Below are 72,089 nucleotides of genomic sequence, written 5' to 3' on the forward strand. Positions count from 1 at the left end.
TCGACAAGTGTAGCAGCAAATAATGTTGCTACGATAAGCCGCCAAATATTGTGCCCTCAATGGCACCAGCGGAGAAACCCAAAAAGTTTTTTAGGTGTAGACTTCAAACGCTGGCAGTAGAAAATATTTTTCTATTTGACAACATTAAGTCTTCAGAGGTTCGGTTCTGAAAGTGCTCCAGAATTGTCTAAAGATACACCAGACAAGGAGCGTTTGTTGTTATGGAGGCATGGAAACACTCGAATTTCTTATGAAAGAATTATATCCTAAGTGGCCTCCAAGATTATCTATACAATGTATACAGCGGAATGAAAACCTCGAAAGAGCTGTGGAATGCTCTAGAACGAAAGAATAAAATTGAGGATGCAGGAACTAAAAACTTCTTTATTGCAAGATTCCTTAACTAGAAGATGATTGACAGTATGACTATCATATCTCAAGTACAGGAATTGTAAGTAATCATCCATAATATCCTTGCTAAAGGTATGTATATAGTAAATACCTTATTTGAACATGTTAAGTATGTTCTCAATACTCACATGAATTTTGATTTATATTTGATTGTGAATGAGGCCTTTCAAGTAGCAGCCATAATAAAGAAGTTGCCACCTTTGTGGAAGGACTTCAAAAATTACTTAAAACACAAAAGGAAGGAGATGTAAGTCGAAGACCTCATTATGAGGTTGCGCATTGAGGAAGATTACAAAGCAGCCGAGAAGAAGTTGAAAGGAAATTTCACAATTAGTGGAGCTAACATTGTGGAAGATGACCCTAACAACTCAAAGAAACGGAAGAAAGTTGAAGAACAAAGAAATCCTCCAAAGAAGAAATTTAAGAAAAAGTGCTTTAATTATGGCAAGGCTAGCCACAAATCCATAGATTGTCAGGCCCCTGAGAAAAGCAAGAATGAGGATCAAGCCAACATGGCTGAATCCAAAAATGAAATGAATGGTCTATGTGTCATGCTTTCAGAATGCAACTTGGTGGTAAATCCTAGAGATTGATGGATAGATTCCGGTGCCACCCACCATGTCTATGCCAATAAAGAGTTGTTTGCTTCATACACTTCGACTTAAGATAAGGAGAAGATCTATATGGAAAAATCCACAACAGCAAAGGTTGAAGGGACAGGAAAATTTGTATGAAAATGATGTCAGGCAAAATGTTGACTCTCAATGACGTCCTTTATATATCGAAGTTGAGAAAGAACTTAATTTCATACCACTTCTAACCAAAAATGGATTGAAATATGAATTTATTTCAAATAAGGTTGTAATTAGCGGAGGGAAGTATAGGAAAAGGCTACCTATCAGAGGGATTGTTTAAGATGAATATAATGACTATTAAAATCAATAAAAGCTCTATTTCTTCTTACTTGCTTAAGTCTAATGAATTGTGGCATGAACGATTAGGACATGTCAATAACAAAACTTTGTAAAAACTGGTTAACTTAAAATTTTTGCGTTGTGCCCAAGCGTACACGCAAGTGTACGTGACCTCACAAGTAGTAAAGTGGCCCTTTCACAAGCCAAGTATCGATCCCACAGGGACTTTTTTTAACAACTATCTAATTTTAGTTCAACTATTAAGATTAACTAGGTACGAGAGTAACCAAAGGAGATTGAGGTTTGTAATTAAAAGTAAAGTAAACAATGAGAAAAATAAAAACTTTGGACAATCAATAGATTAAAGCCTGGGGTTAAAAAACTATGAACAATCCTATGATTCAATTGAACTCTAATGGTTAGGTTACTTATCTTGGTTATTGGCTCACAGGGTTGATTTTATGATCATGATCTCCCGACCTCTAATCACCTATCTAGCTTAGCCCCACAACTACATCGTTGAGCGGGATGTGAGGACTAAACTAAATACATTTATATTACATTCCATAATGAGCCAAATAAGGCTTCTATGTATATCCCTATCCTAGACGCAAATTCAAATTCCTTATTTCATAAAAGAATAAGAACCGTACTCTATTTATCCCCTGTTCTATTGTCTTATTCCCCCTCTCGAGTTCATAAGACAATAATAGACGTATTCTAAGGGTGAGAAGTACTTAATATAGTTAAAATAAGGATAAATAAACAACCATATGATAATAAATCAAAAACCAAATCAATTCAATGCAATCGTACTCATTTTCTCGGCCTTAACCCCGAAAAAGGGGCATTTAGCTACTAATCAACATAACCATGATCTAAATAATTGAATAGACAATCAAATCTATAAAAAGATAAATTAAAGTGAAATAAACCCTAAAAAAAATGTTGAGCAGACCCTCTCCAAATCCAAAGATGTTCAAAAGTGATTACAAGGTACACACAAAGTCCTATTTATAATAAATAAAGTTTGGTCATGTGTGAAATGGGGTCGCACAGCGTTGGGTGGTCAAGTTGAGCATGTGTTGCATCGATTTTGGTGATAAATTCAAGAATTGGTTGCACCGCACTAGTTATTTAATTCAAATAGGGGTTGCAACGCGGCTCCAACTCGATGGCTCACTGGAAATTGCAATTTCACATCCAATTTTGTCTTGTGCAATTATCTTCCATCCCAAACCTTTGCGGTGTGTTTCTACCTGATTTACAGCCTTTTAAACATCCATATATCACCATAGTCAACTCACAAAGCATCCTACATCACCATATACTATGGATTACAGCTCCAAACAACACAATATCAAGAACGATGAACTAGAAACATGAGCTAGGACTAGGCTTGCCCACTTTGATCTTTAACTTATTGTTTCGACTCTTGAATTGATTAAATTGACCCTTGGAAATTATAAACAAGTTGTTCCACACATATTTACAGAATCAAACCATTAGGAACTCATTTAACATATTATAATCCATCGAAATCAACTCGAACAGCACCTAGTTCAAGCTAGTAACACTAGTTTTCTCATTTGAACTCTAAGTGACCAAACTAAGTACAAACTTGTTTGAAAACACCTTCAAACATTGTAATCACATAATTAAACACTTATATGCTTGTTTATATTTATTCACTCATTAATCACACAAGTTATCATCAAAACAAGGCTAATAAGCTAGGATAATAATACTAAGGTGCATAAATCCACCTTAGATTACCACTCTACACCTAAAAACCTTGTTCATCCTCGAACAACTCTTTACTCTAAGAATCATAAGCTGAGGAGACTCCATACTTCTAATACAAGCTAGACTCTCAAGCTAGTACTACCATTACTGCACAAAATATAATTTTCTACACTAAGCATGTTGTAACACAATTAACGGTACAAGAATACCACTCAAAAACATCCTAGCCTCAAGAATTGACTCACCTAGTTAGCAAACTCATACATACTGTTCGATCAAAGACATCATATAATTCACACAACTATCATCAAATATAAGTCGTCACAACAAGAGAGTTACCTATAATCACTCACATAAATATAATTTATTCTACAATGGGTACAAGAATAAAATCACGCTCACTCTCCCAAGGAATTCACAAGTTACATAGGATAAACCATAGGCTTTCCCTTCGTGTAGTATTCCACTAAATCAGAATGTTAAGGCTTAAGATTAATTAGGTCTTCATGGGTGGTTGTAATGTAAGCAAGGGATGGGTATGAACTATTTTGGCCAAGAATAGTGACTATCTCCCCTGAGCATTGTATTACATTAGATTTACCTCTCATAACCAATTACACCACTTCTATCTACCCACATCTTTTTATTTTGTGCTATGTCATAAGCTCATTCTCATATACTATGGTAGGAGTATTGTCTATGCCCAACTTATTCAATTTGAATAAACTTTTATTCTTTTCATTACTCAACTCCCAACCACTACACATATTATTTTTTTTGAACAACCAATAGCTATTAGTTAGGGGCTTTAATTCACCTTTTCTTTCTAGAATTTCTTACTCTTTAACTTAATTAGATTTCACTAAAGCGCTTAGGAGCTTTGTATCAAATTAAGGTCAAATAAAGAAGGAGATTAAGATACATATCAAGCTGCCAAAGAAAAAGCTAAAGGCTCAACGAAGTTAACAAGGATTATGCACAAGGGTAGGTAAAATAGGGTATAAACATGGCTATCAAAGAAATGCCTATATTATCTCCCGAACCCACATTCTTTATTTCGCTTTGAACACACACCAGGCAAGTTCTAGACATAACATGAAACAAGAAATATACAAACAACCTCATATATACATGACACATGCTCAACTCAAGTAGTATCATTATAGACTCTTACCCAAACAATCACATAAATTAAATATTAAGAAAACAAGCACAAGAGTCATAAACATGAGCCTAGGAGTCTTAAAAGTAGAACTTCACACAATCAACATGCTTTTAAAACCAAAACACTTACATCATGAAGTCAAATATAGCATCAATAAGAATATCTCACTTATTCCTAAAACAAAAAATATTAAAATTACTCCTAAAATTAGGAATTTTCCCATCCCACACTTAAAAATCTATGTTGTCCCCAAAGTATACTTAAAAGTAGAGATAGAAATACTCTTTGGGGCCTCTAGGCCCATCTAGTAGCATCTTTACACATCAAGGGGGTCTGAGGACCCCACGCTTAGTCTTCGCCATGCTCCTTAGCTCAGGTTTTTTGGTACTCAGACTTCCCATCAACCTACAACTCAACAAAAACTAAACCTAGCGAAGTAAAAACTAAAAATACTAAAAATAAAATTTACCTTAACTTGGGTTACCTCCCAAGCAGCGCCTGATTTAGTGTCGCGGCATGACTCAATTTCTGACTCATCCATTTTTGTTCATCCTCTTCCTCCTACTTGGAATCCATATTCTTATTAATTTCTAACCTCTTGAGTGTGAACTCTCACGGTCAACAACTTTCTCATCATTAGCCTTTTCAGGTTCATCAATCTACATTGGTTTAGGCTAAGGTATTGGAGGCATAAGCTGCTTACTAAGGAAGTTTGAAGAGGTATTTTGTGGAATAAACTCCACCATCCCATATTTAGCCCCTTTAATCACAATAATCATGCCCAAATCTCTGTAATTGGATAGTGTGTTAAGTGGTTTGTACACTTTGAAAACCATTTCGTCATTGTCCAATCTCATTGTGAGCGTGCCCTCTATCATATCTATCAAAGCTCCTCCCATCGCCAAGAATGGACGTCCCAAGATGATTAGCACTCTTGGATCTTTGTGAAAATCTAAAACAATAAAGTCAGAAGGAATAATAAACTTACCAACCTTGATGAGAACATCCTCAATGATTTCTTCAGGATGGGCTGGGGTCTGATTTGCCAACTAGAGTATCACAGAGCTCAGTCTCGGCTTCCCCAAGCCCAGATTATTGAAAAAATATAAAGGCATCAAGTTGATACTTCACAATAAATCACTAAGTGTGTGGACCACCTCACTATTCCTAATTTAAACAGAAAGAGTGAACATCCCCAGGTCTTTGAGATTTGCAGGCATTTTCTGCATCACTACAGAGCTACATTCCACAGTGAGTGCTACTGTCTCAACATCCTACAACTTAACTTTGTTATTTACCATATCTTTTAAGTACTTATCATACTTGGGCATTCCCTGTAAAACATCTAAAAGAGGTAAGTTAATGTACATCTCTCTGAATATGTCAAAGAACTTCTTGAAGAATGCATCCTCCTTTGCTTTTATAAACTCTGTGGGAAAGGTGATGATGGTCTCTCCTTCACCTGTTCAACAACTTTTGCTATCTAGTACTCAAACTTTCTTGAATTTTCAGCAACTTTGTCTGCAACTGATTAGGGAATCAACTCTGCATCTGCCTCCTTAGTTTTCTTAGGAGGTTCTTTATTCAGCCACCCTTCAAAGTGATTGTCATTACTTGTTTATGAGATTAAGTATCACTTGGCAAACCACCTTGAAGCCTGGCATTTTGTGCCTGCATAATCTGACTTATTTGCAACTCCTAGCTCCTTGTAATTGCTTAGTGACTCTTTATATTTGCTGCCAATTATGCTTGAGAAGCCATAATTTATTTCAGCATCTCTTCCATATTTCTAGTGGACTCATTTCCTTATGTTTATGGTTGTTAAAACTATTGTTAGTTGTTCCATAAGGTATTTAGTGGTTGAGTCTGCCACTTTTAATTATAGGCATTACGATAATTCGACCTATGAGCATAGCCCACGAACATCACAAACTCAAGATTTACAGCATACATATCTACAGAATGACCACTATTGCCATAAACCACACACCAACTTGTAGTCTGTTGAATTTCATAAACTATGGTTGCAGGCCGTGTAACCCCCAACTTTATATTGCTTATCTGATTTTGCAGAGCAGCAAGATGAGCTGATAAGGTAGTAAAATAATCCACTTCTAACACACCTGCAACCTTTTTTGTAGTATTTCCTGAGTCATAATGCCATCAGGATTTCCTTGAGCAATCCGATTTAACAAAGTATAAAGCTCATTATACGTCAACTTCAAAGCTTGACTACATGCAGCTGAATTTAGCAAATTTTTGAGTTATAATCAAGTGCCTCAATAAAAGTGTAAGCTAATACCTCAATGGACTACTATTGATGTGGGCAGTCCCGAATAAGAGCTTTGAACCACTCCCAATCATGATATAAATTCTTATCTGGATTCTTTTTGAAGCACATAATCTCACTGCACAGTATCGCAGTCTTGCCAGAATCGAATGAAGAATTTTTGAGCTAAGTCATCCCAGGTTGTGATTGAATTTTATGGCTCAGCATTCAACCACTTATTTGCTTCCCCTAATTATGAAAAAAGAAATAGTGTTATCCTAACATAGTCAGTTGACACACCCTTAGGGATGAATGTGTCGTTGATCTCCATAAAGTTCAGCAGGTGGACTTGTGGATCTTCATGTGAAAGCCCTATAAACTGTCCAATGCTAATCAAAAGCAGCACCATGTTCTGTTTAATCTCAAAATTACCTCCAGTATTTGGTTTCTGCAAAGGGAGGGTTAAATTTATCGGAAGTGGGATTGCCACTTCTCTAACTTCCATGCGAGCTAATTGTTCTTCAGCAATAAGAGAAGAATTGTCTTGTTCCTATTGAATTTGAGAAATTTGGGGGAGAAATATTGCTTCTCTCCTTAATTAATAAAAGTGTTTCTCGGTTTCGAGGCTTAGTTTAACCAACTCTCTATACCTTGCCAGCTTGCTAGTCTGTAAACCTGTTTCCTGCAAAATCAATCCCAAGACCAAGAGTTAAGAACCAAACAAATCTAATAAGTAAAACTAAAACAAAAATGGTTGCCAATTTACAAGTCCCCGACAGCAGCGCCAAAAACTTGTTGCATCCAAGCGCATACGCAAGTGTACGTGGCCTCACAAGTAGTAAAGTGGCCCTTTCACAAGCCAAGTATCGATCCCACAGGGACTTGTTTTAACAACTATCTAATTTTATTTCAACTATTAAGATTAACTAGGTGTGAGGGTAACCAAAAAATATTGAGGTTTGTTAGTAATAGTAAAGTAAACAATGCAAAAAATAAAGACTTTGGACAATCAATAGATTAAATCCCGGGTTAAAGCACTACGAACAATCCTATGATTCAATTGAACTTCAAGGTTAGGTTACTATCTTGATTATTGGCTCACGGGGTTGATTTTATGATCATGATCTCCTGACCTCTAATCACCTATCTAGCTTAGCCCCACAACTACATCGTTGAGCAGGTATGTGAGGACTAAACTAAATGTATTTATATTTCATCCTGTAATGAGCCAAATAAGGCTTCAAGGTATATATCTATCCTAGATGTTATTCAAATTCCTTATTTCATAAAGGAATAAGAACCTTACTCTATGTATCCCGTGTTCTATCATCTTATTCCCCCTCCCGAGTTCATAAGATAATAATAGATATATTCTAAGGGTGTGCAATCCTTAAAATAGTTTTAAAAAAGTGATAAATGAAAAACCATATGATAATCAATCAAAACTAATATCAATTCAATGCAATCGTACTCATGTTCTCGGCCTTAACCCCTAAAAGGGGGTGTTTAGCTACTAATTGACATAACCATAATCCAAGTAATTGAATACATAATCAAATATATTAAAAAGCTAAATTAAAGTGAAATAAACCCTAAAATAAGTATTGATCAGCCCATATGCAAAGTCAAATATGTTCAAAAGTGATTACAATGTACAGACAAATTCCAATGTATAGTAGATGAAGTTTGGCTGTGTGTGGAATGGGGTCATGCCGCGTTGGGTGGTCAAGGTGAGCATGTTTCGAATAGAGTAGGGTGCTCAAGTAAAGAATTGGTTGTGCCTCACTGGTTGCTTAAGTCAAATATGGGTTGCAACGCGGCTCCAACTCGATGGGTCACTAGAAATTGCAATTTAACGTCCAGCATTGTCTTGTACAATTGTCTTCCATCCCAATACTTTATGGTGTATTTAAACTTTATTTCCAGCCTTTTAAACATCCATATATCACCATAGTCAACTCACAAATCATCCTAAATCATCATATACCATGGATTAAAGGTCCAAACAACACAATATCAAGAATGATGAACTAGAAACACAAGCTAAGACTACGATTGCCCACGTTGATCTTTAACTTATTGTTTGGACTCTTGACTTGTTTTAATTGACCCTTGGACATTATAAACAAGTTTTTACACACATATTTACATAATAAAACCATTAGGTACTCATTCAACACATTAGAATCCATCGAAATCAACTCGAACAACACCTAGCTCAAGCTAGTAACACTAGTTTTCTCGTTTGAACTTTAAGTGACCAAACTAAGTACAAACTTGTTTGAAAACACCTTTAAATAATGTAATAACATAACCACTTATATGCTTTCTTATATCATTATTCACTCATTAAGCACACAAGTTATCCTCTAAATATGGCTAAATAAGCTAGGATAACAACACTAAGGTGCATAAATCCTCCTCAGATCATTTTGCCCAACTTTGAGTGCAATAAATCAAAATGTCAAATATGTCTGAAATCAAAGTATGATAAGCATCCGTATAAGTCTGTTGAAAGGAATTCCAATCCCTTAGACTTGATCTACACAGACATTTGTGATATAAAGTCAACATCATCTCGTGGTGAAAAAAAGTATTTTATAACTTTTATTGATGGTTGCACTAGGTACTATTATGATTATTTTATAAATAGTAAGGATGAAGGAATATATGCTTTTAGGCAATATAAAATAGAAGTTAAAAATCAGTTAGAGAAAAAGATCAAAACATTGAGAAGTGATAGGGGTAGAGAATATGAATCTCCTTTTGCAGAAATATGTATAGAGAATAGAATTATCCATCAAACTACTATCATGTATTTATCTCAATCTAATGGGATTGAGGAAAGGAAGAACCAAACCTTAAAGGAAATAATGAATGTCTTACTTATATGTTAAGGTTTATCACAAAACTTGTCCTTACAGCTAATCGAATACTCAATAGAGCGCCACATAGTAAGACACTTTTAATTCTATATGAAAAATAGAAAGGAAGGAAACTCAACTTAAAATATTTCAAAATATAGGGGTGTCTAGCGAAGGTTTAAGTTCTTATGCCTAAGAAGGTAAAGATGGGACCCAAGACTGTGGACTACATATTCATAGGATATGCTAAAAGTAGTAAAGCATTTCAATTTTATGTTCATAAGTCCAAACATCCAGATATCAATGAAAAGATGGTAATTGAATTAGCTAATATTGAGTTCTTTGACACGTTTATCCAAGTAAAACTAGACATGAACAGTCTAAATGACCTAGAAATGAACCAAGCTAGAATGTACATAATTATGAGGATTCTATACATAGTACACATCAAAGAACGTCAAATTCATTTAGATTGGTTTTTGTAAAATTTCACCTAGAAAATGAGCTTCAAACATTTAAAGAAGCGATGTCGTCTTCAGACTCATCCTTTTGGAAAGAGGCAGCCAATAGTGAGATTGATACAATCTTAAGCAACCATACTTAGAAGTTGGTTGATCTTCCCCTAGAAAATAAACTTTTAGGTTCTAAATGATCTTTAAAAGAAAAATAAAAGCGGATGGTATAGTTATAAATACAAGGCAAGACTTGTAGTAAAAGGCTTCAAACAGAAGGAAGACTTTGATTATTTTGATGCATCTTGCATGCAACGAGGATAACATCAATTCTGATATTAGTTGCCTTGGCAGCGGTATATGGTCTTGAAATCCAGTAAATAGATGTGAAAATAGCATTCCTAAATGTAAAATTAGAGTAAAAAATTTACATGAAACAACCCTAGGGTTTTTTGGTTCCTGATAAAGAAAAGAAGGTGTGCAAACTTGTTAAGTCACTTTATGGACTAAAATAAGCACCCAAGCAGTAGCATGCAAAATTTGACCAGACCATATTGGTAAACGGGTTTAAGATAAATGTATTTACATTAAAGACACTCTAATTCACAAAGTCATTGTTTGTTTGTATGTGGATGATATGTTGATCATCAGTAAAGACATTTATAACATAAATGCTATAAAATGAATGCTTGAGAGCAAGTTTGATATGAAAGACCATAGAGTTGCAGATATGATCTTAGGAATAAGAATCCATAAAACTCCACAGGGGTTGGCGTTATCATAGTCTCGTTACATTGAAAAGGTACTTGACAAGTTTAAGTATTTGAATTTCGATATTGCCAAGACTCTATTAGATGTGAGCTTTGAACTCCAATAGAATAAAGATGAAAGTGATTCACAGTTGGACTACGCAAGAGTGTTGGGAGGTTTAATATATATCATAAATTGTACACGTCCATACATAGCATGTGCTACTAGTAAATTAAGTCGGTGCATGAGTAATCTCAATAAAATTTATTGGATGACAATGAAAATAATTTTAGGGTATATTAAATACACTTAAGACTATGCTTTGTATTATAATAAATATCCAATGGAAATTGAAGGATATAGTGATGCAAATTAGATCACCGGATCAAATAAATTAAAATCTATGAGTGGATATGTATTTACTTTAGTTGGAGGATAAGTCTCTTGGAAATCATCCAAACAGACATGTATTACCCGTTCTACAATAGAATCTAAATTTATCACATTAGATAAAGTCGGTGAAGAAGTTGAATAGCTTTGAAATTTCTTGGAAGATATTTCTTATTGGCCCAAACCATTGGCACCAGTATGTATACACTGTGATAGACAAACAATGATAAATAGGTCAGGGAGCATGATGTATAACGGTAAATCTTGTCAAAAAGATAGAGATATAATATCGTTAGAAAACTACTCTCTAGTGAAATTATCACCATTGACTATGTGAAGTCAAAGGATAATGTGTCGATTCACTTATAAAAGGTCTATCTAGAGAGGGAGTTGAGAGAACATCAAAGGAAATGGATTTACGGCCTAGGACAAGTTAGCATGGCAGTAACTCTACATAGAATACTGGAGATCCTAAGAGCTAGGTTCAAAGAGATTAAACAAAATTGTGACTGACGATTCAACATTGTCAATATACTCAACCCATTCTTATGATTTAGACAATGTTTAGGAAACAAGGATAAGGCTTATGGTGTCAGGCTTTTTGATGGTTATCTAAGTTTGGTAGATTTGACCAAAGAGTTTAATCTATAGGATTGAACGTTAGAAATTACCTATGTGAGGATAAAGTGGAAACCGCTTCAAGAAGAATGTTAGTAAAGGTCTATTCTCTACGCTCTCATGAAATTAGGATGTGTTTATGGCTGAAACAAACAAAATTGTGAGAACTATAAACAGTAAAAGGCTGGTTATGTGAAATGTGTTGTCTAGGCGTACACTAAAGTTCGACGATTCAAATATATCAAATCAACAATTGACCGAGTGCATCTGATGCATGTTGACTATGAAAATTTTAAATAAAAACCTACTTATCCAAATGCAACCAGTCTTTGCTTATTAATCATATACCGGTTCGTAAATTTTTATAAAATAGTCATTCCTCATTTATGTAGGGGATTGTTGGGTTCAATATTAGATTTGTGAATGGAAAATAAAGGGAATAATTTGGAGATAAAGTGAGCATTCACTTAAAGGAAAGTTTAGTTCTCCCACATTGGTGGGAGAAAGCAATTTTCTTGTGTTTTTATTAAGAAACACACCTACATATGAATAGTGAGGCAATAAAAAAGAGATGTCTCACGCCATCATCACCGTCGCTCGCTCAGCTCGGCTTTAGATTAGGATTTGGGTTTGGATTTGGATTTATCAAATGATCAATCGAGAGATTAATTTTTTTGGATAAAGTTTATTTGATACTTGGTCAATCGAGAGATTAATTTTTTTGGATAAAGTTTATTTGATACTTGGAAAACAAGTGAACGTTTAATCCAAAAAACTAATGGAAATATTTTTATCTATCTCAGGATGCACTTTTGGATGACATGCATGTGCATACGCAATGCACCTCGATGGGATACGACCCTGCAAGGAAGTGACATACTATTTTGAAAAAGGGGTGAGTTGCGTGTGTAGGTCAAGTGCAGACCTGGTACAGGCTAGCTCTGTGTGGTAAGTCCAGCACATAACCACTAGAATAACCAAAATATCACCTACAGCCGCAGTTCAGGTGCAGTTCCAGCACAGACCAAGCGTAGGTGACATGATTATTCAGAAATAATGCCTATTTCCATAAACCATTGCTTCCTTTTAAAGGGACACTTAATGCCTATAAATACCTGAACTTCTCCTCAAGTATATGTATAATTTTAAGAGATGAAACCATTCTTCTTGTTTTTAAAAAATCTCTTATAATCATCAATCGTTAAGTATGTTTGAACATTCTAAAAGTTTGAGGTACCGCTACTTTCAGAAAGTAAACCATTTTATCCTGGGAGGAAATATTCCATAACCTCGGGTACTTAAGGGGAATAAATTCCTTAAGGACACACCATGAAGTTGTGGACTTGGTTCTGAATTTGGTTTCATCTTTATTTCATTAAAAAGTTGATAAACATACTTCATTTGATAGTTCTTTTGATTATTCATTTGAGCTTGTGTTTGAAGGTGTTGAACTTAATTGTTGTTCTTGAATAGGTTGAAGTTTATATTGAAAACATACAGATTGTGTATCTAGAATAACACTATGTTTTGATGATGACTACAAAATACTCAAGGATCAGGCTGAAGGACAGATGTATACTTTCATATTCTGCACAGTTTTATCCTGTAGCATAATTATTGTGCAAGTTCACAGTGTACGACAATGGACACCTAGTTCAATAAAATTTCAGTCAATATTCCTACACTCCTGTAGAAATAAATGGAAGCATACTTGGAATTTAGTTTTTACATCTAATATTTTTGTAAAGGCAGCAAAAAATCTTAGGCTTAAGATCCTAAAATTTTGTTGTTCTTTAGTTTTGCTTTTCTTGAGTTATATCCTAGAAACTGATTTACTCCAGTAGTGTGAGTAAAAATTATTTTTTATTTTGTGTTTGATCTTGTATAGGTAGAGTTACCTATAATTGGTTGGCTTGAGTTATTCGACTGAGTGAATGGTGAGATAGAGTTTTCTGGAGTAGGTTTGTAATAGGGTTATTGCTTCTTAAGACTTAGATTTAAGTCCATTTTGAGTCTTTAATCAGATTCGCCTGATTATAGTGGTGCTTGAGAAAGCCTGTAAGGACAATTCATAGTTTTTCTCTCTTGAGCAAAGAGGTTTTCATGTAAATCATGTATGTCTATTTACTTAGCATTTACTTTTTTTTTCTTATTTTTAATGTCATTTATTACTTCTTAGGGACCAGGTCCCTTAGTGGTGATAAACTCTTACGATTCAACTATTGGTATCAGAGCGGTGCACTCTAAATGGTTAACCCCTAGAGTGGATCCTTGATTATGGTTGTACCAAAAAATCTAGAGGAAGGATAGACAACCACTAGAATACCTTAATTCAATGGTCAATACTATCATTGGTGGAGGACAAGAAAGCAAGATTTTATCATGGTTGAAGATAGTGAGCTATGGGATGTGATTCTTGATGGACCTCATGTTTATATGAAAGAAGTTAAGGAAGGATAAATCACCAGGATGGTTCCTAAAACTCAAAGGAGGTTAAAAAGAATTTCAATACAAAATAGCTCTTGGTCTGCGGGGTAGGACCCGATGAGTATAATCATATTTCTGCTTGTGAGAGTGCAAAGGAGATTTGGGACTATATAAGTATTGCTCGTGAGAGAACTAGTCAGGTCAAAGAATCCAAATTGGATATGCTGACCACTCAACATAAAGCCTTCCTTATGAAGAAAAGTGAAACCATTCAGGAAATGCACACCAAATTTACCTCTATCACCAATGAATTACATTATCTTGGTGAGGTTATTCTACCTAGCAAATAGGTGAGGAATATATTAGGAATTTTGCCTAAGTTATGAAAAATAAGGTTAGTGCCATTTTTGAAGGTATAGTTTTAAAAACTCTTAACATGGATGAGTTAATTGGAAACCTGAAGACTTATGAACTGAAGAAGTAGTAAGATCAAGAGAAGAAGGAGCATAAAATAGAGAAATCTTTGAATTTAAAAGCTTTAAAATCTTAGTCTAGTGAGGAAGATAAAGATGTTGCCTAGTTAGATAGAATATCCATCATGTCTATGAAGAGAAGTGGGAAGTTTCAAAAAAAGGGCAACAATAGTAGGTCAACTAATGCAGATGAACTATGTCATAAATATATCAAATGTGGACATTTCATTAAGGATTGTCCCATGCAGAATAAGGACTATCAAGAGTATCTGAAGTCAGGAGGAGACAAAGCAAAGAAAAAGGATAGGTCCCTGATAAGTCTATAAGGAAAGTTGTAGCAGATTATGTAGTAAAGCAAGCCTTATCTACCCGGGGAGACTCATCAAGTGAGTTAGGTAAATTAGAAAATCCTGAAAATACCTTTATGTTGGTAGTAGAAAATGGTGAAACCACCTATTATTCTCTCTTTGCTCTCATGACCAGATTAGATGATGATGAAGAAGAAGAAGAAGAAGAGGTAACTCCTTTTAAAATTAAGCAAAATTTGAATAATTACACTCCAAAGAAGTAAATAAAACTTACTAATATCTTAATTGACTCTCTATGTGAGCTCACTGTTGAGAAGGATCTACTTAAAGAAAAGGTAGATAATTTAGAATATGAAAAATTAGCTCTAACCATTCAGTTATCTGAGCTATGATAATATTCTTTAAGATTAACTTCTAAAAATAAGAAAATATTGAAAAAACTGAGAAAATTAGTTGAATTGACTGTAAAGGGAAAAAAGAGGCTAGTAGTTTGCAACTTGAACTTGAGGAGAAGCTGAACAACTCTCAGAGTTTCTCCTAAAGCTTTAGCGAAAAATGATGAATTAGAAAGAGACCTGGTCCGAATAAGACAATTTCTCAACAAGTCTATGAATTTGAGTACTTTCTCACAGATCCTTGATAATCTGACTACTCAATAAGCGAATAATGGTAGAGGTCTTGGCAGTAAACACAATAATCCTTTTCCCCAAGTCTCAAAGAAAGTATGTTCCTGTGGCCAACAATACTCTGTGTACCCATTGTAGAAGAGATGGTCACAAAAATTATGAGTGTCAATAAAGGCTTTGAGCGAAGATGAAATCTGATAAGTATGTTTAACAGATGTGGTAACTTAAATAGGAACTTGGTCCCTCAATAAAATTTAGGAAGGATAGACTGCCTGGCTGGACCAAGAAAGCTATGATTACTCCTTTATCTCCTTATTGGGAACTTAAACTCAAATGGGTTCCAAAATCTGACAAATGTTCTCTGAATGTATATGGGAGTAAGGAAAAGCAGTCAAAATTGGTTTATAACTAGTGGATGCTCTAAGCACATGACTAGAAGAGCTCATTATTTTCTCTCACTCAAGGCACTTCAAGGTGGAGGTGTCTCTTTTGACAATGTAAAAAAAGATTATATTCTTGGTGTTAGGTATATTGGAAAGTCTTGAAATATCTATGAGTGGTTTAAATTACAGCTTACTAAGTATGTCCCAAATTTGTGATAAAGTAAATAAAGTAAAGTTCTTATCTGATTAGTGTACTGTAACTAGTTTAAAAGTTGGGAATGTTATCCTCAGAGCCTAAAGATGCAAAACTATATATATGGCTTGTTTGAGTGCTCAAAGTGAGAATACAAATCTTTGGAAAAGAAGATTGGGCCATGTAAGTTCTTCTCTACTTAACAAGTTGATTTTCCAGGACCTGGTTCATGGAATTCCAAAGTTGCAGTTTTCAGACTCTGGGATATGTGATGCTTGTGTTAGAGGAAAATAAACTAGGTATTCATTCAAGCAGAAGAAACAAGTAAGTACATCTAGACCTCTTGAATTATTGAACATGGACTTATGTAGATTTGCAAAGGTTCAAAGTAGAGGAAGAAAGAAGTATGTTTTTGTTATTGTAGATAACTACTCTAGATTCACTTAGACTATGTTCCTGAGAACTAAGGATGAAACTTATAAATTCTTGGTAATCTTTCTAAATAAATTCATGTGAAGCTAAATATCAAAATAGCAGAAATCAAGTCTGGTCATAGAACTGAATTTGAGAATGCTAAAGTTGAAGAATTTTATGCTAAAAATGAAATTAGTCATAACTTTTTAGCTCCAAGAACTCCTCAACAAAATGGTATAGTTGAAAGGAAGAATAGGACTTTGATTGATATTGCTAGAACCATGTTGATTGATGGTGGTCTTTCTAAAAGTTTTAGACTAAAGTTGTGAACACTGATTGTTATGTTACTAATAGATGTCTGATCAGCTCTATACTCCAAAAGACTCCTTATGAACTGATATTCAACAAAAGTCCCAAACTTGATTATTTCGGATCTTTTGGTTGCAAGTGTGTTTTTCTGAATAATAGTAATGATGAGTTGGGAAAATTTTATTCCAATAGTGGTAAAGTTGTACTTGTAGGATACTCCTCAACTAGTAAAACTTATAGTATCTATAATAAAAAGACCTTGTATGCGGAGGAAAGTATGTATGTCATCTTTTGATAAAATAGGAAACGTAAAGAACACTGCAGAAAGTGACACGAATATGGAGGAACTAATTCTATTCAAAAGGATGGTTCATCAGAGCCTGAGTCTAAAGGTCAAAATATTCAAGATGATGTAGCTACTAAAAAAAGAATGAGGAGAAGAACCAGAGCTTCAACTGCAGGATCTTGTCCTTGATGAGTCCCAAGAAGGAATTCAGGATCAAAACTCTTAAGAACTTGGTCCCAGCAGAGCTCAATCAACTCTAATAAGATCAAATTGGAAGCATAAGTCATCTTACCCCTTTGAGAATCTGATTTCTTCATTTGAATTAGAATGCCAACAAGGGCATAAACAAGGAACTTTATGGTATTTTCAACTTTCATATCCCAAATTGAACCTAAAAATGTGAAGGAGGCCTTCAAAGATACTGATTAGATAAACTTTACGTAGAAAGAACTTCATCGATTTTAAAGAAGCAAAGTCTGGCACCTGGTCCACAGACCTGCTAATAGAACTATTATTGGGACAAAATGGGTGTACAGAAACAAACAAGATAAGCATAGAATTATCATTAAAAATAAAGCAAGGCTTGTTGTACAAGGATATACTCAAGAAGAAGAAATTGACTATGATGAGACTTTTGTTTCTATTGTAAGGATGGAAGCAATCAGAATTCTTATTGATTTTACTGCTTATATGGGTTTCAAGCATTTTCAAATGGATGTGAAAAGTGCCTTTTTAAATGGGAATCTGAAAAAAGAAGTTTATGTCATGCAACCTCCAGGTTTTGAATATATTGATCTTCCACATCATGTGCTGAAATTGGATAAAGCTCTTTATGGGTTGAAACAAACTCCTAGAGTGTGGCATGAAAGACTGTCAACAAGCTCCTAGAGTGTAGCATGAAAGACTGTCAAAGTTTCTTCTGAAAAATGGTTTAGAGAGGAAAATTTGACAACACCCTACTTTTGAAGTCTAGAGGAAACAACTTGTTGATTAGGCAAATATATATTGATGACAATATTTTTAGAGTAACTTCTAAGTCCCTTTGTCAAGAATTTGCTAAACTGATGGGAAGTGAATTTGAGATGAGCAGATGGGTGAGTTAAGCTTATTTCTTGGGCTGAAGATCAAGGTAACTTCTCAGGGAACCATGATTTCTCAAGAAAAATACATCAAGGAATTACTAAAGAAATTTAACATGGGCAATGCCAAGCCTATTGATACCCACATTGGAATTAGCTCCAAGATGGATATTAATGAACCTGGTCATTCGGTAAATAAGAACATGTATAGAGAGATTATTAAACCTTTACTATATCTTACTAATAGCAGACCTAATATTATGTTCAATGTGGGTATGTGTGCTAGATTTTAGGCTTGTCCAAAGGTGTCCCACTTAAAAGCTACCAAAAGAATTTTCAGATATCTAAAAGGAATAGGGGACCTGGTCCTATTCTATCCTTTTAGAGACAATTTTGATTTAATTGGGTATGTTGATGTTGACTTTGGTGGATATAAAAAGTATCTCTGGAATGACAAATTTCCTTGGTTCATTTCTCATCTCACAGAGTTCTAAAAAGTAAAATTCAGTTGCTTTATCTATAGTAGAAGTTGAATATATAGTTGCAGCTTCATGTCATGCTCAATTACTTTGGATAAAGCAGTAGCTGAAGGATTTTGGAATTGTTACTGACACTATTCCACTAATCTGTGATAATCCAAGTGCTTTAAATATGGCAAAGAACTTTGTGCATCACAAAAGGACAAACCACATTAATGTGAGGCATCATTTCTTAAGGGACGGTGTTGAAAAAGAAGCTAGTTCTATGAAGTTTTGTAAGACTGGAGATCAAGTGGTTGATATCTTCACAAAGGCTTTCCACAGGGAGCAATTTGTGAAAATAGGCTAAGACTGGGTCTAATCAAGATGAACTAACCTACCTCAGTAGATCAAATTCCTTAAATTTTTGTCTATGATTAGGGGGCAGGTATCCTTGTTTCAAACTGTGCGAATTGGTCTAACTCGGTATCATACCATTGTAGGTTTACATGCATGGTGAGCAAATCCTTAAGAAGAGATGATGAGATAGGCATTAAGTAAAGGAAATTATTTCAAGTAAGGGGGGCTTGATCGCTTCCCACAGGTTAGTATCATGATTGTCTTTCTTAAAAATTGCATAAAATAATTGTTTTGAAAAGCTGCATGTCTTTCTCGCTTGTCTGAAAGCTATCAAATTGCTTAAATGTGAAAGAGTACACCAATTGGGACCAGACACCTCTCTTGACCTTTAAGTCCAAACGTTATACCTCTTTCTCTCTTTAAAACCAAATTAAATCCTTTTTACTCTCTTATTTAATTCTAAATTCGTATTAAACACTCTTTCTTCATTTCAACAACTATCTTCATCTTCTTTAAATTCTTTTTCTTGCCTTCAAATTTCCTTCCCTAAAAATCAAAATATTTGACAAAGTCTTTTCTTCAAGCCCATCAAAGAGTCGAAACCACTTACTTCCCCACACCCTCTACAAAAAATCCTTTCTTCATTCCTCTTTCATCACCCATATCCGTAATAGAATCCACCATGATAGAAGTCTCTGAAATTATAGAATCAAACCCAAAAAGGGCCATTGTTATTGACACTAGTAAGGCATTTGGTTCACCCATATAGACTGAACTTCCAATAGATTTTACCCCCTCAGAAACCCCAAAAAATAAACATCCCCTCTAATAATCCCAAAGAACCAGGTTCCCCTACTCTATCTGAATCCAATCCTATTGTTGCTCAATTGTTCGAAGAGGATATTTCAGTCAAAAAGTCGAACCCCTTTATTAATATCTTAGCCAAAGAAGATTGGGTGATTGAAAGCTTAACTCAGTTGGATAATTCTCAAATACAGAGTATTGTAGATATGGAAGAAAATCTATTTACTTTTGGTACAACCCCTGCAACCACTAATCAAGATGATATTATTATGTAACCTTCTATAGAGAAAAGGGGATAATGATGTACCTATGAGATGGAATAAGCAGAGGCAAAAAGAAAATAGAGGCAAGGAGAAAATTGATGAACCTGTTAAAGTGGTTAAGACCTACACTACTATAAGTATGGAAAAGATGTTATTGGGAGGTGCCATAAAAGTAAACAAGTTGGCCACAATTAAGAGTAGAAGGCTGGAAAAAAAATTGTGGTAGATAAAGAACATGTGGAGGTAATCGATGTGAGATAAAGAGAGGGGGACATTGATGTTGATATTGCTACAACAACAGGGATGAGGAAAAAAGAAAGTTCAAGAAGAAAGGAGAACCAGGTCCTCTCAAGAAAAAATAAAATCTATCAGTCCAAAGAAATTTATTATTGTGGAAAGGAAAGTGCCTGAGGTACCTGGTCCCTCAAAAGATAACTTGTCAGGAGAAGAATCTGAAAGTGGCTCCAAAAGAAGAAAAGTACAAAAAGAAGCACAAGCCTTGTCAAGAGAAGAAAGAAATGAGATTTTGAAATGTCAAAAAAATCCCTTCTTAACGGGTATTTGATTTTAGATTATATGAACAGCCTGGAATGATAAAACTAGTGGAGTATGTGAGACATCAGGGTTGGTTGTATCTCTTTGAGGAACCAGTTCCTTTTATGTTTGAGAAAAAAGTAAAGGAATTCTTTTACCCCTTGAAGTTTGCAGAGTATGGGTTGAGTTTGTCTTCTCTAGTCCAAGGGAAGAAAGTAAAGCTGGATGAGGAGACTCTAGGAAAGATTCTGTATATTTTCATCATTGGAGTCATCAATAAAAAATCAACAACCAATAGTAGAATTCATGCAAAATGCCTTCAAGGTGGGAAGGACTTCTACTGGATGTGTGAGAAAGAAATTCTTGGAGAGTGAATTTCAGTTAGTATTTGAGTTTGTGAATAAGGTGGTATTGCCTAGATCAGAAAAGAGAACTGCAGCCTCTGAAGTTGATTTTTTTATGATGGAATTTTTAAGCAAGTTTGAATTTGTTAGTATGACATCCTTAATGTTGAACACATGTACAAGATTGTGCATGTTAAAGAGGGAAAGCAAGGAATATCATATTGGTACTTTCTGAACAGAGTGTTCAGTCATTTTAAGGTTTCTTATAAGAAGGATACACCTAAAACTGTAAAGCAAATGTTCACTCTGAACACACTAATTGAAAATGAGTGTATTGAGGGACTGGTGAGGACCATGTCTCAAGTGTCAGAATTAATTGTTGCCCCAGAAAAGTTAAGCATGGAGGTGGATAAAATGAGAATAGCACTGGCTACAAAGGAAGCAGAGATTACACACCTCAAGATAAGGAATTATCAATTGTATTTAGAAGGACCTGGTGCCTCAGAGGAACTGAAGGCTGAAAATGAAGAATTGAGGGAACAGGTTACTACTTTAACAGGAGAGGTTAAAGAGTTGAATGCAGAAATTAAAGACCTCATCAAGTAGCTTCTAAAAACTCACTCTACTAAGGGTGTAAAAATAGAGATGCTTCTGAGATCTCTTGCCCGCAAATATCCACCCTCTTAAGCCCCCCTCCCCCCTCTTTGTTATGCCATCTCCTTAAGTCATTTCTTTTGTTGTTCCTGTGGCTGATCAGGATTAGTTCTTTATGTTTTTTCAGAAATTGTATTGTATGGTACCTATCGTGATCATAATATGAGTGGAACCTTTATTTGTGTCTATCATTTATATCTCTTTTATAATTGTTCATTCATGTTAGTATTGTCTCAATACCCATGAATTAATTTATTTGTGCTAATTGATCAACTTGATTTACTATTTTTACTTTTTTATGATCCCAAAATAAGGGAAATGATTTCACTATAGGCAGGTATTAGTGAGAACCTGATCTCTAATGTAAGAATCATAAAATGAGTTATTGATAGGGGAATTTGAAATGAAACTTGAATTCTTGTGGATATGCTGAAGTAAGGGAGAATTTGAGAGCTCTTTATAGAATATAGTTTGTCATCATAAAAAAGGAGGAAATTTTTGTTCTATGTTTTGATGATGACTACGAAATACTCCGGGACCAGGTTTGGTATATGCTTTGCTGAAGGACATTGTATATTGTTGCATTCTGCACAGTTTTTTCCTGTTGTATAATTACTGTGCAGGTGCACAGTGTACAACAATGGAGACCTGGTCCAATCAAATTTTAGCCAAAATTTCTAATCTATTATTAACTATAGTTATTTTTCAAAACATTGAATCTATTATATTTAAAGAGTAATACAGTAAAATTCTCAATCTATTTTTTGCTCCTTAAGGATGTGTCGAGTCTATTACTTATCTACTCTTTCCTTTACATACCCTAAATAATTCATAAATAAAAAGAATGTTTACTAATTTATGCTTAAACTCTTTTTAATGCATTCTTTTTATTTGTCTTATTCATCATTACCAAAACTAACAACGGAGAAACTCTTTTGGAACTTTACAATATTTATACTTTAAGAGAAATTAATTTTAAGACCAAAATAAGAAAAAAATTAATCAATTATATTTTGGTTTGTAAATTGACAAATAATTTGGAACAATTAGATATAGCAATGTGAATAAGTAATACTTTCTTTGTTCCTTTTTAATTGCTTCTTTTTTTTTAGAGTCAAACGATACAAATTTTCATTAATATTTTAAGATGTATTTTTTGAACAAATTGAAAAAAGAAAAATTATAATTTATAATATTTTTTATGTAGTTTTTAAATATAAAAATTTTAATTCGAAAAAAAAAATTAATTTAATTTAGTTTTGAAATTTAATTAAATTGACTCACGAAAAATAAGGAAATCAACTAAAAATGAATGAAGAAAGTATGAGATGTAGGGACATACTGAACAAGTAAAAATGAACGTATAGAGTAAAAGTTGTAGTAATTTACAAAAAGGGAGGAAACTGTAACTTCAAAATGTTGTCCAAACTGCATTATGTGATATTGAGATTTCGCTAAATAAAACATGCATTACGGAAGTTTGTTAGGAATACCAATTAGCACGTCATCAAAAGATGATATGCATGAATGCATTCACATGGGAAGCATCACTGATCCACACGATATTATGATTATCTTGATGATTAAGTTCAAAATAGAACCCAACATTAGGAGTAACCATCATATTAATTGTTTGAATACACTTTTCCTTATAGGAATTACTCTCTTCGTCCCAAATTGAGATGATATATTGATTAAGAAAAATAATTAAATAACGTGTCTAGTTTATCATAATACCTTTATTAAATGATATTTACATTTTAATTTGAAGAAAAAGTAATTAATGCAAAGGGTAAACATAAAGAAAAAAAATTTGTCTCTTCTTGATTAATAGAAAAAGACAAGTAAAATGAGAAATTAAATTAAAAAATTTGGGACGAATAATTTGGGACGGAGAGAGTATATAGATTATGGCCACAATAATTTGGCCCAAATTTGACCACAAATAATAAAAAGTCCACAATATCCTTGCATTAAATTTTGCATTGTTTCCTCAAAACTTTTCCCTTCAAATTAAAACTAGCCTTTTCCGATTTCCCGAACTCCTTGAATTACCAAAATAAAATTTCTTTGGCAGTTAAGAAAAATAAAAAATCTTTTGGTGTATCTCTTTTATATTTTGTATTGAGACGAATGAAAAATCTTTGACAATCCATTCTTTAATTTATATTTTTTTTACACAATTTAGTTTTTAAAAATTATAGTTTAGTTGATTAAAAAAGTCTGCTCTTAGTAAAAAACACTTTTGTAATTTCATATTACTATATGATACAAATTATGTTCTGAATACATACAAAAATCCTCCACCCAGTTATGTTAAAGAACATACGAAGAGTACCTATAAAAAATTATTTTTTCGCTTAAAATAACTCTCATATTGAAAGAAACAATTAAACTTCACGTTAATAATAACTATAAAAACATTTTGCTTACTTAAAATTGTACTTAATTACTTAGCAATACAAATTAGAATAGCAATTAAGCATGGATTTAAAAATTTATAATTGAATTTTTTTTAAATATAACCGAGTAAATAAAATCATATCCAGATTATCAATGACTAGTGTCCTATACATACAATAAATGGTTTTCAAGAAAAAATTTTATATAATTTTTGAGATTAGATATTTTAAATGAAATTAACCGACAATGAGACGTTTATAACTATACCTAGAAAAACGCATTAATTTTTTTATATTATATAGTTCCAAACAAGAATATTATGTGTGTATATGGCTCGTGTTAGCACAGGTCCAATATATTCTTTTTATCTCAATTTAGCATAAATAAAATGTAGATAATCAATTATAAAAATAATTTAAGTTTTTAATTATTCTGATTTATAATATTTTTTCTTCTCATTCAATTTAAGTACTGTTGATATAATTTCTAGAATCAGCCAAATATTTGTATTTAGAAAAAAATAAGTTGTTAATTATGTGATTTACAATGTTTTTGACATAATTTTTCAATAATATATAAATATTCTCTCCATCTCAATTTATGTGCCGCAAATAAAATTTCGACAGTCAATTTTTATAGTTTTCATATATATTTTTATATTAAGTTCTTAATTATTGTGATTTATAATATTTTTTATCTCATTTTCAAATAATATATGTATTTTATGTCTTCCTCTGTCCCATCCCAATTTATTTGCATTAATATAATTTCGATAGTGAACCAATATTTTTATGTTGACATATCATTTTGTGTCTATTTACCTTTTTTATGAATTATTATTAATTTTTCAATGCTTAGATGACCATAATAATTAATTAAGGATGATATAGTAAAATCACGATGAAAACAGCGACTCACGCATGTTTTAAGTGACTTATAATAACTAATTAGAAGTAATATAGCAAAATTACTATAAAAATACTTGTGAAAAAAATTTAAGTGTACCTCATATAGTAAAATTACGGTTGAAGTAACTGAAACAAACATGTCAAAAATATTTATTTTACTTGTTTGTATTAAATACTATTATTTTTTAATACGTAAGTGACTTTTAATAATTAATTAAGAGTGATACGATAAAATTACGATTGAAGCAATTGAAATAAGCATGTCGTCTTGTTGCCTACTTCAGCTGGTGAACTCCCTCTATCAAAATTACTTTAAAAAAATAGCTGTGAAAAAAATTAAGAGGGTCTCATATAAGTCATCAACTTAATTTAATATATCAAAAGTTAATTTTTATTTTATGTCTATTTTATCCTTTTTATTAAATATTATTAATTTTTTAATACTTAAATGACTTAAAGTAAATAACTAAGGGAGATACAGTAAAATGATAGTTGAAGCAGCTGAAACAGATATGTCATAAATGTCTATTCTATTTTTTAATTAAATATTATTAATTTTTTAATATGTAAATGACTTATAATATTTAATTAGGGGTGATATAATAAAATTACAATTGAAGCAACTGAAGTAGACATGTCATAAATATCTATTTTATGCTTTTATTAAATATTATTAATTTTCTAATACATAAATGACTTATAATAATTAATTAGGGGTGATATAGTAAAATCACATTTAAAGCAGCTAAAGCAGACATGTCGATCTCGTGCCTTCTTCAGCACTCAAACTCCCTCTTATATATATATATATATATATATATATATATATATATATATATATATATCACCATCTTAACTAAGGCTAAAAAATTTCAGTTCTTTCGACATTACTAGGCAAGAGGATTTTTAAAAAGAATATAAATAACTCAATATCTAATTATCAGTAAATATTCAAAAATAGATATACTTTATTTTGGATACTATTTTAAATCACATCATTTTTAATTTATACATAATTAGGATCTTACATTTTTAAACATTATTCATTTAATATAGTACTGAAGGACACAGTTAAACTTCAAGTTTAGTAATAGTATAAATAAATATTTTTTTATAATTAAAAATATACTAATCACTTAAAATTACACAATTTAGTAAAATTTATGATTTCTATCAGTGTCCACATCTATCATGCATGTCAAAGCACTTTGAGTTTTGACTAACGTTCTTGAAATATGTTTAAACTATATTAAAAAACTATGTAAATGTGTAGTTTGAGTTTATTTAAACATTATAACTAATAGAAGAGAAATATAAGTAATTATTTTCAAGTTATCAAATCGGCGTAATATTAAGTGTGCAAGACTATAACATTAATATGTAACTCTCTTGTATTGTTATTAACTCGGTCGATACTTATGAACTATGTGAATTCTGTGATTTTTATAATATATCGATATCTATCATGTCTAAAGTATTTTGAATTTTGGCTGTTGAAATATTTTCAAATTATATAGAAAATTATCTAAGATAGTAGAATAAATTTATTTTACACAATTAATAAAATTACTTAATTAAAGGTCATATTAATAACAAATATAAGTAACGATTCACAAGTTATTACATCAACGTAACTTAGAGGCATAAAACTGCAACATTAATATGTCACTCGCTTAGATGGATGATAACTATGGTCAGTGCTTGTGAATTATATGATTTTAAATATTTTTTAATGTATCAACTATATTTAAAGTGTTTTGAATTTTGACTGTCATTATTTAAATATTTTACATTTAAAAAAATTATTTAAATATAATAATCAATAAAAAATACTCAATTAAAGGTCATATTAATAACAAATATAAGTAATTTTTCGCAAGTTATCAAATTGGAGTACACCACAAATTACAACATTGCATCTCTTTTGAATTGTATTTAACTAAGGTCTACACTTATGAACTATATAATTTTTATGACCTCTGTAATGTAATTTCTCTATCATGTCTAAAGTATTTTAAGTTTTGAATATTGTTATTGAAATAATATTTCAGGTTATTAGAAATTTATTTAAATATATGAGATTTACTTAAACATAATAGTTAATGAAATTGCTTAATTAAAAGTCATATTAATAACAAAAAATAATTAAGAAAAGTAATTTATGACAAATCTTTCATACGAGTTTTTTCATGCATATAACATAATTGATGAATAAGTCTTTATTAAATAATTTATTAAGGAATGTGCCAAGTCAATAAGGGTCAATTAAAATAAAACGGAGGGAGTAATAGAGAATTTTAAATTTGGAAAGGGAGGAGTTAAAAAGTCCAAAAAGAAACCAGTTCATGGTGTGAATGTTCAATGGCATCACATTGTTGGCTGAATATTAAATTTGTGCATGGTGTGAATATTGAATTTGTAATATATATTTTTAATTATTATGTAAACTTCATTCAATTATAAAATTTATTGTTCAATTTTTACTATTGTTATTATTTCAATTTATTTTACTGAAAAGTCATTCAAGTCAAAAAAATTATAACATAAAAGTAAATTTTTTCTTAATTTTTTGTCACTTAAAAATCGTTCAACTTTGATCAAGTTAACTAGCATAGTTTCACAATTTTCATACATCTCAATTATTTTTTAAAAAATTATGAAAATAAAAATTAGAATTAATTACTCATGAAAAATATTGGTTCAGTTTCATAATAATTTAAAAAAGAAGACATAGGAAGAGTAAAAGTGGTAGAGAAAATTATATACATGAATATTAATTGCTTGGCATGTGAAATTTACTCTTATCCTTTTGTCATTAAAAGAATACTCTCGCATAAATATAACTTGATATGTCTCTGACATAATAAAATTACTGTAATAATACTAACTTTTTAGATACAATGAATTACCTCAAGCAAAATATTATAACTAAATAAGTATATTTGTTTCAAGTTCTAAAAAAATTGTGACAATTGTTAAATTTTTGTTTCAAGTTTCATAACTATTTGTTATAGCGAAATGGTTTTAGGTAGAATTTTGTGGCTAATAATAATTTTTTACCATGACTGAAAATTTATAGTATCAATACTAAAAACTAAAAAAGATCACATTTGAGAGTGATATATTATATCATGTCTATATTGGACAATATATATTATAAAATCAAACAACACCGATCAAAGATAATTAGATGTGTTAATCATTTGATTTGGTTTGATCATGCCGAATTTTACTAGTACATTTAGAATATAGTTTAGATAAATAAGTGGTTATAATGTAATTTGATTTGATTCAATCTTAATAGGCCTTACTAGTAAATTTGAGATATAATTAAAATAAATAAGTAATTATATTATAATTACTTTCAAATTTCTATTTATAACGAATATAAACAAAATTTTATCACGTCCCACTCAAGCTTCATCTTGATCAAGTGTTTTGGCAATTGTTATTTTATTGAAAATTTTGAACCTCATTTATCGAAACAATGCTTGTATGATTTACTGTTAAATTAAATTAATTAATAATCATTACAAATGTATTTATAATTAGTTGAGTCAAGGACTAATAATTGAACATAATTATCATATAAATGTATTTGTACAATAATTTATATATAAATAAATAAAAGATTAAATTTAGTTATTTTTTATTAACTAATTATAACATTTTAATTTTACTTTAGACTTGTTTCATCGAAAAAAAAATATCTTTATTGATCCAGTATAATTAGTGTTGCTAATGATGCGATTCAATTTTATAGCTTGTAAGTTTCAAATATAATTTTAAAAAATAAATGATTATATTAAATTTGATGAACTAATTATAAAGAAACAAAATTTAAATATGTTTCACTCAAGCTATATCCTAATCAAGTGTTTAAAGAATTATCATTTGATTAGAGGTTTTTATTATTCGGCGCAATTCAAATTTACATGATCTTATTTGTAAGCTTCAAATACAATTTGAATAAGTAAATTATTATATTTAATTATTTTATTAATTAATATACTCAATCTAAAGAAAATTTTACAAATTCTCACTAATTATATGAAGATAGATACAAATTATTTGTCAGGGATAAAATCACTAACTATAAGTATATTTTTTGTACAAAATAATAAACTTTCATAGCAATAAGTTTAAATTCTTAGAGTCATGGACCATGTGAAATTTGTAAATAAATTGTAGTCACATCTATTTCTACGAATGTTACCGAAAAAAAATATTGTGATTAAATTATTTGGTAAAATAAATTTTCACATTTAACTCTGACTTATTTTGTTAATATGTCTATCTATAGAAAAATGTAAAGTAACAATATTTTAAGCATGCAAAAACATATTATTATTAAAACTCTATATTCATACAATAGTTTTCATATTCATTAAAAAAAATCATGAAATCAAACTAGCGTGATAAAATAATTTATTAAATTTCTCAAAAAATGTGCAAAGTATAAACTATACATAATTAAAAGTTGAACTAGTATTAGACTACTTCAAACATAAGAAAAAGTATAACTAACAACAAATAAATAAATTTTTATTAATTAATTTTTGTTTTGTTAATTACATATCATTATATTTGATAATTATTTAATTATGTAATTGTCAATTAAGAATTAAGAAATTAAATAATTTAAAATAAAATATATAAATTATTCATTCTCATGTATTAGAATAATTTTAATGTATTAGAAAATAGTAATAAACAAGTAATGATAAAATTTCAAATTTAGGATGAAAGGGGTCTTTTTACCATTGTGGTCAATTTTGGGCATAATTTTGTAGCCAAAAGAAAATTTTTTTTTTCAAATATTTGAGCGTTTAACTTTTTAAAAATTACATAAATACACAACTTATCTTTTCAATATTACAAAAACTTTCAACTCCCTAAACATATTACAAAAACCTCAATATATACACAAAATACTATGTATATGTTGGCTATGTTATGTATATTAATAGAGAGAGAGAGTAAAGTAATTAAAAAGTGGGAGAGAGTGTAATTACTTCTAAAAAGGTTGGTATTTATGTTATTTATACTTTAATTTTAGATTGATCTATTCTTACCGTGTTAATTAGTGAGATACCCCTTCTAGCTGAGATTTTCATCATAATCGAAAAGGGTGAAAATTATTTTCACCCCCAACTTTGCTTTAAAAATCACCCCCCCCCCCCCCGCACATGCGCGCGTATCTCCTCAACATTGAATAATAATCATACTCCTCCATTTATCTTATGTAGTGTTCATTTTGTCGTTGTAATGTTAATTCTATGTTTGTATAATATTTCTCCATATTATATGTGATATATATTTTTTAACTTAGGTATTTAACATTTTATTTAAGTTTATTTACATTATAAGTAAAATATATTTTTCATAAATTTGTCACAAAATTTAATGTTATTTCTTAAGATCGTTGTTTCAATATTGTATGTATTAAAGAGTCATTTGGTGTGAGGTGTAACTATAAAAATTTGAGGATAAATTCATGATCATGTTATCCTGCGTCTGGTTAGAGGTATTAGTTAGTCTCAAAATTATTTATCCCACCTATTATACCACAGTGATGGAATAAGTTATCACTTATACATGTTGGTACAATTTATTTCGAAATAACTAATTTCAAAATAATTTGTTCTCAACCAAGCCACCTCTAAGTGTGTCCTTATATATGTACATACACGTGCATATATATTTTTATTTTTCACCGCTCTCTTACTACATGCGTTTCATATTACTTGGCTTTTGTTGACATGACACAATCCTTAAGAATTTGTTTATTTAGAAACGTATTTTACTGAATTAACCTTATTAATGATATTTTGAAACTTTAAATTTGACTACATTGCAACTTTATGTGGTTACTTAATAATAAGCATAAAAAAATATAATACAATTCTCTTGATTTAATAAACTTTGTTTGCCCAGAAGATAATGTTCATATTTTTATATGAATTTTAAAAAGAATAAAAATATGATGATTTTAAGGATTTAAAAAAAAATTGACGATGTTAGAGTACAATAGGTATTTTAAAATTCAATTAGGATAAAAGAAAGAATATGATTATTGTTCAAAGCTGAGGGAAGAGTTTGATTTTTTAGATAAAGTTGGGGGAGGAAAAATAATATTCACCTTAATCCAAAATAAGGAATTTTTTCAAAGTTTAAGAGTACCTAATTATTTTTTTATATTTATCTTTTATTTTAATAATTTTTTTTAACTATTTTACATTTTCTAGGAAAGAATCTAAAGTATAATATTGAAAAGTTATCCTTTGATCAATATCCTTGAATTTTTTTTAAATGATTATGTTGTGTCCCAACAATTCGAATATATTGAATTAAAATAAATAGTAATTAAGAAAATATTGAAAAAATGAAAATATGTTTTGACAAAAAAACTCTTATAGACCTATTAAATAGGTCTTCTGAAAAAATTTATTCCCTTTTTAAAAGTTTATTTGTCTTACTTTTTTTAAAAAATTTAGAATGTTTTTTTAAAAATTTTTAATTTTAACTTCCCGCGACATGTATAGTATAAGGTTACATAATTAAGTGCTTCATCCACTCATCTTTACTTTTCGGATTTGACTCCTCTCCATTTTCATTCTTTCCATTTTTTTCAAGTTGCTATCTTGATTGATGACATATAACATAATTCAAATTGAATGAGTAAGATTTAATTATTCTAAAATAAATTTCTAATCATAATTTAGATAATAAATAAATTATATATTTAATTTAATAACATGTTATCTTGTTCATAAAAATAACAACAAAAATCTTTTCTTCCTAATTTTTTCCTACGTAAGGTCCATCTTTTAGTTTCTATTTAAATTAACCTTTTTATTGCATTTTTGAAACTTTCTCTATAATGACTACCAGCTATTTTTAAAAAAATAAAAAAAATAGGCAAAATAAAATAGAAGAGTTGATAATTTCCCTATTATATTTCATCTATGTCCCTCCCATTTTATTTCACCTATTTTAAAGAAAATAAAAGAGACAACTATTAAGGAAAAAGTTTCAAAAAGAAAACAGGCAAATAAAAAAATTATTTTAGAATATGAGAGCACAATATTTCTTTCATTTTCTCCCTATTTTATTTCACCTTTTTTAAAAGAAACTAAAATATCTAATTTTTTAAGAAAAAGTTCCAAAAAAGGTGATAACAAATTAATCTAGAATAGAAGAGCTGATTATTTCTCCTACTTTATTTCACCTATTCTTTAAAAAAATAAAATAGCTAATTATTAAAGAAAAAGCTTCAAAAAATAGATAATAAAAAAATTAATTTACAAAGAAATTAAAAGATGAAATTCTTGCGTAGGAAAAGAAAGTAGAAAGAGAAAACATTTTGTTGTTTTATTTATGGACATATTGCTAGGATTGTGGGATTACAATATTTTTTTAAATTAGATATATAATGTATATATTATCTAAACTATAGTTAAAAATTTACTTTAAAATAATTAGATATTACCCATTTAATTTGAATTATGTCATATGTCGCCAATCAAGATAGGAACTTGGGGAAAATGGAGAGAGTAGAAATGAAGAGGAGCCAAATCCTTACTTTTTGATCAACTTAAAATAATTGTCCAACTTTACTTGTCCAGTTTGAAGAATCAAGAAATAATTTTTCATTTTACATTTATTTAATATTTATTAGTATTAATTATAATTATTACCTAATGTCTTTCTTAAACGATTAAATTTTTATTTTTAAAAAATGTGTTAATTAAATATAAATAAATAAAATAAATTAAGGAAGTAGCATTTTGATCCATCATATAACATGTTTTTAATTTTAAATTTTAATTTATTTATTTTTAAATTAAGATCAAACAAATAAATTGAAACCATATAGAATAGAAGAGGATATATAAATGGATCGAGTCGTTTATATAAGTTCTTGTTGTCATTAATGAAAACTACATGCATTTACGTAAACACGTTAAAGCTCTTTGAAATTTGAATGTATGTAACTGGGCCATTAAATGCAACTTTACACGGGAAACTATGCTAGTACAACTTAATCCAACGAACCTAACAAATCTTTTTCCATTTCGGGTGTGTTTGGCAACAAGATAGCTTTAGCACGGGAAACTATGCTAAAGCAACTTAATCGAAATGTTTATATTCGTTCTTGATGTCATTAGTGAAAAAAGGCCACAATAGAAAAAGTTATCTTCACACTATGATCTAGTTAATTTTTAAGCATTTTAAATTTATTTTTTATTATTAATAAAGAAGTAATACTATTATTTCAAGAATCTATATCTATAATTTATAATTTATAATTTATAATATATATTTATAATATATTAAAAGTGTGAAGATCTTTATAAAAGTGATTATTAAAACACTTTGCAATAGACTAAGGAAGAATTTCGGTCTCGTTCTCGTATAGTTGAGAAAGGCTTCATTTAGGAGCGAGATTGTCATCCAACTAATCGTCTTTTTGCTATATTCTAATAATTTTTAAAATTTAAGAATTCATAAAAATTTAGTTATTAAATCTTTCCTTATTTGAGTTATGTACCTAAAATTTAGGATTCTTTTGGAAAAATATTTTATCAATATCTGTCAAGTTTCTCAAGAAATTTTACCAAAATTCATACATATGGATATAGTGGAAAAAGAAGAATTTTTTTTTTTTTAAAAAAGTAAATGTTTTTAGAAAAGTAATAATACTAATATAGGTTATGTAATTTTTTTTTAGTTACGAGTAGCATTCTTGTTGGCAATAGTGTAAAACTATTAAAAAAAAAAAAAGAAAGGAAAATTGACATCTTTCCCCTAGCAGTACCTAACATTTTTATAGTTAGTACATTGAACATAGTCCTAAAATTTTCAATGTAATCTTCCTTTTTTTTTTAAATACTAATTTAATCACACGATGTCTTACACGTGTAACGTTTGATTATTTAAAATTAAATAATTTTATTTATTGCGGAGATTTTTAATAAAGTGTAAAAATTCAAATCACTTTTCAAACACCTTTCACACTTTAATTTAATAATGTAAATATAAACATATACACATATATTTTTCAATTCCAAGTGGTTAATGGATTATCACTTTTGCGTTTGCATACCTCTTTCCCTTGTTGCCACAGATTAAGAGAGACGCATCAATTTAAATCATATTTGTGTTACAATTATTTTATATATATATATTTAAAATCTTTCCGTATTTTTAAAATCAAATCTTTACAAATTTATTGATTACATTCTATTACGTACTTAAAACATTTAAAAATATGAAACTTTTTAATTTTTTCTTATTCTAATAGTTTTATATTTATTTTTAGATTTTTCAAATTTTCTTAAAATCAAATTTAGTTGATTTAGAATTCTTAAACTAATAGAAAAAGTATCTGTTATTATTAATTTTGATGACTTCTAATAAGGAAAGATTTTACCATAAATATATTTAATTAATTTTTAACTCTTCAATTTGAAAAAAGATATAGAAATTCTTATGTCTTCTAATAAGGAAAAGTTTTTACCATAAATATATTTAATTAATTTTTAACTCTTAAATATTAGGAACAAATAGTGAAAAAGACCATTTTGTTTAAAGCAAGGAGTTTAATGAAGGGCAAAAAGTTCAATTTACTTTTCTATGTTCTTCACACTTTTAATAGATTATAGATTATAGATGTAAAAGTGTTACTATTTTATATTTTTAAATCAATTAAAATACTACCTTATATAATTATTTACTTATTCAAAAGAAGTAAAACTCCTAATATTTAGTACACTTCTAATTAATTAAAATACTAAAATACTACCTCATATAATTCTATATAAGTAACTCTTTGCTAATAAAGATTTAGCTCTTAATAATAGACTACGTGTTTTTTTCCTTGTTCGTTTGCTTTTTAATTTGGTTTTAATTCAACTTATTTTTCTTCCTTTTGCATACAATTAGTTCTAATATTTTTTGTGTTCTTTCAGCTGAAATTTTTTATCAAAAAAAGAGAAGAACTATGCGACGTTGTCAAGGAATGAAGTGGATCAAATAATGATAATCAATTGCTATATTGGCTAAAAATCAAAGGTTATGCTTCTTAGTATAATGCGTAGGATTTGTATATAACACTCAATTGATGATATCTACGTTCTTATTTGCTTTGGACCTAAAGTTCTTCTTTTTCTTCTTTTTTCTCCATGAATTGAGAGCAGAAGAAGAAAAATTAATTTTTGAAAAAGAAAGGCGAAAAAAAGACTATCATTGCTACGTCCAAAGAATCACACTTACAAATTGATAATTTTTATTCCGAATTTCTTAACTTTATTTTCTATAATTTTCATTGTCATTTCCCTGAGACGGGGGACCGGGTGCATCAGAGTAGGTTGCCGCTTGGTTGTCAATGAACGCTGCTTCTTCTGCCAAATCTGAAAACTAAGACTTGGATTCGCTAATCCCACATGTCTCTCTTATCGTAAGAGTTGATAATCCACTTCTTTTATCAATGGAAATAGCTTAGCCGGCTTGCGCTACTCCTTTCTTTTTCTCCCTTGTCCGCTGCTCTGCTATAAGCCAAAATAAGGCCAGACGCAGGCCTAAAACTCAATCTATCTGCTATGGACTATTTTCTAAAGTTCAATCGATCGAAGACCTTCTTTTATTCGATTCCACTTCTTAAAGTCACTCTTTCTCTGAGGCGGCTCGCCCATCTCTTCTTAAGAGGTTAGAGGAGGGTCTAGACAAAGAGCTAGTAAGAACGTCACCAAGATGTAGCCTTTCCATATAGAAATTCTTCCCTAGGCAGGGGTTTTATTAATGCTTTTGTGGAAGGTTGAACCCAACGAGCAAAATAAAATGGAGCGAGTAGTATCAAGCTACGTCTTCTTATTCAGATATTGGTCTTTTCCGCTTGAGATAACTCTTACGGGGGCATCCGAGCGTAGGGATCAATTCGTATAGGGATTTTTCTCATTCTTTATATAGGAAGGTTGACCTTTTACTTAAGCGTCAAAGGGACTTTGCTTCTTCTTAACGACTAAATAATTATAAAGATTCGAAAGACTCCAACCAAAGGCCAATTGGACTAAGGTTTTTCTATAAAATAGGCTCATCCCACTGCTAACCGCTAAGCTAATTCTACTGTCGAGCTAGAACATCTTCTCACTCGGGTCACTAAAGATCAAGAGTCTGGACTCGCTGTGTCATTCTAAAAGATATGAAATAGCTAGATGCAATTGTCCCTGAGGCCATTGACAACTAGACTTTGATGTTAGAGATTGATACACAAAATATTCTAGAAATCAACCCTCAAACAACAATAGCTAGATTGTTAGGGTATGGCCGCGTGGTGATAGTAAAAGAACAAAGCGTCTTTTATAAATCCCATCTACGCGTAAAAAAAAGCAAAAAAAATAATAATGATTATAGTGGTCCAACCTCAACCAACTCTTATACATCCTAATAGATACAATTCTATTAGGTCATCTATCACGGTTTTTTAGTAGCTCTGATCCACCAGAGCAGTAATAATTGTTTCAGCTGAAGCTGCGACAAGCGTAGCTATTCTGAAGTTCTAGTTAGAAAGAGGAGTTGGTAATCTTATCCCTCTTAGTGGTCTTACAATAGAGTGGGTGATCCTCATGCAGTCATCTATGAGTTGAAGCAGGAACAAAGAATCAATATAAGGTGAAAGAACCTTCTTTCATTTGAATTTTCTGTTTCACTAGTCGGCATCTAACTTCACTCTTGAATTTGCGGGATTGGAAGCCTACTTTCTAAAGAAGGCCCTACAACATATAAAGTCTGTGGAACTACGCTTAGCTGCAGTGTTAAGCTCATATCCTCGGCCTCTTTCTTAAAAAGAAACTATGTTTGATAAGGCGAATAAAGACTCATCTTCTTTCATATCATATGTGTCAGAAGCATCAAATGATGTTTTATGAGGTGGGGGAATCCTAATCCAATGCTTAGAACGGTGACAAAATGATGTTATGTTCCTGGAGAGTGCTCCCTTAGGAGTTATGTTCTCGGAGTTCTATCCCTGGTCTTTTCACATTCCACGAAACCAGAAGCATAAAAGATGGGATCTAACATTTTAGAAGAAAGTCTTTCTCTTTATTGATGTCGAACTTTATCTGCCTTATAGCGATGAAAAGATATTCCCTTAGTCTTTGCCCAGCTCTTCTTCCAGGGAAATAATATTTGATAGCGCTCTTGCCCGACTTTTCGTGATTTGTGGCCTTAAGAGAATCAGGAGATATTTAATAGTTTGGGTCGAGCATCTAATCTTGTTAAGAGTTTTCCTTTCAGACATTATTCTCCGAATGGACAAAGAGCAGGAAGTAAAGTACCCGCCTCTAGGAGGGAAGTTCAGGGGTTAGAGTGTGCCTGATTCATATGCAGTTTCCTTTCTGAAAGATGCCCAATCAAGAAGGATGTGCCACCATGCCCGATGGGCAAGAAGCTAGAGCAGTTAAGGAGGGTTATATTGGGTGATCGTATCCGAACTTGAAAGACTTTTCGCGAAATCAGAATCATATATTATAAGTAGTTGTTGGTCTAATTTTGGTTTTTGTTCAATATGATAACATGCTTTATGATTGACATGTAAATTATTTGTGATACTTAGCTAAAGTTATATTTATTTTATTTTTAAAAATTATTTAATAAAATATTCAAGTTAGTCCTTATTGATTTAGGTAATAACATAATTTGTAAGAGAATTCAATGAGTAGTAAATGTATACAAAAAAAAAAAAAAATTATTGTGTGTACACGTCTACATCTACAATATAAATATATGTATAATTACTTAGTCCTATTTCTACTAGAAACTTAATAGTTTCTAGGCAATCATTTTAAATAATTTTTGAAGATAAATTGAATTAGATTAACTTAATATTTTAAAATTATAATTATAATATTTAAAAACTATATGACAAGTATTATTAGTCACACTTTTTCTCATGTTAATATGATAAAAAAATATATTTTTAGATATTTTTTAAGTTAACGTAATTTAAATCTTAAAAAGGAAAGAAAATCAAAAAAAATCTGAAAAAGTGAGTTCTACATATTTTTATTATCATTAAAAATGAGAGGGTTTAAATATTTTTATTAATTATTTATTTTAATCGAAGTAGAGTCGTATATAGTATCTAACTCTGATTTGAAGATAACTAATGTTTTTATGTGAATTTGGTTATAATATAAATCGAAGCGTCTATTAAGTAATTTTAACTAAAATTAGGAGTATCCATACACGTGCAAAGCATGTATACTAAACTAGTATTTAATATAATTTATAAAAATAGCACTCCTTCTGTTCGATTTTACTTATTGTACTAATTTTTTAATTGAATTTTTATTTTTACTTGTTATTTTTGACATATCAAAGGAAAATATATTTTTTATTTTACTCTTAATATTAATAATATCTTTTCTAATTAATTTTAAAATATAATATAAATATTATTTAATAGAAATATTATGATAAATTAATATTTTATTAATTATTTTGTCTTAATGAATATTATTAATTCAAAATGTGACAAATAGAAAGGACATAGGTGGAATGGGATTGAGAGTGAGGGTGCGAGGGTGGTGGGGGATGGGACGATCAAAGAGGTTCGAATTGAGGATGTTGAATGGGGTATATAGTAGGGGTATGCAAAAATCGAACCGACCGATAAACCGAATCGATAAAAATTTTATTGGGTCAACGATTTTTTATTGGTTTTATAAAAAAAAATTATTGGGTAAACGGTTCGATTTCAGTTTTAGTTTATTGAGTTATCGGTCAATAAGTATACACTATATTATTGTTTTATCCCTGTTTATGTTCTATACATAAATCTCTCTCTATATATAGATAGATAGATATGTGTATGTATATATATTATATGCACTACTTATTCATAATTCAGTGATTCATAAAGTATTAACCTATTCAGGGCAACAAATACATAATATAAAGTTCGGCTATTATCGCATTGAAAAACTTGAAGCATTTATAGCTCCCAACAATTAGGGTTTAATTTTTTTTCTAACTAACATTCAGTTTAAGTTTAAAGATTCTTGTAAATTAAAATGCTTTGCGTAGGATTTTGGCGGTAACTAAGATTTCATTTTTTTTATGTTAGTTGTTAGTATTTTTATTTTATAAGTATTTTCTTATTGGTTAAATAAAAAACTGAACCGTTAAGGATCAAAAATCAATAAAACGAAACCGATAAGAAAATATCTTATTGATTGGTAATTGCTTTTACATATTTAAAAATTAAAAATCGATAAATCAAACTAATAACACATAAAATTAAACCAAATCGATCGATACACACCCCAGTACATAGGGATTAGGGAGGAGATGATAAACTTAAATTGCCACTTATTTTTTTTTCTAAAAACGTTAATGTTTAAATATTTTACACAAAAAATCTAACAATATTTTCTAAAAAAATATTTTCAATCCTACCAAACACACTAAACAAACATTTCACACTTAAGGTGGGAAGGGCCTTTCTGTCATTTCATTACCCCGCGTCAACATTGGCGTCTTATAATACTTTTATCACATTACACTCCTACTAAAACCATCACACCTAAGATCCCCTTTTCCACCGAAACCATCAAGAACCTTCCTTCTCTCCCTCTTCTTCCTTGAACTTTCCACCCTCCGTATATATATCCTTATCTCTTCCCTCTCTTTTCCATATAATACCCATTAATTTCTCTTTACAGACACTATTGTTACTATGGATGACAATAGCCCAAATTTGCTTCATGATCCATTTGTGGTTGACTCATCCAAAGGAGGCTATGCATTAAGCGGCAAGATTATGTTAAGCGCTATTGTTATCTTATTCGCTGTTGTTGTTTTCATGGTAGGTCTTCATTTATATGCTCGTTGGTACCTTCTAAGTCAACGCCGCCGTGAACTCCTTCGCCGCCGTAGCAGGGCCCACCATCGCCGCACCCATATTGTCTTCTACGTTGATAACCCTAATTCCGGTATGTCAGATGCGAACCGGGGTTTGGAACCGGCAGTTCTCAATTCCTTACCGGCTTTTTCCTACTCCGACAAGACTCACCCTGAACCGCTGGAATGTGCCGTTTGTTTATCAGAATTTGAAGAGAATGAAAAGGGTCGGGCTTTACCCCAGTGCAATCACTCTTTTCATTTGGAATGTATTGATATGTGGTTCCATTCTCATTCTACTTGCCCTCTCTGTCGGTCTCCGGTAGAGCCAGTTTCCGACCAACGGGAGAGTACCCCGGTTGAGGTGGCAGTGACGGTGAATGAACAGACTGAACCGGGTTCAAGTTCCGGTTTATGCAACTCTTGTCAGCACGGGGAGGTGAATAGTAGTGTTAGTACGACGCCGTTAGGTGGACGGCGAAAAGGATTGGATCTTACAGGAGTAAGAATAGAAGTTCCTAGGAGAAACGAGTTAGAAGACGAGTTGGAAATGGGACTCAGACTGAGTTCACCAGCGAGTCAATCAAGATCACCCGCTGCTCGTTTATTGTCTTTGAGAAGAATACTCAGCATGAACAGAAAAACACCCACTGGAACAAGCAATTCCCCTGGTGTTGCAACAAGTTGTGCCGCCGATTTCGATTTAGAAAGCGGTGGTAGCGGAACAATCCAAGCCGCAGAAACAGCCTCCCCATCTAATTACTGTTCACCTCGATCACATATTGGCAACGTTCATAGAGCATCACATAATTCACAACTCAGTGAATGAGAAACTTGGGCACAGATACCTAGGTAAACATAAAGAGGAGTTAATATGAAAAATATCACGCCCATAGCGTGATTAGAGGAACGTTGAATTTTGGCAAGTAAAAGACAGAAAGACGAGAATGACTTGACTGTCAGATAACTCATATTGGATGTCCTATTACACATGTCAGTTTGATGTGGGACCTGATGGTGTGACATGGCAGTAATGGAATGGAAGAATTCCTTTTTTTTACGCATTCATGGTAGACTTGGGCCTTAAAATTGAGGAATGTTTGACTTATGAATATGTATTATGAGAGAAATCTGCAACTTGTAAAGCATTACGTGCAAGTCAATTTCAATGTTCTATTTCTAAATTCGTTGAATTCTTTTTCTCTATGCTAAATTATTTGAACTATATATGTAGTTGGTAAATTGAATATTCAAGCGTTAGAAAATTACAATTCAATTTGGCATTTCCCTAGTCTTTGTTCAACTCCACATCTCCATGCTTTTATTAATTACGTAAGTAGGAAACTAAAGGAAAAGAAAAGGCAAACAGATGTTCTTCGTGGGAATGCAAATGTATTTCTCGATCAATTTGATTATTAAGAAGAGATAAGTTTTGATTTATAAATATTCATGAATTTATTGAGACTTTAAAGATTATTGATCTCTTTGTGAAGGATTTGAAGATCATTGATCTCTTTGTGAATATTTCGTGAATTTGTGGGATACTGGAGATGCCTCCTTAAGGGAATATTTGTCTTTTTATATATGCCAGGGTTTAGGGTAAACTAGATTCTAAGAACTTTAATAAAATTTGAATTCTTTTTGTAGAGTCCTACAAATTTTAAATGTCTACAAATGTCTCCTACTTCAAGGCTTGTCGAAGTGTAGACTTGATGACGATTCTTGAAGTTCCCATAGAACTTCCATCTTGATGCATCTACAGATTTGTAGATACGTCTACAGATTTGCAGATATGCTTTATGAGAGGAGATGAAGGGCAGATTTGGTCCCACTAGGCGTGTCAATTTGTTTCCAACATAATTTAATTCATGAAAAATAAATTTTAACCACAAATAAAAATATGAAGAAACAATAATTTTATTGATCAAGAATATGGGTACAAATCTGTTCCTCCCTTGATTCTTCTCTCTTGATTTTCTCTATAATTCGAGGGCCGTTAGTGGCTTATTTATCGAATGTAGGAATATTTGGATTTGATCTTCATAAAAGGAGGTTTTGTGGATCTTTTTGATGTATTTCTTGATGTATTTGACTATCAGGATTTTCTCTATAATTCGAGGACTGTCAGTAGCGTATTTATCGAACGTATGAATAGTTGAACTTCTCCATAATTCGAGGGCCGTTAGTGACGTATTTATCCAATGTAGGAATATTTGGATTTGATCTCCATGAAAGGAGGTTTTTTGGATCTTCTTGATGTATTTGATTATTAAGAAGAGAGGATTTTGTTCTATAAATATTTCATGAATTTATTGGGACTTTGAAGATCGTTGATCTCTTTGTGAATACCCCGTGAATTTACGAGATACTGGAGATGCTTCCTTAAGGGAATATTTACCCCTTTATATAGGCATAATTCAGGGTTTAGGGTAAACTAGACTCTAAGAACTCTAACAAAATTTGAATTCTTTTTGTAGAGTCCCACAAATTTTAGATGTTTATGTAACTGAACTCAGAATGAAATTACAAGCGCCTACGTACCTCAGTAAAGAGGATCAAGTCACAACGTAGTTCTGGGTGAGTGTTTTTTTTTCTTCATCCTAACTTTTGCCTAGGTAGCCTATTTCGAGATTTTCAACCTAGCGAAATTTTTTTCTTTTTGAGCCATACACAGTTTATACTCTTGCAGGCTAAGAGTGGACATGTAGTTTATACTCGTGCCTTACGTAGTGTCATCTTCCTTCAAGGATAGTACTTCTTCATGAACTTTGCATTGATACAGCCAATTTTTACTCCATCTGCATCGACAAACTTGTAAGCACCATTTGTATATGCATCTTGTACAACATATGGTCCATCCCACTTTGAGGTGAATTTGCCCTCAGATTTACGAAAAGTAATAACGGGTCTTCTTACTGTAAGAACTTGATCTCCAGCTTGGAATTATCTCAAGCAAACTCTTTTGTTGAAAGATCGAGATAGACGATCTTGGTTACATTCAAGATTTTGTTGAGCCTCCAGCCTCTTCTCATCAAGAGCTTTTAACTCCGCAAGATGCAACTTAGTATTTTCTTTATCGGTGAGCCTTTCTTGAATAACCAGTCTTAAGAAGGTATTTGATGCTCAAGTGGCAGGACTTCTTCAACTCCAAAAGCAAGTGAGTATGGGTTGCTTGCATTGGTGTACGGTAAGTCGTTCTATATGCCCATAAAGTTTCTTCCATTCGTTCATGCTAGTCTCGTTTGGATTTAGAGACAACTTTCTTTAATAAGTTGCATAAAGTCTTATTGAATGCTTTGACTAAACCATTGGCGGCAATATGGTACACAGAAGACTTGCACTATTTGAAGCCAAAGAGTTCACAAATCTTATTCATCAGCTTGTTATCAAACGACTTTTCGTTGTCGGTTATTATATATTGAGGGATTCTAAAGCGGTAGATGATATTCACTCGGATGAAATTCGCAACATTCTCCTTCTTTACTTCTTTGAGAGCAACAACTTCGGCCCATTTTTAGAAGTAATCTGTTGCAGCCAAGATGTATAAGTGTCCACCAGAAGATTTTGGTAGTGGACCAACAACATCCATTCCCCAAGCATTGAATGGACAAGATGCTACAGTTGGGTGTAGTACTTCGCAGGTTGATGAATAAAATTCGCATGGAATTGACAAGCTTTGTATCTTCTAGCATATTCCAAACAATCTTTCACCATCATTGGCCAATAGAATCCCATCCTTTTAATATGAAAATGGAGCTTCGGTCCAGACTGATGCGACCCACAAACCCCTGAGTGCTCTTCTTGTAAAGCTTGAATTGCTTCTTCCTCTCCCAGACATCGCAAGAGTATTCCTTCAAATGATCTTCTGTATAACGTGTCTTTATAGTAAAGGAAGTGAGGTGCGCAACGATGAATGTCAGTCCTTCTCCTTGGATCCTCTAGAAGTATCTCATAACATAAGTAATCAATGATAGGTTGTCGCCAATATTCTTTTACAGCTTCAGACACAACAACGAGGTATTCAACCTTAGTTTCTACACCCTCATTTGACGGCGATACCACCCATTCTTGGTGAATAGTAACTTGCATCTGATTTGGAAGAGTCAAGGTTCAGACCAAATCATCTAGGGCATCGGCTTGCTTATTTTCTCTCCTTGGCACATGTTGGAGGGTTTATTCTCCAAGCCACCCCATTATCTTCTGTGCATAATCATGATATGGTCGTAGTTCAGGATTTCTGACTTCATAGCTTCCCAAAAGCTGCTTGATCATCAATTGGGAGTCACCAAAGACTTGTAATTGGAGTTGTTTCATGTCAACTACCATTTCAAGTCCAAGTATTAACGTTTGATATTTAATAACATTATTAGAGCAACTGTTTGTTAGGGTAAAAGAGTATGGGATGCCCTCTTCTTGTGGAGTGACGAACACCATAACGACACCAGCTCTATCTCGATGTACGGCACCAGCTCTATCTCGATGTGCGGCACCATCAAAATACATCTTCTATGGGGGTCTAGCTTCAATAACCATTGTATCTTCATCGAAAAGTTCATCGCTCAGACCTCAATCATTAGGTATCGGGTGGTTTGCCAAGAAGTCAGCCAATGTTTGTCCCTTTACAGACTTTTGGGGAACATACACAATCTCAAACTATTGAAATTGAAGGTACCATCTTACAAGTCGGTCACTAAGGACTGGTTTCAATATTCCAAACTTGATGGGATTTGCCCTAGACACAAAATGTACAACATAAGCTTGAAAGTAGTGTTTCATTTTTTGAATTGAGAAGGCCAATGCCAAACACAACTTTTTGATTGGAGAATACTTTAGCTCATTCGGCGTCATCATTCTGCTCAAATAGTAAAGAGAGTTTCTTTGCCTTCACTATTTTCTTGAGTCGGAAGTGCTCCAACTAACCTCTTTTGTGCTCCGATGTAGAGTATCAATGGTTTCCCCGGTATGGGTGCCGCAAGAACTAGTGGCTTCATTAAGTATGATTTGATACTCTCAAAGGCATTACTATAAGCTTGGTCCTATTCGAAGGGAGTGTCTTTCTTCATGAGATGGCTAAATGGTTGACATTTTCCATCCAGGTTTGAGATGAACCTCCTTAAAAATGCTACCCTTCTTTGAAGGTTTTTTAACTCATAAATGTTTCGAGCCTCGAGCATCTTCAAAATTACACCAAACTTAGCTTGGTCAATTTTAATTCCTCGGTGTCGCACAATGAATCCAAGAAACTTTTTGGAAGTAACTCCAAAGGCACATTTCAATGTAGGGATACATATCGGTTGCTTCGGTTCGTTTTTGAAAATTATTGATTTTACGTATTCATTATCGGTTTGTATATATGCTAAACCATTAAAGAACCGTTAAGATATCGAATTATCGATTATCAATTTTTCATTGTTATCGATTCGGTTATCGGGTGAACCGTTAATACTTGTTGTTGTTACTGGAAATATCTTGAAATCAGACATGGTTATTAGTCATGTTATTTCTCCATTGAGTGGAATTTGAAACAGACTCCTACCAACCAGGAAGGAAACTAGAAACGAAACATCAATATTGACTATATTTAATTAGTAACAATGAATAAACAACAAGAACAGAACATAAATATATAACAGTAACGTAAAGACTCAAACTCTATTAGCTAACTCTAGGTAAACACCATAGCTCAACATAAAATAAAGAGAAAATATCCAGGAGAATCTCTAATCGAGATGTGAATTTTCAATTGTAAAAGCTAAAACAAAGACTTGTTCAACCTAGTAACAAAGAAAATTTCTTATTTGTAGGTCATAAATTAAGATGTTATTAATAAGCGTTATATAATACGAATCCTAATCAAATCTTCAAAGTGCGATACTAGACACTGTCTACGTTGAAGTAGAATACTATCAACAACAACCGGGAATTGAACATGCAAATGAGATGGAGAAAAAGGGTCAAGTGAAATTTTTTGACCTTCAATTTTTGATCAAAGATGTAAGTAGCGAATAGACTCTTAAGTCAAATTTTCAGCTCAATTCAAAGTTCGATCTTCAGCACAAGTTTGATCTTGTCAGCAATAGCAATTTTTTATAACTGAGAGATTGAGAGAGAGTGAGATCGGAGATGTGAGATTATGAGTAGCAAGTAGTGACTGAGAGAGAGTGAGAGACTGAGGAGTGAGAGGCGTGAATTTATGATTGTAAAAGAGAAGTAGAGGACCTAACCTAATATAATAATACCCTAACCCTATTGTAAACTGAATTGTGAAATCAGAAATATGAATAAATGGACTTGGGCTAGTGGGTATGGGTGGAGTATGGGCCAGTAGCAACCCACGCTATGTCTGTGCTTATCGGCTTATCGGGCCACCCGATAAAAAAACAAATAAATCATGGCCTAAACCGATAAACCAATAGCTGAAATTCTCACCCCGATAACCGACCTGATATACAAAATAACCGACCCATTAACCCGATAAGCAAATTAATGGTTTGGGTTAACGGTTTGTATCAAAATATGCACAGGCCCATTTCAATGGATTCATCCTAATTTTATATCTTTGAAGTAACTCGAACACCATTTTTAGGTCTTTTAAGTGATCGTCTCTCTTTCTTGACTTCACTACTAGATCATCCACGTAGCATTTAATATTTTTATGAAGTAGGCCATCAAAGATGTTTTACATAGCTCTTTGATAAGTGGCGCCAACATTCTTCAAACCAGAAGGCATTACCTTATCGCAATAAAAATCTTTGGTCGTGCGAAATGCAGTGAGTTCTTTATCCTTTAGCGCTATGCAGATTTAATTGTAGCCGGATGAACCATCTATGAAGGACATTGCTTCATAACCAGTGGTGGCATCAATTATCAATTGGTTTGGGGATTGGAAAGTCATCCTTTGGGCAGTCATTGTTGAGATCCCGAAAGTCAACACAAACTTGAATTTGGCCATTCTTCTTCCATACTGTAACAATACTTAAAATCCACGTGGGATATTTGACTTCGTGAATAAATCCAACTTCAATGAGTTTGTTAACTTCATTCTTAATTAATAAAACCAACTCTAGCCTAAAGCGCCTTTGGGCTTGCTTAATAGGACGAGCTCCATTCCTAACCGCCATCTGATGGACTGCTACTTTTGGATCTAAGCCAAGAATTTCTTTGTAACTCCAAGTGAAGACATCCATATATTCTTTGAGTATGTCTATATAAGCAATTTCTTCCCCCACTTCTAGAAACGCACTCAAGTAAATTGGTCTCGGGTCTTCATCGGTCCAAGATTAACTTCCTTCAAGGGATCTATTGTGGCCTTTAATCCTTCTTCAAGTTGCAATGGATCATCTCCAACATATTTCTTCTCTTGAGGATCATCGTCGTTGATGGATATGTGGTAATACCAGAATATATCTTTCATTACTTCATCAACCTTCATTTGGGATGAGACATCTTTTTCATTCTGTGTCATAACATGATATAAGAAGCCAATACTTTCTTTATCTTCCTAACGTTCTTTGGTATAAACTATATATAAGCCTTTGCTTTTAACACCTCGTTGAATAAAACCACCAACTCTGTGTATCACCTCATTCTAGAAGGAATCAAACTTTGGAAATCCTTCCGTATTTTAAGTGAAGAGTGCATCATCAAGCTTTGATGACTTCTCTTACGCGTGTTGCTTTTCTTATTATTTAGAGGTCCCAACCTTTTGAACACAGAAGTTCTTGTATTTGATTCTCCAAGTTAGTAAAAAATAGGAGGCCTTTTGTTGGATATAATAGACTCTTCTTATATAGTGAAGTAGTTACTAACTGCTCTTCATATGGAGATATGAATTAGAGGTGGCTGCATGTATCCTAGGCCTTCACGTTCCTTCCTGGTTGTACCTTCTGATAGAAGTTTGCCCAACCTTGATGGCTCATTAGGATTATATCCAACCTTTATAAATAGCTTGGATGCATTTGGTTCAAACCTCTCTTTTGTATGCTTCAAAGGGAGTGTCATATCTTATAGCAAATTTTGAGCCACAGACTCTCCAAGTAGTCTTGAGGATGAATTTATTGCGTCAATCCTCCTGATAGGTAAATTTAGCCCCTTTAATATATTATCTTGGGCATCCGATGGGTGATCTTTATCTTTCTTTACCTTTGGAACGTAGCGAAGAATAAGAGTTGCCTTTTTTTTCATAGGTGCGACGCTTTCTTTATTCGAAGTAAAAAGGGGATTCTTGGAGGCAACTTTTTCGACAGTCACCGCGACCTTCTTAGATGCAAGATCTTCACACTTGGTCTTGGTGACATCTTCAACCTTTTTCTTATTCACAATATAATTCTTTAAATAAAATTTTGCATCGGCAAAATGTAATTCAGCTTCAGTGAATGTCTTATCATCGGCAACTATCTTTCTTTCCACTCTACCTTTAAGGTACTTCAAGCATTGATAGTAAGAGGACGAGGTAATTTTGTTCCCGTGTACCCAAGGCCTACCAAGTAGTATATTGTTTGAAGTTTTGGCATCGATCATATGCATCAATGCATTTGATTGAAAATCATCCATACAATTCCCAACTTGATAGATCCTATGGCCCTCTGGCCCCCTTGGTTGAAGCCTTGAATCATTATATAGCTTTTGTCCAGTTCGTTAGTAGCGATGCCAAGTTCCTTCATCATGCGGATAAGCAGGATGTTGACTCCAGATACTTCATCAATCAAGATTCTATTTATCTTCTTTCCTAGAAGTTTCCCTACCATGTACAAGGGAAGATTGCATAGGGATCATCCAAGCAGAAGATCATCATTTGTAAATGTGATTTTTGTATCACATACATGTGCCTCTTTGCCAAGAGTTTCAGAAAGCTTTTCGAAAGATGAAGGAACTTTCATGGGTAGATTCTCACCCCTTTTCCCCTCTTTTGGAGTATCAAAATAAGATACCTCAAGCAGTCTTCACACGAAACCAACTTGGTAAGAATTCCTACAACATTACTAGACACCGTGGTTTTTGAAGGTGAAGCTCTGTTATGGTCGTCCTTTTTGGAAGTCCAACTAGATTCTATTTACTTAGTTTCTTCACTATTCTCCTTATGGTTGGCTGCTCGAATGACTTCTTTCGCAGACTTGTCCTCCTGCATCTGCACCTGGTCACCAGATTCCAACCTTCATCATCGTCTTCGTAAACTGAAGACCTGTCAGGCTCTAATATTTTCTCATTATTCTTTTTGACACATATTTAGATTGGATCAAGCAAGATAAATGTGATAGAGATTTGATGATAACTGGCCGTCACATCATCGAAGAAGATTTTCTCATATGCTAGTTCCATGACTTTGTCTTTAAAGACAAAGCATTTTTCCAGAGAGTGACTCACAAACCTATAATATTTGCAATAATTAAGGTCATTAGTCCTTCCAGCTTCATTGGGTTGCTTCATATCTAGGATTTCAATGAGCTTACGTGCAAGGATCTCATTAAAAATCTCAGCAACATTAGAATCAAGGAAGGGATATTCCTTTTCTTATATCTCCTTCAAAGTTTTCTGATTTGGACATGCTCCAGAAGTTGTCTTGAAACTTTTTTTCTTACTTAACTTTGTGGTGACCTTCACAGGAGACATATCAACATTCATGAACTCTTTGTTGTTATTTTTGGGGACAAACTTGCCCCATATTTTGGGTTCCTGGTTATCCTTTCCCCTTCGAGGGTCATGGATAGGCACTGCTCCCTTTCCAGCAGAAGACATGCTCAATTCCATGTCGTGAGCAAGGGTAGCTAACTCTTTAAATTATTTAGGATTAATGCCTTGCAAGATGTAAATAAGCTCCCAATGCATTCATTGGATGCACATCTATATTGCAGAAGCTTTGCTGAGCCTATCTTTGCAGTTTAGGCGAGCATTTCTTCATCGATTGATGAAGTCAATGACTGGTTCATCCTTTCTTTGCCAAGTATTTGTAAGCTCTATTGATGAAGTCAATAACTGGTTCATCCTTACTTTGCCGAGTATTTATGAGCTCTACTATGCTCACTGTGCGTCTTGTACTATAAAAGTGATTCAGGAACTCATGTTCCAATTGCTCCCAACTATGAATGGAGTTAGGCTCAAGGTCCATATACCAATCAAAGGCATTTTCCTTTAGGGAACGAACAAACTATTTTACAAGATAGTCATCAAAAGTTTCAGCATTATTACATATCTTAACAAAGTGTGTGACATGTTGTTTTGGGTTTTCTTTTCCCTGGGGTTGACAACTAGCAGGTATTTTGAGGCTATCTATCCTCGTAGTGTAGGGATTGACATACGCAAGGGAAGACTTAGTGACAACATCATACTTGTCTTTGAGGGTCCCTTCAATAAATTCCTTTAATTGCTTAATCGGGATTATTTCCTTAGAAGAAACTTGCTCCTCTTTAGTTGGTGGTGTTAGTTTAACAGGATATTCTGTCTCATGAACCTCTGGAGATTTTCTAGGTGCATGGCTAGACTTTTCGTGTATAATACATTCTATCCTATCCACTATCTTATTAATTCGAGCCTCTTGATTCTGAACATATTTGGTCAGACCCTCAATTGCCTTTGTTAAATTTGCAAGCTACTCCTTCATAGGGGAGACATCAGTCACCATTGCTTGTATGATCATTGGAGATGTTGGAGAGTAACACGTATTATCGCATAAGTTGATCTTCGAAGTGATCAAATTATGCGATGCAAGTGGAGATGACATATTTGTTGAAGTTTGGAACCAGAGTGCTCAAGTAGAGCTAGAGTCCTCTTAAGTGATTCTGCCATATTGCTCCCTCTTTTCGAAGTACTTGCATTAGACTTTGTTCCTTTTGAGGTTGAAGATCCAAAAACTGAAGTTGGCACGAATGACACTAGATGTGTTTGTTGTCCTTGTAAGCCTGCCGTTCTCCTTATGACAACTCCCAAACTTCTGAAAGTAACACCAAGGATGCTTTCTACTTCAGCAGAGAACTTTGAATCAACAGCCTTAGAAGCAGTTGATTGAGAGTTGACCTTCTTGGAAGTCATTTTAGTGTTGTTGAACTTTAAAGTTTGAAAATTTGAGATGAGAGGTAGAGATCATCGCACTGGGTTGGACAATAAAATTTTTGAGTTAGGGAAATAAATAATTGAGACAAGAAAATATTACAATAATCAATTTATTGATTTCAATATGTGAGTGTTACAATCTCTATGAATTCTCTGATTCGCCTTTTCAAATATAAATTCAAAGGCTTAAAGCTTGATCTTGAATTTGAACTTGATTTTATGGACTTGAGGAACTTGATCTTAACTTGTGCTTGAATTTAAGGGCTTTTGAGCTTGTTCTTGAATATTGCGGTCTTGATCTTGAGTCTTGATGAACTTAATTTGAATACTTGAGCTTTATAGAGAAATTACGGCGTTTGATCCACGAGCTTTCTCTTGCTACTTATTATAGTTCTAGGAGTCCTTTTCTGAATTATGAGACCCCTATTTATAGTTATGGAAATAGGAAGAGTTATGATGAAGATGGACTTCCTTTGACCAATCAGATTTGAGTGATGTGGCGCCTTTTATGGGCCTGCTGCATTATTTTGACATGTGGCATGATCCTATTGGATCATTCCCTTGACTTGACATGCCACGTCATTTGACACGTGTCGCTTATTTGGGTCTCTAGAATATGACAATATCTTGGGCTTAGTAAAGTGGACTCATCATTTGTAGCCCAAATTAATGGACTAACCCGATAAATATTGGACTTTATTTAAATCCACTAGTTTAATATACCTGCTTTGCACGTGTGTCTCGTGTTAATTAATAAAATAATACACAAAAAATTATTAAAAATTTTAAAAAATGATTTTGACTTTATGATAAATGCTGTATCTATTTAAATGAGACTTTGATCATGCACAAAGCACAAAATCTCTTAACCATTATTAACCAATAATAAAATAATAAAATAATGACTCAAATTTCATGTATAAATCGAAAAGCCAAAAAAAAAAAATCTGTGCTTAAAATTGATTTCAAGTTACCTAAGTTACATGATGGAACTCTTTAAAATTAACTATAGAAAAATTATAAATTTGTATTAAAAGTATTCTAAAAAAGACATATCGAAAAAAAAAGTGAGACAAAAACACGCCATAACATTTGTCATCAAAGCCTTTGTTTCTTTAGAAAGCAAATCACGAACTATGTAACCTCACTAATTTTTGTTCTTACAACTCTTAGATTCTATTTTCCCACTTTCCTTTTAATAGTAGAACACAACTCTTAAGCTGAGACAAAAGCTCCATTAATAAGATTTTAAAATAAGCTTCTAAACATAGTATGTCATTAGTTACTTTTTCGGGGCCTTCGCTTAAAGAAAGAAATCAACTATGCGGAAGAAATCATTGTTTCAAGTTTAATTAGATCATGCAAATCTTATATATTCATACAAAGATTAGAGAATAAATAATATATTATTATTATATTTAAGTTTTATCGCCCCCTCTCTCCTCCCCCTTCACTTTAAGCAAATTTTATTATTAAATAAAAAAAAGGAAGGAGATAAACTTTGACTTTTTTGGCTACTTTATTTGTCAAAAATAATATGCTTGTTTCATTCAATTTTTTAATCTGAAATTTTCAACTGACAAAGAAAACATGAAAAATTCTTAAAAAGGAAGAATCCATTGTCAATTGTTAGTATAATTCAAACTAAAATTATTAACTAAAAGAAAAAAAAAACCAAAAAGGATGATGATAGTGAATGCAAGAAGATGACTAATTAAAACGATAACAAAATAAGATGAAAACATAAAAGTAAAAGAAGCCGATGTTCTTGTCAAATTTAATAAAAAATATTACTTGAATAGAATATTTACCTTGATTTTTCGGCTACTTTATTTGAACACAATAATATGCTTGTTTCATCCAATTTTTTGATTTGAAATTTTCAATTGAAAAAGAAAACATGAAAAATTATTAAAATAAAAGAATCCATTGTCAATTGTTGATTATTAAAACTATTAACTTAAAAAAAAATTAAGAAAAGATGATGATAGTGAATGCAAGAAGATGACTAATTGAAACAATAACAAAATAAGAAGAAAACATAAAAGTAGAAGAAACCAATGTTTATTGGCAAATTTGATTAAAATATTACTTAAATAGAATTTCAGAATTTTTTTATTTAAGGTAAATTTTAACTAATTTAAATGTGTTAAATTCATGATTTCTTACCTTGTTCAAATAAAGTTCTTAAATAATTTTAAAAATCTAAATAATGTATAGTATTGATTTCTTTTAAATAATAATCCTAAATCGGTCGTAAAAATAAGTTTTGGTAAAAAAAAATTAAAAATAAATTCCTTAATCCTAAATCTATAAAAACTTATGTACTGCTAACATCCTCCCACTTTTTAAGTAACCAAATTTTTTTGTGTGCTTTTTTAGTTTTAAAAAAACCGTTTACTTCCTTAATTAATAATAGTTTTTCAAATAATTCTTACCATATATTTGTTGTTAGTTGTTATCATATATTTTAAGACTTCTTACTTTGTAAAATTTACCATATATATTAGGACTTCTTACTTTAAAATATTATAAATATAATTAAATAATAATTTAAGAAAAAGATGAAAAGACAATTTTGTCTATTGCAGACTGTTTTAATGAAGGGCAAAAAATTCGAATCATTTTTCTAAGGGTCTTCACACTTTTAATATATTATAGATACATGTTTGGACTTAAATAATTAATCCAATTATATTAATCCGCAATATACACAATATTTATTTGGGACTAATATATTTTGAATTTAATATAATCCAAATTTTGTATGGATTTAAATTTAATAAAATTTCTGCGCCCACAATGATAATTACAGAGAAGGAAAGATAACTGGGAAGAAGAGAGTTATTCTCTTAATTTGATATTATTCATTTAAGTAAACAATACAATGTGATGAAGTATTTATACTACTTGATAGAGAGATATAAGACTTAACTAATTCTAACAATTAATAGGTAACTGACTTAACCGACTAATTTGAAATAAAGACTGAAAAGACTAAGTTGCCCTTGTAGCTTATTTAATCTGCATTCAACACTCCTTAAACTAGAGTTTGAAAGATCTTGCGAACTCCAAGTTTGGACATCAAGAACTCATGTTGAACTATAAACAAACCTTTTGTAAGCATGTCAGCAAGTTGCTCTTTGGTATTAATGTAACTGGTAGATATGAGACCTTGTTGAATTTTTTCTTTTATAAGATATCTCGATGTGTTTAGTTCTTTCACTGTAGATAGGATTTACTGTAATTTGAAGTGTAGCTTCACTGTCGCTAAACACCTTAATAGGTAGTTGTACCTCTGAATCCACTTCTTCAAGTAATCCTTTCAGTCAGATTAACTCAATAATAGTGGTAGCTAAACTTCTATATTTTTCTTTAACAGAACTTCTGGAGATTGTAGATTGCTTCTTGGGTTTTCATGAGATCAATGTATCACTAAACTTTACAAGAAAACCTGTAACCGATTTCCTAGTACATGAACATGTTGCCTAGTCGACATCATAGTAGGTAGTGATATTATTTTCTGCTGATTAGACAGTAGAATCCCCTAAACTGGTTGTTTCTTCATATACATTACAATTCTTATAGATGCTTCCATGTGAGATTTTTCAAGAGCTTGAAGAAACTGACTAAGACTTTGAACACCAAAAGAGATATTAGGTCTGGTCATAGTTAAGTATAACAATTTCTCTATTAGTCGTTGATATGTAGTCTGATTAGTTGGTGGACCTCTGATGTCTGTATTTTGTCCTTGATCACTTCATCATATTGAGTAGCGATTAACTTTACATTTGGATCAATTGGAGTAGAGGTTGATTTAGCAATAGACAATCCTACTTCAAATACTAATTCTAGACTATACTTCCTCTGAGGAATAACCATTCCTTTGTTTGAACTCGCAAACTCAATGCCAAGGAAATACTTGAGCTCACCTAGATCGTTCCTCTTAAAGATATTTTGAATAGACGCTTTGGTCTCTCGAATCAGTTCTAAGCTATTTCCAGTGACTAACATGTTATCAACATAAACAACAATTATCACAAATCCTCCTTTTGATTTTTGAATAAATAAAGAATAATCATATTGACTTTGATGAAGTTTCAACTTGACTTGAGCTTCTGGTAACTTCTGATTACATTCCCTAGGGGCCTACTTTAGTCCATACAAGGATTTAATCAATCTACAAATATGTTTATCACGACCTGAACCAGGGTCTGGCCGTAATGAGTATCTCAAGTCCACCATGGACTAGAGATCACTCCCTATACCTAACTGAAACACCACACGCCGCCCAATAATGGTTGAATTTCGAACATATAATAACATGACACAAGATAAGCTCAATATAATTTAAGACATGTCTATAATCAATAACCGTTAACCGGTAACCGATCAAACAAAACCAACTAATATCACCACTTAAGTCCACAGTAATCCAACAAAGCCTCTATGCAAAAATAACCAAAAAACCAGTCTTGGTCGGGATAAATCCCCGATTCTGACAATGACAAAGATAATGTAAAATCTTAATTCTAGTCTATGAAAGGAACTGATGAAATGTCTAAGTTTTTCAGAGAATGGAAGCTCACCACTTCATCATAACAAATCGATGAACCTAGTCGATCCACCTAACTCTGCGCAAGAAAAGTAGAAGTATCTCCGGTGTATGCATCATGTGGGGATACAACATCCGAAGACGGTTAGTGGGGTGAACACTAGCATAAAACTCAGCGATAGAGGACAAAGTAATGTCAAGTATAACTATTTCAAATATCATATGAACCACATCATATCACATATATACATAATATGCCAGAATAGGGAATAAGGCTTAGCATGCACTTTAAAACTTTAGCCTAAATTATGTAGCTCAACTGTCATAACATAAGAAGGCACCCACGAGCTATATGGGCCCAATTCTCCCCCAGTTGAAAAGGCCCTAGTACGTGTAGCTACATAAATTGGAGGATGTATATATGCACCATGAGGGAATCAAACCTCCCGACTTACCAAGGTGACTGAAGCACCCAATCATGTAATGTAATATGGGAGACTCGAACCTCCTACTCATGTGATAATAATAAGAGGGACTTAAACCTCTCGGTCATGTAGAACCCCCGCGTCGACAATTGTGGTTTACAGTATTGATCTCTAGAGACCTCTAATTTCATGACTCAACTACAAAACCCTCATTAAAGCCCAATTAAAACATTTAACACACATTTCCATTAATTGAACCATGATACACATTTAGGCACACACTGTTGGTATCGTCATATCAACTACACTTGAAAGGTAACATCAATATGCCAAAACAATTATCTTCTCTTTGGAAAATTCACAACCTTTTTGGTTTAATTATACATTAGCCTAGGGGATTACACAACTCCATAAGGTTTAATTCAAAATCCATATGCTTCATTAACTTTTCACATTATGCAATAGTTTAAGAGTAGTTTAATGTGCATACTTTTCAGATTCAAAATAAATTTCATAATAGGGGTTGAAGTCATTGCCACTTTAACTATCAATATTCACAAATTGGGGAAAATCACAACCCCCATCTTACTCACCATAACCATGCACCCTACAAGTTCAAAACCATACTTAAAGCATGAACGATCATATGTAAATTATGGGAAACATTGTTCAAAAACAAATATTCAAAACCCTCAATTCATGTTCCAAAACCAACATCAAAACCATATGAATAATGCTTTTAAAACACATGCTTTTAACAAAGTAGCAATTATGGAAGAGTAACATGCCTGAAATGCCTAAGATTATGGAGAGAATTCAACCCTTGAAGCTCTCATTGACCCTCTTCTTGGAAACCCTAAGTATGGATGCTTGAGAGACTTGAGAGAGAAGAAAAATGTTTGGAGTGTGTTATCGATGAAAAATAGGGCCCCATGTATGTTTATAAGTCATGGATTATTATTGCGATTATAGGAAAATGTCAAAAACACCTTCATTAAAAGCTGAAAAATTAACCGTCAGTCGTTATGGGTCACATAATGACTCATCACCACTCATTACGACTTGTCTCTACGAGTCATTGTCAAGATAGTGTCACCAGGCACACATACTATTGATCTTACAACTCATATACCATGGCGCATAATGAGACCCTATGACTCATAGGGTCCAGTCATAGTCAGCACAAAAATCATTTGGGTGTACACTGGAATTCTACGATTTGCACACAGTGACTCATAATGAGTCCTCACAACTTGTAGTGAGTCACTCGTACTCAGAGCAGAAAACTTAGCCACACACATTGTTCAGGCTACTACTTGGGTCCAACGACTCATTAAGACTCCCTACGACTCATAGGGTAAGTCAGAGTCTTTAGAAATTTCTCAGAGATCAACACCTAGGGTGTATTATTCTCCCCCTACAGGATCATTCATCCTCAAATGATGGGTCGAGGCATCCCTTCACACGATTTAACACAGAAATGCACCCACACTTATATTTAGTAAAGACACAAAACAAAGATGTTAAGATCACACATACCTTAAGCACAATTTTCCAAAATAGAAAATAGGAACAAATACTTGTACTTTATGTCTTCCTCGATTTCCCAAGTAGCTTCCTCAAACTTTTGATTCATCTAAAGAACCTTTACCGAAGCCACGTCTTTTGTCTGTAATCAACGGACTTATTGATCCAAGATCTCCATTGGGACTTCTTCATAAGACAAGGAATTTGAAAGACCCACACCTTCTAAAGGAATAACTAAGGAAGGATCACCTATGCACTTCCTCAACATCGAGATGTGGGAGACTGAATAAATGGAGCTCAAGCTATTAGGCAACTGCAATTCATATGCAACATTGCCAACCCTCCTCAAAACCAAATATAGACCATCATAATGGGGATTGAGTTTCTCCTTCTTCCCAAACCGCATCACATCCTTCATGGGAGATACCTTTAGGAACATTCAGTCACCAACATTAAACTCCAACTCCTTTTGCTCATATCTGCATAAAAATTTTGGCAACTTTTGGTGGTTTTAAGCCTATCCCGAATCACCTTCACCCTCTCTATGGATTGGTGAACCAAATACGGGCCAAATAACCTATTTTAACCAACCTCAAACCACCCAATAGGAGGCCTTAATAGAGCCATATGGATGCTAGAATGATAGCTCTTGTTGTAGGCACATTCTATGAGAGGCAAGTGGTCAACCTAACTACCACCAAAGTCAATCACATAAGATCTAAGCATATTCTCCAATGTATGAATAGTTCTCTCTACTTGCCCATCCGCCTACGGTGGAAAGAGGTACTAAGGCTCACCTTAGTCCCCAAACCTCTCTAAAAGGAATGCGAAAAATACGATGAGAACTAAATAACTCGATCAGATATAATAAAAGCAGGCGCACCATGCAAATACACGATCTCCTCAATGAAGATCTTAGCATAATCCTTTGACGAATAATTAGTCCTCACTGGCAAAAAGTGAGCAGACTTAGTCATCCTATCCATGATGACTCAAATATAATCAAACTGATGGAGAGACTGCGGAAGATTAATAATGAAACCCATATTAATTATTTTCCATTTCCACACAGGTAACTCAATTTCTTGAAACAATCTACTGGGCCTCAAGTTCTCCATCTTCACTTACTGATACACCATGCACTTAGTCACAAAATTTGCCACATCTTTCTTCAAGTTATTCCTCCAATAAATTTCCCTAAAGTCATGATACATATTTGTCAAACTATGATGAGAAGTATAACATGACTCATGAGCTTCGGCAAAAATTCTTTCTCTCAACCCATCAACATCGGGAACACATAATGTACCTTAGTACTCAATATACCATCACCACCAATCTCAAAAGCCATCACTTTCTGCCTACCTATGTTCTCTTTGATTTGCATCAAGATATGGTCCAACACTTATTTCTCCTTTATGTTTTTCCTTTACATCAACACCAAGAGATGACTTTTCCATCTCTTGAACAATCATACCACCATATTTGAAATCCAAGAGATAATCTCTAAGGTTAGCCAAATGGTGAATATCCTTAACCAAATCTTACTTCTCCTCGTCCATATGAGATAAGATCCCCATGGACAACCTGCTAAGAGCATCAATAATCACGTTAGCTTTACATGGGTAATAGTGTAGACTCATGTCATAGTCCTTTAGCAACTCAAGCCACCTTCTTTGCCTGAGATTTAGCTCCTTCTGAGTGAACACGTTTGTAGGCTCTTATGATTAGAATAAATATCTATATGGACCCCATACAAATAAAGTTGCCAGATATTTAATGCAAACACCCAAGATAACAATTTCAAACATGAATCTTCAATTGTCAAGAAGCATATGCAACTACCTTGCCATGCTGTATCAACACACAACATAGTCCCACTCGAAATACATCATAATAGAAAACAAAATCATCAGTACCCTCAGGTAGAGTCAAGACTAGAGGTAAAGTCAACTTATTCTTCAACTTCTCGAAACTACCCTCACAAGCATCAGACCACAAGAACATTACCTTCTTTTGAGTCAACTTTGTCAATTGGGTAGCAATAGAAGAGATACTTTTCACAAACCTTCTATAATAACCGACTAAACCCAAGAAGCTCCAAATATCCGTTAGAGTCGTGGGTCTACGCCACTTTCTAACCACCGTAACTTCTTGTGGATCCACCATGATCTCTTTAATAGAAACAACATAACCCAGATAAATCACAATATTTAACCAGAACTCACACTTTGAGAACTTTGTATACAACCTCATATCTTTCAAGGTTTACAACATAAGGCAGAGATGATCATCATAATTCGCCTCACTCTTAGAATACACCAAAATATCATCAATAAATACAATTATGAACAAATCCACGAAATGATGGAATACCTAGTTCATAAGATCCATAAATGCTGTCGGGGCATTACACTACTAAAAAAAGATCAAAAAATAATGGTCAACGTTATTTTTTTTGGACAAAATTGATGAAAAAGTGACACAATCACATGCGTCGTAAAAAGGCCCATTGTTTTTTAAAAACGACGGTTTGCGTCTCTTATTTTACTATGGACAATGTCGTTTTTTGAAAAATTATTTTTAGAAAAAGCGACGTTGTGAGTGAGTTTTTATTCTTCATATGAGGAACAAATGATGAACAAAAAATGACGGACATCGTTATTTTATTGAAGAAAAATATAATTTTTTTTAAAAAACTGACACTGTCCGTCGCTTTCTGAAAATAATAATATTAAATTTTTTTAGTTATTTTTTAAAAAAGCGACGTTGTGCATTATTTTTTTCTTCACGTGAAGAATAAATAATGAACAAAAAATATCGGACATCGTTATTTTATTGAAGAAAAAAATATTTTTTTCAAAAAAATTGACAGTGTCTATCACTTTCTGAAGATAAGAACATTTTTTTTAATAAAAAGCAACGTTATTTGTTGTTTTTTGTTCTTCATAATGAAGAAAAAAGAGACGAACAATGTCAATTTTTTTGAAAAAAAACTTAAAAAAATTAGAAAAGCGACGAACATCATTGCATTTTTGAAATTTTATTTTAAAAGATTTTAGAAAAGCGATGGATAAAAGAGACCTTGTCCGTCGCTTTTCTGTATGTTTTAATGTAGAAATCTACATTTTCTGCAATACCCCTGCCAAATAAAAATGCAATTCAATATATACAGCCCCATCCAATACACATTACTAAAATAATCATCTGATGTACTACATTATTAAAATATTTAAGTAATTCAAATCAACAACATTTAAAACAATCAATTTAACATCCAAAACACTTAATAATTAATCCAACAACATCCAAAACACTTAAATAATCCTAAAGGTTTTTCATTAAAGTCATAACACTTAAAATATTTCCAGTCACTAGTACACATTTCAAATCACTACACTTAACCATTTTCAATTAACTAATTCACATTTCAAGTCACTATACTTAACCATTTTCAAGTAACTATATTTTATTTTTTTCAAGTTATTAGTCCACGTTTTAAGTGACTACACTTAACCAAGTCACAAGTCCACAATTTCAAGTAGCTACACTTATCATTTTCAAGTCACAAGTTCGCAATTTCAAGTAACTACACTTAACTATTTTCAAGTCACTACACTTAACAATTTTTAAATAACTTATTCACATTTCAAATCACTATACTTAACCATTTTCAAATAACTTATTCATATTTCAAGTCACTTCACTCAAACTATTTTTAAATAACTAATTGACATTTCAAGTCACTATACTTAACCATTTTCAAGTAACTACACTTGACCATTTTTAAGTCACTAGTACACATTTCAAGTCACTACACTTAACCATTTTCAAATAACTATTTCACATTGCAAGTCACTACACTTACCGTTTTCAAGTCACTAGTACACATTTCAAGTCAGTACACTTAACAATATTTTGAGTCACTATACTTACCATTTTCATGTACTACTTCACATTTCAAATAACTATACTTAACCATTTTCAAGTCACTATACTTACCACTTTCAAGTAACTAATTCATATTTCAGGTAACTACATTTAACCATTTTCAACTCACTAGTGCACATTTCAAGTCACTATACTTAACCGTTTTCAAGTAGCTATACTTAACTATTTTTAGATTACTAGTACACATTTCAAGTAACTACACTTGACCATTTTCAAGCAACTAATTCACATTTCAAGTCACTACACCTAACCATTTTCAAGTCAATAGTACACATTTCAAGTCACAATACTTAATCATTTTTAAGTCACTACACTTAATCATTTTCAAATAACTAATTCACATTTCAAGTCACTATACTTATCCATTTTCAAGTAACTACTTCATATTTCAAGTAACTATACTTAACCATTTTCAAGTCACTACACTAAATCATTTTCAAATAACTAATTCGCATTTCAATTCACTATACTTAACCATTTTCAAGTCGCTGCACTTAACCATTTTAAATTCACTAGTATACATTTCAAGTTACTACACTTAACCATTTTAAAGTTACTAGTATACATTTCAAGTCACTACACTAATCATTTTTAAGTGAAATAACAGAAAACTTAATAGGAAATGGGCCCATTTTGATAAACATCCGGTACAAATGCATCCTTGCCTAGTTGGATGTGTAAAACCAGCATAAGAATGGTTTTTATATATTTGAAGATATAGAAGCAATTAAAAATAAGATTTCAACAAAACTTCACCATATGACTAACAAGATCAATTCTCCAATCTGAAACTGAGCTGAATCAAGCAAAGAAGAGAGGATTAACTATAAGTTATCCCTACCACATCCAAACTGTTTGTCATAATTCTATCCATTTCCATACCCTTAGAGAACTCTTCAGTCATTCTTATCATAAGTTCAAACAAGAAACAATGCTTGGACTAAATGAGAAGAGTGGTATTTCAGGGATCCTACATTAAGCACTAAATCTAAAGCAATACCATTTCAACCTAGCACAAACTTTAGAATACTCATAATATTGCTTTCTTTAGAATGCAACAAAGAAGCTCACAATACAAATTAAAAATCCCCAAATAAAAGTGAGAAACTCGTCATTATGCATGATATAATATTCCCAATCAAAACTGCCCTGTGTAGAGTCGGAGTATGACAACATTTGAAATACCACAGAATTATTGAAAGATCTATGTAAGGCCTCTAAATAAAGGTTCATGACCATAAAATTCATATATAATAACACACAAATGCATATAAATATCATCAACTTAGACACAAAACATATATCATTTTTCTGATCTATAGATCTCTTATATCAATGATCTCATTTTCTCCATACACAAATAGAATAAAATATGTAACTAAAATCTACATGCAGGAGAGATCAGGTGAGACTTACAATAGCGACAACAATATGGAGATATTCGTGGACTATTACTCAGTGGATTTCTTTGTCGAGCTAAGATTTTATTTGTAAGAGAGATTTATCATTATTTCTTCTTTGAAATAGTGATATCATCGATGAATTGGTGTTGTTGCTGGATAATTGATGGCCCGCTAGCTAGAAAATAGTGGAACGACGGTGGTTTAGGCTGAAGAGAGAGGATAAAAGAGAGAGGGTGAGTTGGAGTTCATCAATCCACTAGTGGAGCAGTGGCAGCTGTAAAGAAGAGGGAATAGGAGGGGTGGTGGGGCACAGTGGTCCACCGGCCATAGGCAACCGGCGGTGGTGATCTTGTTTAGAGAGAGTGTGTGTGAGGATAATGATGTTGTTGGGAATGAAATTAGGGTTTTGATTTTGTATATTATAAAAAAGGAAGTAAAAATTGATTTAATCTTGACCATTGATCATATATGATGAACGGTTGAGATTAAAATTAAGGTGATGAGTTAAATTGAGATTAGAAAATGGGTTTAAAAAAGATTGAATTGGGGATTTCAATTGAGTCAAATTAAACTCAATTCACAAAAATTGAGTATAAAATGGCTAAAATTAAATAATTGTGAAAACTGACAATCATTTATTAAAAAAAATTGATAAGCTTAACACAAAAGCAGAAAAATAAATAATAGTAACTTGGTCCGGGGTATCTACCATTATACCCACAATGATCGGTCATACTATTGCTATCCATAATGGAAAAGCCCATTTGCCTATTTATATAATGGACCACCGTAGTAACCTTCTCTCAGAAACTTATAGTGGTTTAAGAATAAGAAAGGACTGACGAATCGAATTGAATTAGGTTAATCTTTAATAAATATAGTAACTATATAAAATTAATATTAAAAAATAAATACAATTATTATTCTCAAATTAATTATAAAAAATTATGTAAATAAAATTAATGATGTCAATCACATAATAATGTCAATGCATTTCGTATACTATAAATAATTTTTGGTTAATTAACTTTTGAATATGGTATTATATATATACCTCATAATACAACGTATAATCTGATGAGTTATCGGTTAATTAACTTTATTATTATAACTTCAATAGTGTATTATACTTCCATTGTATGGTGTTAACGTATCATTCAAAATACTTGGATGTATAGATTCAATTAGCTAGCTTTTGACTACCATGTACATCACTACACGAGAGATACATATATATATATATATATATATATATTTAATTGAATATCAACTTCAAAATACGTACTATACACATCACATACATGAGTATATTACCTCATAATACAGCTTATTTCATATATTCTGATGAATTATCAGTTAATTTAGCTTACTTATTTATTATAACTTCAACAATATATTATTACCTTGATCAATTGATCGTATGATATCAACGTCTTCAGTATATAATTGAATACATTTAGTTAGCTTTTGACTGTGTAATACGTATATAACTACATGAGATACACACACACGTACACACACACACATATATACACACACAGAATTTCAAAAATGCACACGTGATCGATGTTTAAATAAAATTTATTTTTATTTTTTTAAAAAAGAAAAAAATACCACAAGTGGTTGCTTACCACCATCCGTGATCACTTTTGGTTGCCATTTTTTCTGTTTTTTTAGTAGTGCGAGAAAGAAAAAGCACAATCATAGCGGCTATGGAAGAAGCGCAATGACGACGGGATGAGACAAGAGTGGCGACAAATTAAAATTCTTGAGAAAGGAAGTGAGAGAGAAGAAACTAAAAGATAAATGAGGAGAAAAGAGAAAAAAAATTTGGGTGTTCCCCTAATAGGTGTTTGACTAAAAATTTGACTAAAACATCGATGTTGTTCGTCGTTCCTTACAAAATTTATATATAATTTAATTTTTTAAAAAATAAAAATTATTTATTTATTAGTAAATTAAAAATACCAGATATCGACGGACAATGTTGTTTTCATAAAGTTAATTTTTATTTTTTTTTAACTAAAGCGACACAGTCTGTCATTTTTAGTAAAGATACTAAATAAATTAAAAATAATTAAAAATTGCAGGGAACAACGTCACTTTTATAAAATTAATATTTTTTAAAAATAAAATTATATGACATTGTCCGTCGATTTTAATAAAAATAAAAATTAAATTAAAATATCGGCGGACAACATTGCTTTTTAAAAATTAATTTTTATTTTTAAAATAAATAACGACGCTATCCATCGCATTTACTAAAAAAATTATAAATTATTTATAAATTAGTTGGCATAATAATTCGTGAAAAAAGTGACGGATATTAAGACATTGACCGTCGATTTAAATAAAAAATAAATAAAATTAAAGCAAAATTAAAAACGTGACAACAGTGTCACTTTTTAAAAGCAACACTATTTGTTTCTTTTTTATGTGTCATTTTTTGGCCTTTTTTTAGTAACGTTCCTCAAACCAAAGGACATCACCAAAAACTCAAAATGACCATATCGAGTTCGAAAAGTAGTCTTAGGAATATCCGCCTCCCTAATCTTCAACTGGTGGTAGCCCGACCAAAGATCAATCTCAGAAAAGTACTTAACACCCTGAAGCTGATCAAAGAGATCATCAATCCTCGGAAGGGGATACTTATTCTTTACGGTTACCTTATTCAATTTGCGGTAATCTATGCACGTACAAAGGGACCCATCCTTCTTATGCCCGAATAGAACCGGTCCACCCCAAGAAGAAACACTAGGAAGAATAAAACCCTTATCCAGAAGATCTTTCAACTGCTCTTTGAGTTCTTCCAACTCAACCAGAGCTATTCTGTAAGGAGGGATAAAAATAGGACGAGTGTCCGGAAGGAGATTAATCCCAAAATCAATTTCCCAATCGGGAGGAACACCATAAATATCATCAAGGAACACCTCGGGAAACTCATATACCACAGAGACACTCTACAAAGAAGGACCTTCAGATTTAGAATATTTAACATGCACTAAATGATAAGGGCACCCTTTGGAAATTAATTCCCAGGCTCTAAGATACAAAATAAACTTTCCTTAGGCACTAGGGAACTACCTTCCCACTCGAACACCGACTCATTAGGAAAGTGGAAACTGACCTTTCGGGTTCGACATTGAAGAGACGCATAGCATGAATTCAACCAATCCAGCCGTAAAATTACATCAAAGTGTAACATGTCTAACTCTTTTAGATCCACTAGGGTCTCCATACCATAGACCATCGTCGCACAACACCTAGACCCTTCTAGCCATAATAGAGTCACCTACCGAGGTGGACACAGAAAAGGGTTCTGAAATACACTCAGGGTCAAAACTAAAATGGATAGCTATATAAGAGGTCACATAAGAGAGGGTAGACCCGGGATTAAGTAGAAAATATACATCACGAGAGAAAAGTTTGAGCATACCAGTAACAACATTGGGGGACACCTCAGAATCTTTGCAGGTGGCAAGAGCGTACAAGCGGTTTTGTCCAGTGTCAGAGCCTGAAGTAGAAGTAGCACCCTTTGGTGTAGGAGATGATAAATTTCCAACAAGAATATTATTTTCCCCAGCAGTAACCCTAGAAGGACAATCTCTCTGCATATGACCAATCTGACCATATTTAAAGCACTTGTTCCTCCCTTTTTCACAAACACCATGATGCACCTGACCTCAACATCTTTAAGGGGGATATAATGGAGATGACTGAGCCCCACTAGTCTGAGACTGGGCACCTTGTACCCATGGACCTACACTATTCTGAAAACGACAATCACCAGACGACTTCGGATAAAGAGCACTAGACGTAAAGTAGGAACCAAAATTGCCCCACTTCTTTTTAGACCATTTTCCACCATCTCTACCACTCTGCTGCTAACCTCCACACTAATTCGAGTATCAAAAATTCTTATTCTACCTTTTACTTATCTTCGCTTGCTTCTTATTTTCCTCATTTACTTGTTGCATATACACCACAAGTCTAGAAATGTCCATATCCCTGTTCAACAAGGCAACCTTGTTTTCCAAGATCAAATCACGGGACAACCAAGAAGCAAACTTTCTAATTCTAGCCCTCATGCTAGACACCAACTCTGGAGCATATCGTGACAACTGATGAAACTTTAAGGCATACTCATTTACTGTCATCCTGCCTTGCTTTAAATTTATAAATTCCTCAGTTATTGCCTCCCTCAACTCACGAGGAAAGAAGAGATCATGAAAAGCACTAGAGAAGTCATCCCACAAAATAGACTCAGCATAATCAGCCTTAGACTGGTCCCATTCCTTATACAACTAATACGCCATATCTTTCAATTGATAAGCAACAAGCTTCACACCCTCTAGATCAGTAGCATACATTACCCAAAAAATCTTTTTCATCTCATTAATAAAATTTTGATGTTCTTCCTCAACTTTAGAACCCGTAAAAGTAGGAGAACTCAACCTCCTAAGTTGCCCAACTCTAGTGACCTCAGAGAATGGAGCAACAGAGGAAACATACTCAGTTTAAGAGGCCACCAACTGGGTAAACAAATAGATCAACTGGCAAAACTCAGCATTAAAAATATCAGCTTAAGGTGTTCGAGGAGAGATGGGGGAACCGATGTATTTCCAGTAGGGTAATCAGAAACAGCGACCCTAGATCGGGTATGAACTCCTTGAGTAGGACGAGCTCCGTCCATATTTTCCTTAGATGGGATAGAAGAGTTTCCATGAACATCAGATCTTCTGGGAAGTATGATCTCAAAATCAAACATACGTGGATTAGAGAATATTCCAAGATCTTAGACTCTATAGCCTAAAATAGAACAACAAGAAAAGGAAATAATCCTATATGTGAAACACCTTAGGATTCGACCCTTATAAATTTCCTGAGTCTTGAACCTTCTGATCATTATTCAACTCACACAATGACTCGTATGATGTGGGTACGGGCCTAGGACCCCAGTCGTATGTTTGGTTAGCGTCATACTGTTAAATTTCTATTCTTGGCATGAGAAGGCATTATACGAGTCCTATGTGCATGATACGAGTGGTAAGATCCAAACCATATGTCGTCCAGTGTCTAGCCTAGATGTTTCTGCCTAGGGTATGACTTGAAGGTACTTTTCATATAGTGATGGTACGATTTAGGATAAGGATTTGTATGTTGGACATTAAGTGGTGTCCAATATTTTGGTCAAGGTATGAGTGAAGGGTACCACTCGTATGGTATGGGAACAACTTGAGCGGTTCAACCGTACCCTCATGTGAGTCTTCTATAACTTTTAAGCTAAGGGTATTTTAGATATTTTCCACCATAAGACATTAATACCCCATATTTTTTTAACCCTAGTTGGTCATTCATTCTAAATTTAGCAAGGTTAAAACTCTCTCTAAAACCTCTCAAGAAGATTGGGCTAGGGTTTCCTTAAAGTGATCATCTAGAGGCTTAAGGATCAAAATCTCTCCATAAATCTTCGTAACTCAAGCATATTACTCCTCCCTCTTTGTTAGTTCAACTAAAAGCATGTTTTAATTAATAGTTTTTATGGCATACTTGTGATATTATTTTGGGTTTTGAAACATGTGTTGGGGGTTTTGGTTGGATAATGTTTTCCCATGTAATTCTTATGGGTTTGATGTTATAATCATGATTTGAACATGTGGTTGCATGGGAATTGTCAATCAGTACTTGGATTTGGTTTTGGAAACTATATGACCTCAACATATTTGTTAAAATACCCATGAGAATGATTTTGTCACATCATTTGACTATTATTGAAACCTTTGCATCACATAATATAGTAATGGAACTTAAATTGGTTTAAATGGTTTTAAATGGATTGCAAAGAAACTGAATGACCTCCGCCCGTATGAGACTGGGCAACCTATGCCCGAGAATTGTCACCACCTTGATGATGTCTGTCTCCTGACTAATATGAAGCACTAGCAAAAAAGGATCCCGAACTCCCCCACTTTTTTTCTTCTACTTGCCACCACCCCTACCACTTTGACACTAAGTAATTCCCTAATAAAAATACCCGCTCCTCTTTCCCTGCCTATCCCCAAACTTTGCCTGCTTTCTCTTTTCATCCTTAACCTGGTGCACATAAATAATCAACCTTGAGATGCCCATATCTTTAATCAAGGCAGTCTTGATCTCCAGTAACAAATCTCTATTCAACCCAGAAGCGAACTTTCACATTCTCAACCTTATATCAGCCACTAAATCAGGAGCATACCTTGATAGCTAATGGAACTTCAAAGCATATTCCTTTACAGACATCTTCCCCTGTCTGAGGTTCATAAACTCCTCCATATTTGCTTCCCATAACTCTTGAGGAAATAACTGATCCATAAAGGTATTTGAAAAGGCTTCGCATAATCCATCCTCTTCCATATCACCTCTATCTCTGTCCCACTCCTCATACCACCGATAAGCAATATCTTTGAACTGATAAGTTACAAAGTTAACCCCCTCCACATTAGTAACCTGCATTACCCAGAAGATCTTTTCCATCTCATCTAAGAAGCCCTGTGGATCCTTCTCTACCTTCACCCCAGTAAAAGTTGGAGGACCCATCTTCCTAAATTAGCCAACCCTTTTTGCCTTAGCAGACAAAGCACTAGCCGCACCCTACTCAACCTGAGCAACAACTGATTGGATGATGACATAAATAAACTGATGAAACTCTGCGTTCATCATGTTGCCTCGAGGTACCTGAGGAGAAATATTTGAATTCGGAGGAACTCCAGCACCATCAGGAATAGGACCATGAGATCGAAGATATACTTCAAACGTAGGACGTACCCCTTCAGCATTATCCTCAAATAGGATGAAAGAATTTCCTTGTGTTCCAAATCTAGGAGGCATGGTCTAAAGGACGAACAAACAAAGATTAGAGGAGATTCCTGTATAATCTTGAAGATAGAATACCAAGAAAGTGAAATATTCCTAAATGTCTTACATCCTCTCTCTTATGAGTATGGCGTGCTTTACACCCCTCAAAGAGACTCTACTCGACACAACTTTTTGGACTTTCTAGTTAACAATGAAACTAGGCTCTGATACCAACTTGACACGACCTGGAACCTGAGCCATGTTGTAATAGGCATTTCAAGTCTGACTCAAACCGAAGATGAACCTCGTTGCCTAACCTAACCTATAATTGCCTACCTTGAGTTGGCTAAATTCTAAATATTTAACAAGATAGAAGAAATATTTTCATTAAGACTCTGGGATAGGGTCACAACCATGACCCACCCAACCGAGTCCAACCGCATCGCACCAACCTCCCAACCATACCAAACCAAAACATAGACCATAAACCAAAGGGAATAGCAAAACATAATATCACAATCAATCCCAAAATGTAATAGGATGGAACAATCAACAATATAGTCCAACGATGTCAGCCCACCGACTTATTCCAATGCCAAGGTTGAGACTAATATCTATCCCGGCCATACCAACCCCTAGAAGTACCAACAAAATCTCTATCCGAAAGAATAAACAAATTTAGTTGGGACACGCCCCCAACCATGGCCAAAACTAATATCTAAAATAAAAGATAAGTGTCTAAATAAGTCCATAACATGAAATGATGCCTTCCAAGAGAATGGAAGCGTACCACTTTAGTCCAAATCTTGATACCAAATCCACGTGCTAAACAGAAGGAGTAGAATTGCTGGTTTCTATATAGCATGGGTATACAATCTCTAGTAGACAGGGTTAGCGAGTGACCTCTAGCATAAAACTCAGGATAAGGATAAAATCATGCTAGTCATAAAACTAAGTAAACTATCCATAATGCATACAACCATACATATATAAGTGCCAGGAAAGGGAACCGGGTTTAGCATGTATTTAAACCTTTACCTGGCCTGTGTAGCTTTGCCGTCCTAACTACCTACCGGCAGTATGGGTTCAACTTCCCTTGCTTAAAGGGCCTCAGTACGTGTAGCCGTACGACCAGGGAATATACCATGGGATAAATAGTCTCTCCAATATTAAATGTGACACTCGCACGTGGCCATCGAAGACCCCTCATATCGGTAAATATGAGTTTTCGGTTTTGGTCCCCTCGGGACCGCCACCTTCCATGGCTTAGATACACATCCTGCCATCCAAATAATCCATTTACCATTTATTAACCAAGGCCAATATTAGTGATATTATCATACTATCCCATTACATGCTAGCAATATCCATAGACAACTATTTAGGTTAAGGGAACCTTAGGTGCTCTTCCAAATACCATATTAAATCCACTTGGAAGACTTCCATGTTATCCACAAGCATAAACATTTATCCTTTAGCCTTTTCAAACCATTTAAACCATGTATAAATCCTTTATCCAGTTTAAAAAATACAAGAGTTCCATTAAAAGAAGTCAATGCAATGAACATATCTTTATAAGCATTTTATCAAACACCTTGGGGGCATAATATAACCAAAACTAATTCCAAAGATCATTAAACTATTACCACACAATCCAATTATCCAAAACCACCATTAATGTATATGAAAGCATAATTAAAACCATAGGAAACCATAACCAAGCATTTAATAGCAAAAATCCCAAATAATAGTTGAAAACCATAATCATGAAATAGTAAAACCATGAAATTGATCATATAAACCGTGCCTTTAGTTGAAATTACAATGAGGGAAGAGAAACATGCCTTATACTGAAGAATTAATGAAAAGAAATCACCAAAGAAAGCCCTAAAGCAATCTGTAATATAAAATCCCAGCCTTCTTATCCTAAAAGCTTTTGAGAGAATTATGAGATGTTTTGGAATAGTTTCTAAGTGTCAATGAATAGAATAATAGAGTAAATAACCTCTGAAGTGTACTAGAAGTTGTGGTCCTAGTTAGGGTTTGGTGGAAAATAACAAGAATACCCCTACTTAAATCCCTTAAAAACCTATCACAGGGATACGACAGACCCATATGAGTCGTACCCTCCTATACGATCGGTATCTACCATCGTACCCAAGACTCAACCCTTTGATAAAAAATTATACAGTGTATGACTCATCCAACCAAGACGTAACCATAACATATGATCTGTATCCCTGGCAGAATAAAATACTAGGAGGATCAAATACCGACCACCTTATGACTCACACCCCTAAGTGTACCTATTCCAGTGATAAAAACCATCCCACCAACTAACACTGGTCAATATATGAAAATACCATACCACTCGTACCCCAGCATATGGCTCGTACCCCTGAGTTGTATTGGGTCCAAAAAATGGGTTTCCAGGAATTTTTTTAAGGTACAAAACCCAGGGTGTTTCAAATCTGTTCCCATTATCCATGATTTTCCCAATGTTTCTCCTATTGACCTACTAAGCCTTCCTCTTGAGTGTGGTATACCAGGCACCCAGTACATTTCTATGTCTCCTCATCTTATGGTTCCTGGTGAGCGAAAAAAGATGAATAGTCAACTTTAGGATCTTCCAGGTAAGG

The 72,089-nt window shown here is 32.8% G+C and overlaps 1 protein-coding gene across 1 annotated transcript; it reads left to right on the plus strand.

Moving 5' to 3' along the window:
* Positions 1–39,071: 39,071 nt before the first annotated feature.
* LOC107879425 (RING-H2 finger protein ATL2) lies at positions 39,072–40,902 on the plus strand. Its single transcript, XM_016726466.2, has one exon. The coding sequence runs from the start codon at positions 39,546–39,548 to the stop codon at positions 40,536–40,538; it is 993 nt and encodes a 330-aa protein (XP_016581952.1). The 5' UTR covers positions 39,072–39,545; the 3' UTR covers positions 40,539–40,902.
* Positions 40,903–72,089: the final 31,187 nt, after the last annotated feature.

This window comes from Capsicum annuum, chromosome 1 (genome assembly GCF_002878395.1).
Source record: "Capsicum annuum cultivar UCD-10X-F1 chromosome 1, UCD10Xv1.1, whole genome shotgun sequence".
Lineage (NCBI taxonomy): Eukaryota > Viridiplantae > Streptophyta > Magnoliopsida > Solanales > Solanaceae > Capsicum > Capsicum annuum.

Excerpts from the sequence above, each read along its gene's own strand:
- LOC107879425 (XM_016726466.2), top strand. The coding sequence starts at position 39,546 with ATGGATGACAATAGCCCAAATTTGCTTCATGATCCATTTGTGGTTGAC.